Below are 72,089 nucleotides of genomic sequence, written 5' to 3' on the forward strand. Positions count from 1 at the left end.
GATCGCTGTCTTGTACATGTTGTAAATGGTAATCGTTGCCATTCGATGTATCAAACCTCGGCCGCTCCTTTTACCCGCGGGTCGACGCGTTTGGAGAGAGAAAGGCATAGGGCGAGAAGGAAAGAAACAGCGGGCCTCGCATCCGCAACGTGTTCTTACGCCTTACGCCAATGCGTGTGCTGCCGATGCACGATTGGCTGCGTGTAACGATGGGCGTTCGAATCACTGTCTTGTAAATTTTCGAATAATTTTGTGATACGGGGATAGAGAAGCCTTGGAGTAGTAGTCGAAAGCATCTCTCGGTGGCAATGTTTCTCGAGAACCGAGTGTCTGGTTCTCATTCTGTAAAAGCATTGCAATGTTGGGAGGCTGCAATTCAAGGTACATACATATGGATGATCTCTTCAGAGCTCACGTATTGGTATCGAATGTTTACTGTCTTCATTGCTTTCGTATGCTTTCACTTGAGCCTTATTGACATGATAGCATTGAAATTGTAAATTCTACACGCTTGTATATGTACAGGATAAGAGTTAAGACTTATAGTGTAACGTGTACAGTGTCTGATTCATTGTCAAATATTTTCAGATAATAGAGAAGTTCGAGTAGCACAGAAAAGAAAAGAGAGACATAAAAGAAAGCAGAATGAATAGATTTATGTAACAGTTTGATGGTTACAAGTTTTGGAGCAAAAGTACTCAATCAAAAAGTACTCAAATAATACAGTATCACTACTACATACATTTATCACTGCATTCATTTAATTTTGACTTAAGTGATAAGACTTTACAAAATGATAAATAACTCACGTCTGAAACTTTCAGACCTGTTCCCTTTCCTAATCAAGGATGGCCATAAAAATTTTACCTTTTGATTATCAAAACACAGTCGTAAATAAAAACTATTCGAATTCTGCAAGTCCATCACAACTTAAGGCCATCACTAGCAGCTCGAAGTCGGTTGCCACCTCTTTCTCGCTTGCTCTTACCCCCTCTACGAACTTTTCTCTAGCCACCTTAAGTACAATTCATACTCATGTCGTCGATACTTGTCACGGCTACAAATCTTATTTCACGAGTCTTCTGGTGAAGTCGATCCATTCTCCAGCAAATCGTCGATCACTGGCGTTGATGGATCATGCTGGAACGTGGCCATCGGCTTCAGTCGTTCCTTGACCCGTCAGAGATACGCCAAGCGTTATGAATCGAGCCTAATTCGCCCTCCCGCCGTCACATCGAGTGCTTCCACATCGTATGTCTCCTCGCCGACAAAGCAGCAATGTTGCACTCGGTCTTCTTCCATACCATTCGTCTTCCTTGGAGCTAAACTATCCATTCAAGATTATAGTTGGACGAAGATATCGGCCCAGTGGCGTAGGCAGTCAATGAATCTTTACAACTTGGATTTCATATGTGTCCTGCCATTTCAAACACTTTAATACAATTTTGCTCTCTTCTTTCGTGCTCTGAATAAAGCACATAATTATTTCATTATACATAAAATAGATAGATTAAGCGAAACAAAAGTTATTTACAAATGTTAGGTACAAATTTGTGTTTTTCAAGAAGAAACGATGTAATACAAGGAGTACAAAATTGCTTCTATTTCTGCAGTAAGAAACTGGACATTTCTGGTACGTTGATTTCCCGATCCATTTCGGTCACTTTATTTTCAAATTCTTCATATATTTGAAATCTCGATTTCAGGACCACATATTACATTGCAAAAAGCATTAGTTTCGGAACGAGTTTCCAAAGGGGTACTGCATTTGTGCATCGATTTCGATCAACTCGCGGAACAATGTCGAAGGCAAACGTATTACAGTTGTGGTAAGAGTGTGGTGGTGAAATTTCATCTAGCCACAATAAGCTGTCGACGATGACCGATAATGTGCGGCGTGGTCTGTCGTGACGTCGGATCCACGGTGACGTTTGATGGAAACGAGGCTACGTGGAGGAATTCTTGTTCTTCAGGTGCTTGCAAAAACGGCCAATGCAATTGTGGTTTCATTCATTCCATTGTTTGTTTTAGAACGTGCAGCCAGCCATATTTCAACTGAAACCAGGCTTCGGATGAATTGTTAACTGTTGGAGAACCGTAACGCTTTGGTGGTCTAACACTCTCTGCCTCTGGATGACCAATAATTGAAGACTCTGTGTGTATGAGAAATAAGTATCGTTATAAATTAATAAAAGTGACATATTCCTTGTGGCGGTCTTCCAATTCCTTGTGGCGGTCTAGAATTATAAATTTCCATTTCAAGTGTAGTACTTTTTAAATTTAACATTTTCTGTCTAGGAAAAATATTTTATTATTCGGTGATATTTGAAAATGAAGTAAGAGTGCAGTTGAACCACTAAAATTGACCATGGCTGCAATAACTATAGAATTTTTAATAACTATAACTACTCTAGTAACTCATTAGTTTAGCTTTTAATTTTTGAGAAATATAAAATTTAAAGAAAATGCTTGCAACCTACCTGGAATTGTATTCGTACTCAGAGGTGATGTAAAACATTACATAATTGCTTCTGTGCTTCAACATAATCCATACTTTGTTTTCAGTGACTTGTGCAATAAATCATAGGCCTAAGACCTCAGAGACATTCTTCAGACGCATTGCATACCGTTCTCAAAGCCACAGCTTCTTACGTGCCACTACGTCTTCATAAAACCGCGTGATGCTGGTCCATCGAGCAAGATAAAAAAAAGCACAGCTTCCAATTCTTTTCGAAGAAGCTATTACCCCCAACGACCTCACGCAACTTGGCAACTTCACGTTTGAATGCAAGCTAATACAATAATTTAATGCAAGAAAAATATTCTATTCACTCTAAAATCAAAAAAATAGTACTACATCCACGAAAACAATTTACTGCAGCATCTAATTTTTTACCTGCAAGTAAATAATACCCACCTTAAATCAACCCTTGTGCACTATTCAGTAAAAAATAATGCGGTGTACAATAGAAGATAAAACAAGTAACGACAAATGCAAAAAACGTCAGTTTCCTCCTCATTGCTATACTCACTGTCATTTCCATTCCCTTCTTTGTTAAGAAGGGAAGACTATATCATAGTAAGCTGATATTCCAAACTGAATCCACTTCACAGGTAACAATTAATCGCTGTCCAGGTTAATCGTATCAAGGTCGCAGAGATTCCAGGGTCCCTTGATCCGCTTATGGCGAAGGGAGAGCCTAAGTTCGCACACTCGATGCTAGAACATCAGCCTTTTGGGATCGACTGTACTACACAACATTGTAACCACAATTTGCCCTTTTATCTCGGCTGCGATCAGTTAACCAGGACTGTGCACCGGTTTCCCCCCTTTCCGGTTTCACAGCACGATAATCTTCGGTCGATCGACTGGCAGGATAGCTCGGGAGCAACGTTATTGGCGATTCACGAAAGAATCTTTATTGCATGGTCTCTCTTACGCGTGCATTTCATACTCGCCGAGGATTTCCATCGCTTTCGTTCTTTCTCTTCCCTCCCCGCCTCTGCTCCCCTATCTACATGCACAATAATCGAGCAGAGATTTTCGTTTTGTAAACCCGATTGTAGGCAAAAAGCTTTTCACCTCAGTAAACCTGTTTCTTTAGTCGCGATCGCGTTTTTCGATTTACCGCGCTGCAAACGTGACTATCTGAACTTTTTCCACTGATACAGTTTGATAATCGTTTTTCAGAGATTCGCGCCGTTACCCTCGATCGTTTTGTTATCGTTAATGAATCTTGTGCGAGACCAACTCGAGGCGTCGGGTAAAATTGACGCGGGAGACATGATAACGGGACATTAAATTTAGGGTGGAGCAGTTTGAGGCTGTGTCGCTTCGGTGTCGGCCGTTTATTTCGGAGTTAAATTAATACTCGGAGAAAGTTACGGGGGGAAAAGACTGGGAGAAAAAGAGAGGAACACATTTTTGAAAAGTAGATGAATCAAGTAAAATTAGAGTTAAAAGAATAACAAATGTTGAAATTTTGAAAATCTAAAAATCTAAATATTTGAAAATTAAAATATTAAAAAATTTTTAAATTTGAAAATTGTAAACACTTTTTTAGGATGAGGATGATCTTCCTATTAGGGACTGAATAGTAGCATAAACGTGGGTTAGATAATTTGATGAAGTACTCAGTATTTAACTAGAGAAGTCAGAAAATAAATCTTCCTAAAGCATGTAAGTGCTAAATGTCTCTCGAAGTACTAATACCAGTTTTTGTAACTGTACACTATTAGATTCGATATTTCATGTCCTATCACAACAACATGCATAGGTTTTGGAATCTGCTCCTAGAAAATGCAACTACATGAGTATGTATACAATCTTAAGTCTGATATTTGCCGCTTGATATTAGCAAACACGTAAGGAAAAAACTTCGAGAGAATCCTGTTTGACAACGTGTTGTTCGTTGGCAGGACTTCTTGATAACCGGATTTATGATATGGTCGGCTGGCATACTGCTAATTTTGAGAAGCAGCTGCTAGGGAAATTACAAAAAAGGATCTTCTTGATCTTGCAACTGAACCAGGAGTCGCTGAAGGACCTTGGATCCTTGCAAACCACTTACACTGTTTATGCCTCATTTGCATAAAATCTTCCCTTAATACTGGGTTCAACTTCACTACCCACAAGTCGCAAACGGTTTAATATCCGAGATTCGTTTCGCTGGAAACGATTAATCCAATAAAAAGACTCATGATGTGTTCGAACGTATCACTATTTCCACTCAGCATCAATTTTAATGTGTCTACAAACTAACAAATAAAATTAATAAAGAAATGATTCCTCTCTGTAACTTGCCGAAGGTCCAAGAAATCGATTCTTACTCGAACACAATATCAACTTCTGTTAGCTACTACCTAAAGTGGTACCAATACTACGATGAACATAATCTAATATACCGAAACTACTCAGCACTCAGCATTTTAATTTCTCTGGTAGCACTATTAATTTAACTGTTCCTCAAACAAATGGAGCATGAATAAATTGAATGCTAAATAAATAATTGATACACCATTTAACCAAGTCTGAACAGAGTCACCAAAGCTTCAGCACCGATTGCCTCCAACTCTACGCCTGCCAAATGATTGCGTGTGTCTTTGTGTGCAAGCTGCATGGCCTTATCCGCGTCAGCTTATGTTAACGCATCGTAGCTGGTCAAACTTCTCCAACACGCAGGCACAGGTGGACATAAACGTGACAGAGAAGACACGATGTGTCAGTAAAAAGTCACTTGTTCCCACGAGAGGGCTGGACCTGGCGCAAGAGGGCTGAAAATAACCCACGTGTGGCTGACCCCTGCAAGCTCGCGCCAACATGCGACGTATGCAACCATGTGCATGCGTTACGTGGATGCAAGTTGCTAGAATCTTCGAACGGAAGCCACGGAACCGAGGAAGGTCAGTTTTAGAGACGTGATAATTCCGTATCGCGAGCAGACGTACGGTTTATTTGATTACACCGCGATATGGCGATGCATTTATTTTACTTCGGATCGGATCTTGACGTGACGGATTTCCGCGAGCAGAACATGGATGCCTGTCCTTGTGAACATGGGGGCAGGGCTGGGAAACGTGTTCAGGTTTGGTTGTAACTATTCAGGAGAAAGTGATGATAGATTTCTGCACTTGGTGGGACCAAGAAGAACAAATAAAATCAACTTCTAAACTCATTAAGAAATTCCAGGCAAACCAAAGTTCCACAATTGAAAACTGTCCCCCTTGGAAGAGTCCAATCTAAACTCTATCTTACACACCATCGCTAAATCCGAAGATAAGTAATATCTAGCTAGAAAAGGCCAGAAATGTCAGCTCACATGATTCAAAGCTCCTATGAAGATTACAAAATTGTCGATGGCGGCAGGAAGAAGAACAGAAAGGTAAGAAAACTTGAGCGGAGGAAAGCGATGCTGGTTGGGGACGAGACGTATAAAACCGTTGCATCGTCTTAGCCACGGTATATTTCTGCACTATATAAGCAATACGGTCCTTAGTTTATGCCTGGGACGCCGCAGTTAAACGTTGCGAAGACTTTTATAGGCCCATACGCGAATTCCCGCACTCACGCCGCTCACGACGCCCGACGTGTTTCTATACGAACTCGTGTGCACGTGCCTGTATGTGTATACACACACGCTGGTCCCACGCGTGTCCACACCGCGCGCTGCGCCGTTTCTTGTGGAGGGGCCCGATGGGAAAGACATTCGCGCCGCGAGATAGATGGCCCCTCGCGGTTGGATAACGAAGTGTTAACCCTTAACCGGTAGCGTGCATTTTTCACGATGATTAAAAGCTCGCGGCTCGCTGTTGCGTCGTTATCTTGACAAAGGGCGTCCTGACGTCCGACGCTCGTAATGGCGCGCCTTCAATCAATCAGATGCAACGGAAGCTGTCGAATAAATTAAGGAAATCTCACTCGGAGAAAAGCGCGTAATGTCCTTGTTGTACGACTTTATGATTTGTCCGAAAACAATTTCTGGCTTCTCTCGCTGACAGAGAATCGTTTATGGAGATTAGGCCTTGGTTGGGTCTAGTAGCAGAAGACGCTATTGGTGAAATTGGTAATGTGTCTGTATTGGATCATGAAAAGTAAGTAATTTGGAGTTTATTATAAAGTAACAAGAAACGCGAAAGTACTTCAGACAGGGGTTCAAATAAGACTTCAGTCTTGGAAGAATGACTTTTCTAAAATGAGATTTTTTCGTGTAGACACTCTGTGAATATTTCTTAGAGATAAATAAATAAGGGAGCAGAAAACTGAGAGCACTTTTAAAATAAAAAGAGTGATATACTTTTACCTATATCTGTATTATATTAGTGAAAATGTTTATTGCAAACTCATAATGTATTCGTAGTAGTTTAGTTCAGATCGAGTGAACGGATTGTATAATGTGTGTATAAAAATATCGTGTTGTAGTAAATGAATATAATTACTGATATACATTATTGAAAGTTTGTGGTGAAGAATAAGTCTAGTCATTGTCTACTGTGTACTATATATTGAATCAGTGATGCGTTTAATATGGTAGTATGGCACAATATTTTCGAGCGGAGTGTACTTTCACTGATAACTCCTTACACTATGATCGACGATATACTTGGTGGACTTTAAAGGTAAGAAATTTGCATACAATGCATTTGAAGCTTATGATAACAAGTAAAGAATGGTATAAAATGTTCAACTTACGTTTGTTGAGAAAAATGTTAATTAAGACTGACTCATATTTTAATTAGACATGAACAATTGCTGTGTGTGAATTCTTTGAAAGGAAACAGTAGCTTTCGATTAGATTGAAACCTATGAAATTTAATCCTTTATTAATATTTAATAAGAATTTATTTTGACTTGCTTCTCTTCCTTTAAATCAAAATTTAGCAAAAAATAAGAGCAACGTTACTTCTTTTAATTTCTTCAAAATACTATACTTTGCATTGTATTATTACTCTTTAACGACACCAATACCATTAGCCTAATAACCATTTTTTCTTATAATGCCTGCCTGCACGTTCAGCAATAATGACTTTAATCGTTTAAACATTAAGAGGCAAATTCCCCAAAGTGGAAAGCCATTACCACGCCAGCGTTTACTCAAATAACTCGTAATTACAGCCATATTTGTCATTTCTCGTACGTGCACATTATTTCTCATTTTCATATTTTATTTGACTTACAATTAGTATAATAATCCAGGGAAACGATGGAGGAGATCGACAATTTCGTTCTTCCCGTCAGTGCACAAAGAGCTCCGCCTTCACCAAAGGAACGAAGAATGTCATTATCTACCATTGCATCGCCTCAGTATCATCAACCGTATTACCAGCCGCTGATATCAATTAATTAAATGCGAAATTCGTCAATATAAATTCTGACGCAGTCATGTCCATATACATAAATACGTGCTGCAAAGTTTCACTGAAGCACAAGACGCCCGCAAAAAACGATCGGATATCGTCTTTGACGTATCAGACAAGTGGATGGAGAAAGCTACCATGTTCATGATGCGCGATGCAATTAATTGAGACTCGAAACCTATACGAGTCTCATCATCGCTTTTAAATTGCACCTTTCGTTCTTTATGTTAGAAGAAGATTATAATATGAAATATCTTTTTTAATTTTTTCTTCAATGGTTTTTAATACTGTTTCGATGACGTGACTGAATTTCATCGAAATTTAGTAAAAAGTTTTGAAGTTTTAACCGAGAGAACTTTTTAGTCAAACCCATGAAATCTTGAATAACGTCTAGATCGTTCGTATCAAAAAATATTTTATGTAACTATTTCAACTGTTCTTACTAACTGATTGAAATTATTTTATGAAGGGTTTCAGGAGCCACAGTCCGTTACAAGATCTCTCACAGTCGGATTACATTATTCACTCTCCCTTTTTTATCCCTCCATTTCGATTATACTGGTCATCAGTGAATATCGCTTATGCATCAACTTGCCGATTGTCATAGCGAACCGTTACAGTGAGGAACCTTTGATTTTCTGCGCGTGATATTGCATCTGATGATCTTGCGGTTGTGCACGTCATTGGTAATTTATGAAATCGATGGCCCTGTGATGGAGAGGGTGAAAGAAGAAACAGTGAAACGTGTGCCGAACGATTTCATTCTTGAGATATGAAATATGTATCCGAGCATGTTACATTTCATTTTCTTTTATGACTATTTTCAATGCAACCTAAATTTAAATTATTCTGTCTGGCAAAATTTATCAACTTTTATTAGAATCAACTAGTTCGAGCTTTTTGATATTATCGAGGAAATACAGTTCTCTGTTTTAAGTAAGAGAGTCTCAAAGTTACATTTAAGTTTGCAAATGAGCAAGGCATATTCGTTGTCAGTCAATGTGTACTGTTACCGAGGAGAAAACAGCTGTCTCATCTTGCTGTGCTGGAGACCTAATCGGAAATGCATTTATCATCCTCGCAAATTGCTTCATGAAATAATTAATTCACTTAAACTTGCTTAATAGCTCTTCGAGCACAAAAGGCGAAAGCAACAGAGTACCATTTACCGCGAATGGTGAGCCACTTAACACTTTCGCCAGTGAATTACCACCTTGCTCTTATTCTGTCCTTTAATGTTTACGAAATTAATCGTTTTCCGAGATCCACGAAAATTTCAATGATTTGTTACTGTAAAAATAACGTAACGATTTAAATGTCTAATTATGTCTGATAAACCATACCATATCATAATTACGAATTGAAAATTTAATTTATTTAAATATTTCAACATTTTGTTTGTTATTATTTCTCTATTCTAACTGTTCATTTATTTCTGTCATAACAAGTACAGTCAATTGGCATCTGTCAACAAATTCGTGGCAATCACGATTATCAGGTTTTATCCTGAAAAATAGCTTTGGCAAAAAACATATTTTATCTCAGTTCATAGAATGCAATATTCATAGATCAGTGTGCTAACAATGCGAATAAACAGGCAATAATTAATAACGTCATAAAAAAAATAATTTTAAATAACCAAACAAAAATAAGCATTTAACATGCAAAATAGCCATTTTAGAGTTAGCTAACCAATCAGAAATGTACAGTCGACACTCTATCTAAAATTTCCACGCGATAACAAAAATTTTCTAATTTGCTATTCATAAAAGTGACTTGTCAGTATATCACCAACTGCAATAAACTCATTTATGTTCGAATAAACCCCAATATGAAATAAGTACACGTTGCCTCTTTCAACTCCCTCTTTTTCCATCGACTATACTACACTACTATGCATAAGTACTTGGACACTTCAGCACTATTGCAATATGTAAAATACGTTAAACAGAATCCTATGATATAGTTTTGGCTACAAACCTCATCTCAGGCGATTATATGATTTACAAATACTGGTGAGAGTAACAGTCGAGAACAGTTGATATAAATAAAACAGTGTTTCATAAATTTCCAGTAACGTAAAAGTGTCCAAGTACTTATGCACAGTAGTGTACACCCCATCGTTCCCACGTCTTCTTTTCTATTTTCGTATTATTACCTCCCCTTTCGAGAATCGATCTATGGAAAGTATTAGCCCAAGAGCGAAATCTCCTGGATACAAAGTATACACATATATGTACTCTGGGCAACAGGAGCGGAGCGTTGGCCACAACAGCGTGCATAGTAACCAAAGTGGCCGATGGGCGTGAATGGTTTAACACGGCCCGAAGGCAAATGCAGCATCGGCTACCTGGCTGTGGGTTAGCACGCTATCGTGCTTATGAAATTTCACGAAAAACACCACTCTGTTCTTTCCCAACACGTAGGGTAAATGTCGCGAGAACGTTGTTTAAGGTACGTTTGGGCGGGCTAAGGCGCACCTTGGAAACGAAGAGGCGATCCTCCGCTTCGGGGCCGCAGACTGGCAGCCTCTGCAAGTGGCTACCCTCGAACCGATATTACCCAAAATCACTGGACTTAGGTAATTGAGGAGAGGAGCTCCGACACGCGACTTTTCCTAGGCGAAATTCCAACCAGGAGATATCGTCGATGCACGAACGCGACTGTCGCCCGAAGGTGTTGTTCTACCTCGAAGTGAGACGAAAATTGAATTCTTATTCTTTTCTGCATTTTTGCAAAGTTCAAAAGTAAGTTAAACGGTGTAGATTAATGGTAATTTTAATCAGCTTGTTCTCGTTGGAATATTAAATGCACAGAATAGAGAACTGAGCAGTAAATGAAAAGAAATATATGTACTACTATTGCACAGTGTATTAAAAAAAAGAAGAAAAAAAGAGAAATTATTAAAATATTTAAATTATTTTGAAATCAAAGGAGATATTTCTAACAATAATTGTGAGGTGGAGGTATAAAAGACTTCGTTGACGACTTCTGGCGACCGTTATTTAAATTTCAAACGCGCAACAATACCTAGACACGAATTCGTGTACAAAGGAGTACGCGCAAACACGCGTTTGTATATGTTCTTCTAATAAATCTTCGTGGACTTTAATACCTTTTGCAAGTAATATTTCACGCCCTGCAATCACGCGCTCTATCTATTGTCGTGATTTCAAATTCGTTTTATTATGCAACCACGTAAAACGGCATCCATCTCAAAATAGAGTACAAAAGGAAACATTCTCTTTTATGGAACTAGCTCGTAGAAAAATGGAAACTCTAACTCACGTATCGGTAAATTTTAATATTTACAATCAATATGTACATACTATATGAACATGGACAACTAATATTCAGGATGATCGAATAAAAAGGAAGTATTAAATTTTAGACACGCGCAAGCGAAAAGTGTACAGTAAACCTAGATTTATAAGACTGTTTAGCTAAACTTATATTTTTCACTATTTTGCAAATTTGAAATTGTTCAATTTCTCTAATTTTATTCTCGAGTTTCCCGTGTATACATAATATGAACAATGCGACTAAAAAGTAACTTAAGTAGCGAATAATATGAATACTAGAACATGAAAAAATATTGAAATGACAAGATAAGTAAAAGTTTTTCAAAATAATCGGTAATGGCGCAGCTAGGCGTGTTGTATTTTTGATGACTCACTTTTTATTATACAATAAGGTCGCCCTTGTAGATGTACTACTATTATTTAAACACTCAGTTCTCTTTTTTAATGAACACGTGTAATAAACGTGCTTATTACCGAAATTCAAAACAAGCAGTAACATGAAATGTTATCACGACAGTGTTCCAATTATTTCCTTTTTAAATTGTATAGTATTCCACCCTAATGCAGTCACAGCACAAAATAATTATTCCTTTAACATGGAAGGTATACTTAGAGAAACGTATCAAATTTAATACCGAAAGGAAGATCCCGTGGACTTCTAATTTTCTAAAAATCATGGAATCAAAACGTTCCGCGGATAAACTCTTCAATTCAATCTCCGCGTGCCGCGCATTAACTTTCGTCTCTCCTCTCCCATGTTTCGTTCCACCCGTGAATCGGGTTACATCCTGCTAAACCGCGTAGTTGGCGCATCAATACGGGGAACGTGAGTCAAATATGGAAATGGATATTTTTTAGCCGTGGCTCGAGCATTTCCTAAATTGTTAGTTCCACAGTTATCCGCGCATGACTGAATTCTTATACAATCAGCGTGCGAAGGTAATCACGGCAGCGCGTTGGGGCGTCTGCAAGATGAATTCCATTTTATATCACGCCCACACCGTTTTTCGCAATACGATTTTACCCACGGTCTTTGGGTAACACGCGCTCACGAATTACTGAATGATCGTACCAATTAATGAGCTACTGACCAGGGTAATAGCTGTTTCTTCTTTCGATGGTCGAGATCGCGTTATTAGACGCGTTCTGGTCGATTCATAAATTTTAATGCAACAGCGCTGTTATGGTACACGCGCGGCCCTCCGCACGCGCGTGCATTCGTCTGAGAATAGTATTTTAATTTATGGGAGGACGCGATACGAGATATGCGTCGAGGACCTAACCGTGATTCACTTCGTGCCTGAGAAGAGCGCGCTACATGGCTGATACGTTATTCAGACGGTGTGCATAATGAAACGTTATTACTGATGCCACTCTGAATTAACAACTACAGTAATTCTTGAGCGCGGTAATAACAGAGGAAGGATTTTCAATTTACTGAGCTAAAGCTTTTTTTTACACAGAAGAATGGTTTAGACTTTAGACCAACGTAAGGAATCTACTGTATCGACTGAAGCGTGAAGCTAGTGTAGAGTTTGAAGTATATATAAAGTCTTTGAAGCTCTTGAGCCCCATTGCTATTTCCATATCATTTACGATCGTCCCAACAAATTAGAAATTGTACATATAAATGCAGATATTAAGAATTTACTTCTAAGTTGACTTTATGATTCGGAAATGAAGTTCTGAATTTTGGAATTTTACACTCTTGACACTAAACTCTAATATCTACATTTAATAGAATTTTAAGCAATTGAAATAGGACTTACATTATTTTTCATGTTCCTGTGCATGAAATCGGCAATAGAGGAACTCAACTTCATCATTAACTGGCCAACGAAGGAGCTCGATTTTAGACGATTTATTTTATAATAAAATATCTGTAACGAAAAAAAAACATAATTTGAAAATAAATATATTTATATGATTATAAATATGTATGTCGTTTAAACTTAGAATATGTACATATATACAATCATGAAAAGTGATTAAAATAATAAGTATTAATGATACCAACCCTATGTAATATTTGTGAAGCTGTCAAGTTGTCGTAACCTCACGATGTTCGTTTTATAAACAACGACCTTGAGCGAGAGAACGCCAACTGTAAATTGTTTTATGTAGAAAATTTCGAAGATCGACTAACCATTTCGGATATTTAAAATATGCGATCTTGTAATGAAAGTACATTGAGAGCTACATGTAATTTTATTACACAACAGTAGTAAGTACCTTATATATTTTCGAAACAGATAAAAATTTGATGAATTCTGCAATAATACTAAAGAAAACAACAAAAAGTTTACTTTTGCGACAAGCTCTGTACTCTGGTGCCATTTCGGTCGTAGGGGGCTGCGCGCGCAGCTTCGAGAATTTAAAGAACAGTAAAGGTGAGAGATCCTCGGATGAAACTACTGCATCACTCATTATGCGCAATGGCATAGCGCATACGAAAAATTCTCAAAGAGAGCAAATCTTCACCAACACTTTATTTAAGATTTACTTAATTTGCATTTTGTCTCATTACTGCACATAAAACTATATTTCTGTTGACTTATATATTGGCATGTAATACTATATTTGACAATAAAAGTTGCAGGTACTATTGAGTACTTGGAAAACTCAAGAATGAGGTGTATGAATTCTCCAAACAAGTATTAATCATTAAAATTATCGAAAATCAGCTAAAGTTTTTACTAAATCCATGATGTTATGTGTAAATGAGAGATATATACCTTTATGTATGGACAGGAACCTGCAGGAACAGGATTAAACACGTTTAACACGACAAGAAATACATACGTCTGATTGTTAATGCGTTCACGAACGAAATGACGCCGCGCGCAATTTGAAACACAAATATGGCTACCGAATAGCGGCAAAGTGAAATTTCAATTCCTACCATATGAAGCGCTACGATCGTTTTCTATACCATGTGGGAAACGTTGAGAGTGACACTGAAATGATAACAGACGCGTTTCCTGTACGATGTGTTTGATTTTTTGAAATGTATCTAGCTCGTAGAAATTTTATTACACGATAAAGTCTTTTATGAAAGTATCTGTCTATTTATTTTATAATTTTGTGGAATGCTAAAGTGGAAAGTTGCGATGTTGCGTTTGCGATATTTGTATTAACCTCAAAGGCAACATATCGTTTCTAATTTCAATTTATCGATCGTAAATGCTGCGAAGAGTTCTCAGCGAAAGTTCTTGCGCTTTGATTTACCTTTGGTAAGCGAATCAAGTGATAGAACGTAAGTTTTACGCATGATAGTACAGTGTGTAATAAATCTAACCTGTATGGCATACACTTTCTCCACTTTATTTTTTCTGCTTCACGATATTGCGATATTTGTCTCAAGCACTTTCTTGATATTTGTTGTAGAGTCTGCCTGATTATGAATCCTGAAATCCAAGAAAAAATTTTAAAGTTTGAAACATTTGTGAATGAGGTATTGAGAGAGGACCTAGCTAAACTAGAACAGAGACTTGATACATACAATGCAGATATTGCTGAGTTCCTTCAGTTGAAATCTATAATTAATACGCTTCAGAATAATGAGCTTGATAAAGAGGGTTTCAAAACACAAGTAGACATTGGACAGAACTTTTTTATAGAAGCACATGTGCCTGATGCCTCAACAATTTTATTGGACATTGGCTTGGGGTACTACGTTGAATTTTCTTTGCCTGATGCTGTAGCACTCATCAATGTACGGATTAAACTCCTGGAAGACCAAATTGCTCATCTTCGCAAGGAGGTAGCAAAGACCAATGCCCATATCAAACTAATTCTTCTTGGTATCAGGGAACTGCAGGGATTCGATAAGTAAACAGATAATTGTATCACTGCTTCTACAAATGTAATTTCTGTAACTTAATGTACATAGTTTTATACAAAATACCTACCACCTGTACTGTAATACTATGAATAAATATTGCTTAAATGGCTTCTGTATTATTTCATTTTCTCTCCCGTTCAGGCTTTCTATAATTTATTCACGCGTTTGACTCAATGCGACACGCTGATTGCTCCTCATTAATTTTCTAGCCAGTGGCTTTTGTTTCCTCGTTAGGCGCAATTGTGTGAATTTGCGAGGACCTTGTGCCCCGCTTATAAACGATAGAGGTCAATCGCGAGTGGATTAGTACTCCGCACCTTCGTCCGAGCCGCTTTTTCATTTTCGCGACGCCTTCTGCAGTGAAGAGTTCCTTTAATGTCGGATTGGCGTAGTATACCATGCGTGGAAAAGCACAAAGAATTCCTCGAGAAGCTCGTCGCAACCTTGATCAGTTCCACGTTCGAAAGCGTGGACCGTGAAAATCCTGTGTCGAGATGGAGGGAACCTGGTCATCTGCAGGACATCATAGGCTTTGATTTGGAAGAGGAACCGCGGAACCAAGAGCTGCTTCTGGAGATCGCGAGCAAAGTTTTTAAGTACAGTGTTAAGACGGGCCACCCTTACTTTATGAATCAGTTGTTCTCTGGGTGAGAGTTTATTTGAGAATAATTGTATTTTTTGTAGACCTTGTCTCAGTAATATTGTTCCTTCTGAAGATGAGAGGTGTGAATTTTTAGTTACGAGTAGTGTAGAAGTAGTAGCTACTGGCGAGATACGTTCCGATCTGATCTGTAAGAAGAGCTTTATTTTAAGAAGAGCTTTATTTTATTTAATGCAGATTAGATCCTTATGGTTTGGCAGGACAATGGCTCACAGATGTGTTAAATTCTTCGGTGTACACTTACGAGGTGGCACCGGTTTTAACATTAATGGAAAAAGTTGTAATTAGAAAATTGTTGACCATGTTTTATAAAGAAGGAAACGATGTTACAATAGGAGATGGCCTTTTCTGTCCAGGGGGCTCCTTTTCTAATGGCATCGCTATTAATTTGGCTCGATTTTCATTCAGGAAGAAAACTTTAAGTGTGAGTATTTATTGAAATTGTTAACTATGAAACGAAACCATTTTGTAGAGAAGAGAAATAATTAAGTAACACATTTTATTCCAAATTGTTTAATTATATTATCACGTAATTCCTATTGAAGTTGAATAATTTTTTGACTGCAACGCTTCTGTTACATAAGAGTTAGTATTCATTAACATATCTGCATTTCAGAATAAAAATATATCATCTTCAAATCTCGTATTATTCACCTCCGAAGATGCACATTATTCTGTATTAAAATGGGCAAATGTATGTGACGTGGGAGTTGTTCTTATAAAAACTGATGAATTTGGCAGGATGGATATTAATGATCTGAGGACAAATGTATTAGTAGAACAGAAAAAGGGAAATTACCCGTTTTCTGTTAGCGCTACTGCGGGTATGTGAAAAAATATTATCAAAACTGTTAGAATGATTTGGAAATTAAAGAGAAGCGGTAGAAGAATATCAATAAACGAATTTATATTCCTAATAATTATGTTCATTTTCAGGTACTACAGTTTTGGGCGCGTTCGATCCGCTTATCGAAATTGCGGACATTTGCGAAGAATTCGGTATGTGGCTGCATGTGGATGCAGCCTGGGGTGGTGGTCTAATATTCAGTAAAAAACACAGTGTTCTATTGCGAGGAATACAAAGAGCAGATTCTATTCTTTTCAACCCACACAAATTGCTGGCTGTCCCTCAACAATGTTCATTGCTGCTTACCAAGCACCATAATATTTTTAAAGAAGCACATTCTAAACAAGCTTCCTATCTTTTTCAAAAAGATAAATTTTATCCAACAGATTTAGATGTTGGAGATAAATACTTGCAATGTGGACGCAGACCAGATGTGTTGAAATTTTGGTTCATGTGGCAAGCTAAGGTAATTTCATATATAAATAAAATAATTAATTTAAATTATTTTTATATGGTTGATTTTTAGTATAAAATATTTCCTATCTAAAAATGTTCTTTTCTTAAGTATCATGCAGTGACTCGCATGATGTGCTTTGAACATAAGACAAGACCTCCTCGCATGACAATGGTTCTTCTCTTCCCCTTATTAATTTTTAAGCATCAACCACCACTTATGCAAATATGTATAAAACTAGCCTTGGTAGCACTTTTTCCCCTGATTATCCCCTGGTCTTCCTTTAATTGTGCATCTTGTACTTTGTGGCTTAAGTTGCTGCTGCGGTGCACACTGTACAAGTTAAGGGTCTGTACGCTATGTTTCAAGTGTTTGCCAGTATACTCATGCATACATTAACTTCCCCTGGTAGGAATGAAGAATGTTCATACTGCACCTATTCACTGGATTTTCAAGATCATAAAAGAAGCTGCTGAGATACTCAAGGGGGTCTATCGATACCAGTGCTTTTAGACCAGCAACTTTTAAACTTCTTATCTGTCAATCAAATATCTTCATACCTAATCATCTTAACACATTCTAGTTTCAAATGATAAGTCTCAAATTATATTTATATATTATTTGTGTGTAAAATAGGTATATAATTACTGTATTCTTATACATGTCAAAATACAAGATTTTTTCTTTTAATTGGTTTCTCATAATTTGACAAATAATTAAGTCAATTTTAAAATAAAATTGGGGAAACATATTATTCTACAAAATTGTGACACAAATTTTTAATCTATTAACATTTGATAACTATTTTTTTTAATATACTTATTCAAATAAATGTTACTTAAAAACCTTAAACAGATTTATTTTTTGGTAATTTATCATTAGATTAATATTAATTTTAAACACACGTATATCATATTTTAATTTGTAATGTTTTTAATAAGGTTATAAAATTCTTCTATGAGTTTCTTCAAAAATAAATTTTACTTAATTTTACTGAAGCATTAAATTCTTTTTTTATAATATGTCACTAAAATATTAAACGAATTGCAATTTTGAATTGCGTTTTATTTTAGTATATGTATTTTAAACGTATAAGTAGTATTAATAATAGAGCGAATATACTTGTAGGTTCAATTTCTTTAAAATGTTTCTTTATTTAAATACGATCTTTCTAAGTTTCTACTTATTTGTCTGCTAATTTACTTAAAAATTGCTATATTGTTTTATTTTAGGGTACTTCTGGTTTCGAAAAACACATCGATCATTTGATGACACTTTCTACTCTGTTTAAAGAAGAGGTCCAAAAGAGGGACGGTTTCGAACTGGTAACTGATTCATGTTTCATAAACGTGTGCTTTTGGTATATACCAGCAAGATTGAAGAGTCAACATTCGACGTACAATTATCAAGAACAATTAAATGAAGTAAGTGAAATATATTTTAAAGCCATAATTACTGTTTCACGTTGAAAACACTAAATATATTACACTGTTATTCGTAATGATGAAAGAACATAGTGTTATAAATATACTAAAATTTTTGTAAGAGATAGCTATCATAATTTCTATGTGTTGTTAAAGAATGTGTTTAGTCATCATAGATGTTACATACAAGATTTTTATTTCTTTGGTGAGATGTTAAATGTAATCAAATCATAGATTCTATTTTTCATTGTATTTTACCGTCACATGTTTGTAGGGTTCGCGAGCGTGAGCCCCTTACCATTTTCCTCTCATACCCGACGTTATCGATTCAGTCTAAAGAAAGATTACAGCACTGTGAGTGGTAGGAATTAAAATTAGATGTTATTCAAAAAATTGCAAATATAAAAAAATTGAAACACATACGAGTGTGCAGATACACTTCGTCAAAGTTACTTTGAGTGGAGAACCACAGAAAGATAGATGGCATTAATGTTCCATCTATCTTCCTTTACAAACATCTTAAAGTCTAAACCTTAAAGGAGACTTCAAAAAACCGAGCGATGAGATTCCTCGGCGGATGCAACTTCCTCCTTCGATGAACGATCTTCATTTCAATCACGCAAAATACTGAAGTTCAGAATGCTAAAATGCTAAAGTTTAGAATAACAGAAGCATATCAATGGTAGAGGGAACCTTCCCAAGAACACAAGCGAAATGAGAAATCAAGAGAAATGTATTAGTGGTCGAGAGAGCCTCGAAAAAGAATACACATCTCTGTCTATTTATTCTTAAATCTAAACAAAATGCGTAGTCATTGGCACGGACAGAGCTGCAGGTCTCACCACGAGGAGGTTGCTGTGCGGGAGACTCAGAGGGAAATGGAAACAAAATTTCATCGATCTCCCTTTACAAAAATCGTAACCTAACAAGCTAAAGACATGAATGGAAGTCAAGTTCCATGCATGCCTTTAGCTTGGACCTTAAAGTAGGAAATCGTCGAGTTATCATTAGGAAGGGTTTGATTATATTAGACTCTATCGCTAATGCAACCGTGAAATAGACGAGCGATGGTGTGAGCTCTACCACCTTGAAGGCCGGTAGGTCGGAGAGGCGTACGGTACCACACGATTCAGTCAATTATCCATTGACTCCCTGCCACCTCATAGAAGCTACCAAAGCAGACCTGCTAACTGGTAGACTGGGCAAGAGAATGTCCAACTGGCGGAATCGTGTAGTTTCCATGGTCGAGTGTGCCTTCCCGCACACCCTAACGTGTCCATGGCGTTTCTCCTAGTACAGACCCCCAAGGGGAGAATACGCTCCACCAATCGACGATTCCACGGTTGGTCACATGCTTCTGCCAAGAGAAGCAGAGGTGACTTCCTTACCAAAGATGAGGAACAAGGATCGAAAAAGAAGGTTAAGAAATGACAACTTGATAATTGTACAGTGATTTTATAATAGAAACTTAGACTTATTCATAAAGATAGATACTTAAAAATTAGAAGCGGTGAATCCCTCGATGGATGCGATCTCTTCTTCATATACACGATAAAGAGTAAAGACAAAACTTTACAAACCAAAAGCGATGAATCCTCCGGTAGATACGATGTCTTTTGTTGTTTTAAAGATAGTCTTAAAGTCTGTGATTTGAGCTAATAAGCCAAAGACATGGATGAAATTCAAGTTCCATTCACGACTCTGACTTGGACCTTAAAGTAGAGAAGTGTCAAGTAATCATTCAGACGAGATTGGGAATACTTGAAGTCTACCGCGTAAGGCAACCATGAAATAGACAATCGGTGGTGCGAGTCCTTCCACCTTGAAGACGGGTAGTAGGAGAAGGCGACAGGCACCTCACAGCTTAGTCAGTTACCTGACTGATCTGTGGGCTTTCCACTTTCAAGTGTGTTTTACCACACACCATCCAGTGTCCACATCGTCTCGCACTAGCATAAGTCCCCAAGGGAAGAAGAACAAGTTCCACGCAAGTAGCCTACTTGCTTCTACTAAGAAAAGCCAAAATGATCTCATAGAAGGCGAGGAGTAAATAATCGAGCAAAAAAAGCTAAAATGTGACTACTCGGCACTGTTACAAAGATTTTACAATAGAATCTTCAAAGTAGGATCTTAAAAATATTCTAAGCAATCGAGACTTACAAACTAGAAGCGACAAATCCCTCGGCGGATGCGACGTCTTTGTTCTTCAGTCTTCTGGTTAAGAGTACAGAGAGAACTAGCGAAGGAAGAGTATGAAGAGTAATATATCAATGTTTAGGAGAGCCTCCCCAAGAATGAGAGAGCATAGACGATTAAGAGAACGAAGAAGTATACATACCTCAACGATGCGCACAGTCATTAGTCCGGACAGAACCGACTCGGGTCTCACTTCAAGAAGGTTGCTGTGCTGGAGACCCATAGGGAGATCACAGAAATGAGAAAGGATAGACAGAACAATCCGAGCCCGGAGTCAAGAGAGAACATATTTAAACAGAAAACAGAATTGAACGACGTTGGTATTTCATTGAATTCTTTTCTTCATACTTTAATTCGATGTTCACCTAACCCTGAAATGTTAAAAATTAGAAATAGAAATAAAATCCTTCGGGGGATACGATGTTTTCGTTCGATGAATGATCTTCATGCGATGATAATTGTTACCAGTGCTGAAATCAAGAAGAGAATAGCGAGACATGCAGCAACGAAGAAAGGGAGGAATAACAGAAGCACATCAGTGATTGCAAAAACAAGAGATGAACCAGGGATCAAGAGACGTACATAAATGAATGAAAAAGCCTCTCCAAGAATAAGAGCAAAACCAGAGATCCAGAGAAATACATAAATGGAACCAAAGTCTGTCGATTTCCCTTTACAGAAATTAAAAAATCCAAATTTGTAACTGGTAAACCAAAAAGATGATTGGAAGACAAGTATAAGAAGTAGAAATAGTAACTGGATTAAATTTAACCAAAAATTTAACGGTAATAAAGAGATAAAACACTACATTTAGCTCGGTAAGGAGTGGGGTACATATAAGAAGGGGGAAACAGAAAAGAGGGACAACAGTAGAAATAAATTCAAAATTTGAGCAAAAACTCACCGATTGTCGAAGATGACCACTGGTCATCGACCAACTGCTCACTGGTCAGGGGTATCCAGGGGTTCAGGGTGGTCTGAGATCCATGGAGGTCCAGGTCCCGGGAGACTCCTCAGGGCGATCCACACCTGCCGTAGAACCCGCGACAAGTGAGATACTCGTGCTCTTGTAGGAGTATGTGTACTGTTTCGGGGAAGAAGGGGTACCAATCAGAGAAATTCTCTTGATGGTAGAAATTTCGAGAGTGATCTAACGAACAATATTTTGCTAAAAATTGATATTCTTTTTAAAATAATCATCTCAGTAACAATTTCGGGTATACCTATTGTTAATAACAATCACACATAGTGTGTGCTTGTGCAACTTACTGATATTTGTAATTGTTAGTTAATAAATGTGGAAATTATTAACCTTTCATACATTATTTTTCGTTCGATTAATCTCACAATTTAGTAGTTGGTTTCCGTTCTTCTGATCACTCGCTCCAGAGTGTCTAGTGAGCGCGAATAGTCCTGGTGAGCCTCTGTAGGAACTCCGTGGACGATTCTGAGCTACCCTGGATTATTCCGATCAGTGAACAGTTTGACCATTGGTCAGATATCTTTGGCTTACTAGTTTAAGTTTTAGACTTTAAGATTTTTATGAAGGAAGATCGATGGGACTTTGATTCCATCTATCTCCTTGTGGGTCTCCGTGGGCCATATACTATTTATCTTTAAAGTTTATAATCAGTTTTCTTTACCACCTTTACTCAGCGATTCGTATTCATCACTATAATCTATTATTTCTTTTGAAAAAAATGAAGCATCTCATTTAGAATAAATATTGTCACCCTGGTATCAGTTTTTTGTAACAATGTATCATTTGTAAATAGCAATTTCACTTATAACTTGAAATTATAGGGATGAATAAGGAGGATAGTTTAGTGAGACACCTTGTACATTGGGTGGTATGGTAGGAATATTTTTTCGTTTGCTCTACCGCTCAAAAATCGCAGAGGGCGCTCGAAACTAGTGAATTTTTGAGAAGTCGGTATGTCAGAGCATGAGACATGAAAGCACATTAATTGCTTGGTCTTCTCTGTGTACTCGTCTGTGTTTGACTTGGGTTTTGAGAAACCGTATGATGGTAACTTCAGTATCCGATGATATGTTATCGATCATGGGTATTCTGTTGAATTGGTAACATGAATTTCGTTTTTACTGATAGTTGGTATAAATTCGTTTTATCATGTGATAGAAAATTATTTGCATGATACAAAAATTAATTTTCCAGGATTAGTTTAGTGTACCAACTTATCTCAAAGTATCTATTTTTCTAATCAGATTGCACCGAAGTTGAAGGAGAAGATGACCAAAAGAGGAAGTTTGATGATCAATTATCAACCACTTCGTGAAAAACCGAATTTTTTCCGGTTTGTGATCCAAAATTCAGGAGTCGACACGAAAGACATTTACTATGTCTTTGACGAGTTGGAGAATCTTGGAGAATCAATGTGAATTTATATTTATTGTGAAGTTTTGAATGAAGTGTGCGATGTTTGAACAATGTTAAAATTAAAGAGAAATATACAAAATAAATCAAATTTCCCATTTGTGGCAGACACAGGTAAAATCAATATAGCATGAAATATATACATTCTACTTATTATAATTGCCAATAGAAAGGAAAAAGGAAATATCTTCGACTAACTCTGTCAACAAATTTGGATCATTGATTTCTGTTGGGCTGATCGCAAAAGAAATAATGAATTCCAGACACGACAATCAATTCCTGCGGGTTAACTAGGCGAAACCTAGCAGTCGGTTGATCTGATTAGGAGCGGGACCCGCCGCTAAATTTCTGATGCCAAGGTACGAAGTCAATTCGTGACCGCCTTCGTCGCAGAGCCCGCGGCGTCGCGACGTACCTGCCGACTAATCCTGATTCAAGTGACAGCATATAGAGAAGCCCTATGTATATCTATACAACTCTACGTTCGTACTATGTAGAACATGATGATCTACCGCCACGCTTGAACCCTATTACTATCGATATGGCAGTCCCTCGATACTGTTTTGTCGAATAAAGCACCATGCAAATTGATCCAATTCAGACTTTACTTTTTAGTACCTCGATATTATCTGCAACGTGCAGTTCATGAAAAATTATTGAATTAGCTGTACTTTCCTTTTGTTTCAATATAATTCCAATTGTAGAATTTGGAAATATAGAAATCTTTAAGAAAAGTAATGTTCGTAACTGATAAAAATTGGAAAATGAGTTTTAAAGTATTGTAATGTTTGAAGTATGTTGCATGACTACTCTAAGAACTGCCCCTTTATGCGACTGCAGTCTTGAATTATTTGTACTGATCACAATATTTCTTTTTTCCTTTACACTTATCTTAACGTAGAGGATTATCCAACAAAATGAGATTACATCGACACGACGGTCAGCTTTACAACACTTGTTACATTTTTGTGGCTTTTTCTAAGCTTTATCGTGCAATTTTCATCAATATGTTTTAAACTTTTTATGATTGCAATAGATTACACTTGTAAAATAGTATTCGTAGTACTCTAAACCTGTCGTAAAAGGAACATTTCTGAATCAGTCCAAATAGTGTACGAAATCTATTTTCTATTAAATTCGTGTTTTACGAATTTTTTTTAGATAGTCTATTTTTTCATAGCAAATAAAAAAGCTCTTGCATACTTTCAACAGACACAACGCTTTTTACTTTTAGAAATTCTACTAATTCTATTGCATTGTTACGATTGAATGCTTTAAGGCACCGCAGATAATTAAATGGCACGGTAATTCCATTAATTCTTTTTTATCACTCGCAATTTGCATTTCCAGCTGCAGTAAACTAACTACGTTAACGGAACGCTTAATATTTAATTATCGGTGTCGTTAAATCGCACCCGTAATTCTGACGAACAATGCGAAACGCGCGTATGCATAATTAATTATAAAAAGCGGCATAACGATCACGATAATCGAATGGGGGCTCCCGATCGTCAAAACTCATGAAATTCTGCTGCTCCCTTCCCTTCAGCCTACAATGGCCTATAAATTGCAAAATTGAACGAACTGCAGTTAACATAATACGACAGCCCGCTAAACATGCCAAAGTTATCCTCTTCTATTTTATCGTTTTGTTTTCAATGGACTGTATCAAATAATAGGAACAAATTTATCCGATACATTTGTAACCATTGTCTATTTGTGCTTCCCTAGGTTCAGAAACGCGTATTTCAATTTTTGTTTGCAGCCGCAAAATTTAGGAAAAAATCATTAATAATAGAAAAACTGAGAGCGTTACTTTGAAAGCTATTGTACGCAGTACATGCAATAATAAAAGCCTGTAAAATAAAAAGTTTTTGCGTTAAATGCGTCCTTATATTTATTTATTAAAATTTAATTAATTTCACAGAATGTTATAAAATTCACCGAAAATATCATATATCCTTTTTCTATCGTTCCTCTTCAAGATTTTAATTTCTGAAATTAAATGTTTGAAGCCATAGTTTCTGAAATATGATAAACTAAATAACTCTTATTATATTGCAATTGCAATTTTACTATGAAACATTCTACAAATATAGATACTCGACATTATTATATAAATCATGGTTAGAAATTCTCTAATTAAATTTCATTTCAACGACCCCTGAGCGATGGGGTGGTTTAATGAGAGGCATGTAAGAACAAAGGGTAGAGAACGAATCTATAGCGAATATGCAAAATAATATGCTTCACCGTGCAGGTCTTGAACGCGTTTCTTTATCGTATTAAAACAGGGTGTGCGAGAAACCCTTTACAGGGAACTGTGCTTGTGTGCTACGTTCCTGCCCCGAGTCACTGCTAGGGGTGCTTGCCCTGTGGATAAACTTAGACAGTGGGTTGCTGCCGCGAAAGACGGTGTTAACGTCGATAGCCACCGTCCGAATCATTCAGCGAACCGAATGTCAGTCGATATCTGCAAACTCGACGGCCAGGATGGGAAGGGTCTCCCAATTCACGTGCCACAGGTACTTCTATCTTTTATTTCTTCCACCCTTTCGCACCCTCGCTTTAAAATCAATGTTCTATGCTCCCAGTGTTTCCACAGACTATTTAGCCGACTCGAACTTGTAGTTGCAGCGATATTCGTGTTTAGATATTAATGAGTAGATTTTGTACATTGTTTTTACCATTGTGCTTTAGATGCACTTGTCGCCAACTGTATATGCATTCGCTGTGACAGTATATAAATCACGGTAGTATAGTTTCATGGAAGAAAAAAGTTGTTTTCCAGTAGAGGCTTTTAGTATTATTGTTTGAAGAACTTCGAAGGTTGAATTTATTATACAATGCTCATGAATGCTTTCTTCACTGTTTCAAGAATGTGGGACTCTTTGAAACGTATCGTTACGTTATGGAGGAAGCAGCAGGTTAGTCTTTGTAATTTATCTTAATTTTGAAATTGTAGCATTGTATTTAATTTTGGAAATATTTTTTGGCAATTATTTGATAAGTTATGTACTTAGTAAAGGCTAGAATTTCAGCGTTTAATATAATAGGAATATTTTATACATTTTCTTTGTCCTCACTTCTAGATCCTAGAGTGACGGACTGGCTCTTAATGGACAGCCCGGTTCCATTGTTAGGGATTATATCCCTTTATCTGGCGTTCGTTCTTCGCCTCGGACCACTTTATATGAAAAACCGAAAGCCGTACAATCTGAACAGGGTCATGATATTTTATAACATCCTTGCAGGGACTGCGAGTGCTGCTGTATTTTACGGAGTGAGTTCTTCTTAATTAACTCACTTATTCTATGCACTGTTCTAGTATTTCGTGATGCACTTTAATCATTCAAAATAATTAGATAATAGGATAGCACTTTTGCTTAATTACCCCTCTTAAATGCTTCCCTGCGGTAGCATGAAATTACTTCATTGTTTATGGTTTCGAGAACATAGTTGTTTGGAAGTAGAAAATTGAAATGAAATTTTTATAATAAACTGTACACACTTTCTTGTCAAAGTATGTAAGTAGTAGGATTTTGAATTTTCAGCTTCTCACATCAGGCTTCACTACGAAATACTCTTTAGGATGCGAGCATCATATTATTTCCTATGATCCTGAATCTTATCGCGTGAGTAGCATTAAATAAGTATCTTAAAACTAAAAATTCGAAAAATTAATATTGTCATCATTATAGATGGCTCGATGGGTATGGAGGCTTTTAATATTGAAACTCTTCGAATTGGTCGACACTGTTATCTTCATTTTGAGAAAAAAGTACAATCAAGCTTCCTTCCTTCATATTTATCATCATACGTCTACTGTCATCCTTGCATGGATAATGTGCAAATTTGTCCCAGGTAAATTTTTATACAAATTTATAACAGATGCCAGTGATCAGCTTATAACAAAAAAGACACAATATTTTTCTCATTAAAAGAAGAATTATAACATAGCCCCATAAAAAAGAAACTCCCTTTAAAATTATTCAAAAACATGTCCCATAAACTACACAGTATAACAATTCACCTTCTCTTTGTTCACAAATACGAATAAAAAATACCGAAATTCGCTCGAAAATTGAAACATGTTTTAATTTACAGGAGGTATGTGGACGTTCACGATTCTGCCAAACTGTATAGTGCACGTGATCATGTACACCTATTATCTGCTAGCCTGCTTGGGCCCAGAAATGCAAAAGAGGATCGCACCTTGGAAACAATATATTACGGGGTTACAAATGGTACGTTTCCATTTTCTATCTGGCTCCGCTATCTCGTACGTTGCATACACAACGCCAGAATGCATACATTGTAACACGATGCTCGTTGCGCTGACTGAATTGCCGTGCTGGGAACGTTATTCGCTCATTTCACCGTGTGCGCGCCCCCGCGTGCTATCGCGTAATCGTAAAATTACATTTCGTCCTTGCCCGCGAATTTTTCAAAAGCGAAATTGCTATTGACGTTCGAGCCGCCGTATGTTGGCGCAAAGTAAATTAATCCGACCCAATAACGTGCACGCGCGGCCAGAAACAACAAAGCAAGGAGTGACTAATTCTTTGTAGGATGGGAAACGAAGTTGTGGAAAATATTTTTTCAAGTTGAACGAATAACATTGACGACACGAAACACACGCAAGAGTACGGTTTTAAAGTATGGTTTTGTTAGTCTATGTTTTTCGATCCCGTTGTCAAGTCTCGGTTCAGGTATTAACAATTTTTCTTTTCGTGTAAATTAAAATTAAAATTGTGTTAGGTAGAGCGTTGTTAATGAATTGTTGAAATAGCTTCTTTATTTGGAAAACAGAGTCAAGAACGAGACACTTTTGTAAAGCAGGTGTTTGTGTATGTGTAAATGTGTTGAATTTAATGCTTCAAGAGAATTAACTGGCTACAGTGGCAATAATAAATTTAATATGTTTCATGTAACCAACAGCTAAAATTAAATTATTCTTTATATTCTCGCTAGCACGCCAAGAATCACGGGTGCGACGGATAAAAAGCATAAAATCTGAACGCCAATGGGAGCATGGAAACAATCTGTTTTGGGAATAACGAACCGTAGGGGAATCAATCGTGTTTTCGAAAAAAACCTTTGGCTTGACCCAAAAAGTCAGAATGTTCGCCTGATGGACGTAGCTGCAATCGGTTTAACGTTGTAAAACAAGGGTTACAAATTTTAGCTTACAGAAGCGGTAAAGTTCTATGATCCATAATTTAAGTTAAAATTGAAATAAAGCTCCATTTTAACAAGTTCGAATTACGAATTTAAGGAAAAAACCCTTGTGGATAATTAAAATGGAATTTCATTTCTAGTCTCATATAGGTTTTCAGAACACGTCTGGCCACATACCGAATTGTTTTACTTAAGCTCTGCCCTGCCTGCGTTTCAGTAGTGTAGGTCAACCATATCTGCCACATTCGTACTACACGTATATGTGTACCATTTCATTGCGTACATTATTTTAAAAATACCTTCGAACAGAAGTTCTTTAGATTACTAAAAGCTTCATAGATGTATATATTATTGCTACTAGCAATAAGTTATTTCTAGACTGAAAGTCATTTCAAATAACGAGTAATTGCATCAAATTCTGCAAAAAGAAGATTCTATAAAAACTCTTTCTACCTTGATCTCCTTCAAGAATCGCAAGAACATCCTAACAAAACAAAAAAAGGAAAAAAGAAAGAACGCAAAAACGTTCCGCTCAGCTCGATATTATCACTGAACGCGTGGATCAGGCCACTTCTATGTATAAAGCTCCCTGAATGAAAAGATTCTATTGAGTTACTTAACCGAAGGGCCGCGAGAAAAACCTACAAAAGCCACTAGAGCACGGAATACCGTCGTATTTTTATACATCGAATCGCCGTCGAAAGGCGCAATATGTTGTCCGATGAATACGAAACACACGAGCCAGCTAAGCGTGTGCTTGGGCTGCAATGTCTACGCTGGCCCATGCTCCGCTCCCGCCTTCCCTAACTCGATAACCAGATTTTCACAAGGGCTGAAAAGGACGTAAGAGCCCGATGCGGAACTACACGTGTACTACTCGCGAATAGCGATTTGATTTGCGTCCGAGTCATGGGCAGGGGGAACAACAGGGCGAAATGGAACGGCGGTCGATCGGGGCTGGGGGACCGAGGGGGTGGCATTGGTTTTTAATTAAATAATCCGCCAGCGGAAAACTTTTGTTTCTGGCGAGATATATCGACGGGATGATTTATCGAGTTACGTGTGGTGGTTTAATTCCGAGGGAAGCGTTTATGGTACGCGAAATGGGACGGAGAAGAGCACAGGGTAAAGTGTCATTTTACGTACAATGCGGAGAGAGGGTTTAGCGAGCCTGCTGTGTCGCGAACAACGTTGCTCTGCCCTCGTGCTTCTCTCTTGCAGCACTTAGTTTTCATTCCTTCAAATCGAGAGCGTTCTCTTGCTTTTGGCTTTTTTGATCGCGGGACCATAGGAATTCGTGTTATAATACTGCAGGCGAGATTTATTATTGACTTTTGGAGGGTTCGGTGGTACAGTCCTTTGAGCTTTGCAATGCAGGATGCTTTTAAATTGAAAGGGGTAGAAATCCGATTTTTCCGAGAACCTTTGTGAATCTTATATCTAAAATATTCAAGGATTCGAAGAAGTTCTTGACCTGAGATTTTACTTTTTGTATTTAGGTACAATAATGGATCAATAACGAAGCAGAATAACTTTGAAAGAAAATATACCTACAGTATCTTTTGATGTTACAGGTACAGTTTGTCATCATGTTAGGTCACATATTACAAGCTTTCTCACCCTCCTGTGAGCCACATCGAAGACCGATTGCTTACATCTACATGTCTCAGATTCTCGCCATATTCTACATGTTCTGCGACTATTACAAGAAATCATATCTCAGAAAGAAGGCGGAGTAACGGTCCAATATACCACATGAACATTAGGGTAAGTGTGAATCAGAAATTCAAGAGAAACATTCTATTTATCTCAAATAAATTATCCATAGTCTCTTTCTCCATTTATCCATTCTACCTACCCCAGTAACATCTAATTACCATCAAACAAAGCAGTGAGACGAAATCATACGAAAATGATATTCCATCCATCGTTTCCATCAATTTTATTCGAAATTCATCAGTTACAGTTTTATCACAATCAGAGTATAACATCCACCATTATCTCATTACGTAAAACCATACTAATGTTCCCGATTCTATTGTATCAATTTTATTAAATAATCGATCCTTCGCGCAGCTCATTATTATCCATTATAAGCCATTTTATTAAAATGAGCATCTTTTGTTTGACAGGTCGTTCCAGGGAGTGTAATGACGGATCGTATGTACACAGCCGTTATGAAAATCGTTTAGATTCCATCTTTTGCGGCCTGACTCTTCATTAGCTCGGCCCGACCTGGGAAAGCCAGGACAGCCGTGTGTCTACGTAGTAATAATTTCCGTGGGAAATCAGAATGGAACGATTGGGGCGGTGGATGGCGCGCGAGCGCCTCGTTCGATATATCGCGCGAGTGAAATACGCCGGAAAGACATGCATCGGGAGCGAAGGAAGCTGTTTCGACGCGAGACAGAATCATGATACATTTTGTTCGCCGGAATGCTTTTAGTCAGACCCTCGTCTCTTTGTCTTTCTCGCCCCCTTGTGGATCGAGACATATTACATTCTGCTTCTGTGTAATATTGACAGGAACGCCGTAGCTTTCGCGAGACCGTACCCGTGACCGCCAATTTCTTCGAATCCAAGAGATAGATCCACGTCAACCTTTGACTATTCTATTTTTGGTTTTAACTTTCAGGAAAAATTTGCCCCTCTTTTCCAGATTTATAAGGGCGTTTTTTTTATATTACTGTAGAGTAAGGTTCGTTGCATATACAAATTCCATTTTCCGATTTACACTTTTTTATGTCGCTGGGTCTGATAGGCTATACATATATCCTCTTTTATAAGCCAATTTATTTGAACTAAGAATCACAATGTAGACAGTGTACGCGTGTGGTAGAAATACAAAATGTAAGGAACATTCTCGAAAAACTAACTATAATTATTACTATGGGCTTCGATACGAAATTTACTCGATACGTAATATTTTATACATGTATATTAGAATGACAAACTAATTGTCAAACGTTTATAATAAATTTTATCAAATACAGGTACCAGCTGGTGTTACTCATTAATCCTTGTCATCAAAGTTCCTTTTCATTTATTTAAAAGCTGACAGAACATTTAAAGAAAAAGACTAAAAAACTGGAACTTATCAAAGCCATTTAGAACTCAACAATTGCTTGTAGAAAGACAGAAAACTATCAAGCGTGTGTCTGCAATCACCTTTCCCTTATTTTCATACATAGAACCAATTTCCACTTTTCCAACAGCTACACAGCATTCAATTTCCAACGAGTTCTTAACCAAAGCCAGTTCCACGGGCCCTTTCTCGATCGAAAGCTTTTTGCCAGTCGTTTCTTCGAAGCCTCGAGTTTTAACACGACTGCATTTGGATGTATATCCTTTCTCGCGGTCGACCACACACCGTGGCCATCTTCCACGTACGTGGAACGCGCTGGCTTTGGTGAACACGCGTGTCCGAAAGGGGTGGCATCAGAGCCGTCGTTTTCCTGGCCAACCGAAATTAGCATAGAGGATTAACGCGTCCGTGGCTTAAAGTCGACACGCATGGTTGCATGCCGATAAGACTTTATTAACGTCGGGCTTATTTGACCCGCACTGTCGACCGCCTGTGGCTCTTTACATCGCACCGACTCCCAGTGTCTGACTCTAGCCTGATTCACTGTTAATTTTGAGCATCACTGCGAAGAAAATACTTTTGTCGCTGGGAAAAATTGAAATTTGGAATTCTTTTAGTGTCCCAGGGAGGGAATTACCACGCTTTTAGGATACTATCATTTTAATATATAATATAATATATTTAATATATATTCTGAGGATCGCAGGACATTAATAATTCTACTGCTGCAAAAATTTCCAGAATGAGTATATTATTTAGAAAGTGAACTAAAAATTTCCAATAACGACGGCAGAATAAATTCTAGAGTTTCAAATAATAAATAAAGATAAAGTATTTTGTATTTAATTTGGCATTTAAATAGTGTTTTACCTAGGTAGTGTTAAACTGCAGTCTGGTGACTATTGCAAGGCTGCATATTTGACACTCTGTGGACAATTGTCTATCAAGTAGTGTTTTGAATACTTAATTAAGTAGATACTCACTTTATATACAGTCTCTTACTGAAGTGTGACTTCCATAGAAGAAAAAATAATAATGATTTGAGCAAGAGATACGCCGAGATCACTGCGAATTATTCAACAAAGATAAAGCATGGATAAGCAGATAATCTATTCTATGTTATTCCTGTAACTTCGTCTCAGTACGCTCCAAGGGAAAGGATTAGCGTCCCTTGCACTGAATTAATAATATTGAAGGTTCTAGAGGACCTATTGCACTCTCTGCCCTGAAATAAGGAATATATTCCCTGTGCCCCAGCACGCAATGCACACACATCGTGAAAGAAAAGGAAGGAGAACAGATCTTTTCGCGTGAAACGTACGATGGTATGGTCGCTGCTCGTTTTACCTTCGCCCTCGTGAATTCATTTTTTAGATTTCGCAGGGTTTGCCATGGTCCGACGTACCTTGCTCCTCGTCGTGTCGCAAGTTCTACGATCTGCAAATTTCACATAGCCAAGGGAAGGGATGTTCTTTCCTTCGGGAGAAGACATTGGTGGGCTTTGTTCAGACAATTTCTGCTGAGAAAATAATTTTATGATTTCGTTTCCACCCCTTTTGTTGTGAATATTTCAAATACGTGCAGTGCGTGGACGAGTAGGGTCAGTTTGTTCTCAAGACTTCTTATTGCACCCTCAAAGCTTCCTCTCTGGAGAAATAAATAAAAAAGCTCATGTTTATTAACTTTTAGTTGTTAAAGTGAGACCATAGTCCATCCTGTAATTCAACCATTTGCGTTTGTTATAAAATAAATATATGGATAACTTGCAGAAATTAATTAATTGAGAAATTGTGAATTTTGTATGACACTATAAATTTTTTTCTATAATAGAAGCTTCCTCTCTGGAGAAATGAATAACAAAGCTCATGTTTATTAACTTTTAGTTGTTAAAGTGAGACCATAGTCCTTCCTGTAATTCAACCATTTGCGTTTGTTAAAAAATAAATATATGGATAACTTGCAGAAATTAATTAATTGAGAAATTGTGAATTTTGTATGACACTATAAATTGTTTTCTATAATAGAAGCCTAATAACCTTATTACAGTATATTTTAGTACTAACACTACTATATATTAGTCAATGGTTAAATGACAAATTTGTTTCCATAACTTACTATCCCTCTGCATTTGATCATCCTGTAGCTCTGAATCACCCATATATATTCCTTATTTTTATATGACATATTCCATACTGCTATCTATACGATGTTCAGTAATAATAATCAGACTATTCTTTTTTCCATTTTTATTCCTCCCAGTAAATACCAGGCTCGCTGTTGTTTGTCCGAATGACGAATTTGCACAGTCCTCGTTTTCCGCGAAAGTAAACACGAGCTGAGTAATGGTAGACTGTCGTATTTTTACGCAACGAGAATCTCTTGATTGTTAACGGTGCTCTTTCATTCGGAAAAAAAAGCATAGATCGCGAAGCTCAACGTCAGTGAACGGTGCAGCGGTTTACATTAAACAAGTCCTCGTGCTATTTAATACTCCGGGAACCACAATCGTCAAAAGACAGCACATTGAGCGTCTCCAAACAGAGTAGAAACCAGAATAACCGAAAGTCCGCGTATTCGAATTGAAAAATCCGAAAGTGGAGGCTCGCTCGGCGCAAAACTCGCGCTCGTAAACCGTGAAATATTTCGCGAGAATATAAATTGTGCCACGGTGAACGCGAGGCGACGCTGGAATTGCGGCGTCGTCCAGCCTCCAGCGTGAAACCGCGTCATTTTTTATCGGTCGAAAATTTTAATACTCTGTACAAGAGATCTCATTATCGCATTATTGGGCAGCTTCCACTAGGTGTGCCATAGATAGGAAGCCTAAATTTGAAAAAAGTAGAAGTAATATAATTATTATAATACTGCAAGTAACATTTCAACCTGTAATTAATTTGTGAGAACACTAGGTTTGACTAACGAAAACCAGCTGAACTTATCACGTGAAAATTGCTCTGATTGTTGCGCTGGAATTAATCTCATATAGTCACGAATTGAACACAGTGACGTCTGGTATTTTGATAAAAGTTTGAATACGAATATGTGACAGCAACAGTCATGTGGTCCAGTGGAAGCACGTCAGTGCCCGTACGACATCGTTCACGAATTCTCTGCGACGAGGTATTCATTAAAACGTCAGGAAAGAGTATTCGTCACGAGAACACGAATCGTAGATCTCGTAGCGCTGGCAATAGGGGTAGATCGCGATATTTACGATCGGTATAAAACATAGGGGACGCGGTTGGGTCGGAAAACGTGGCGGACGATAGCGTCCTGGAATTTAATAACCACCGAGTACGGACTTGAACCCGTTTAGAATTTAATACTAATTTAAAAGAGATTAGTTCCGTATCCGACGCTAGACAAGGATCACCGCTCCCATCCCCTCCCCATGTCTGACCTGGGGCTAAATTTCAGGGGCAGTAACCGGGCACAGAAGCTGTGTTCCCATGGGGCGAAAGCGGCTTACTTAATTGAGCTTAATTTAAATTTAATTTAATTTCCCCTCGCACTCCACGGACAGCCTCTCCACCGAGCTCGTAGACGTGCGTGTCTCTTGTCGCTTTCTAGATTCTTTGATACAGAAGGTAGCAGCGTTAAGTGGCAATCGGTGTCGTTAGTGTCGGCCATTGCCAAAATATTTAATTATTGCGATGCATGCCTGTGTGCACCTTTTGATTCAAGTACTGATACTGGTATTGGGATGGTTGAAGACACGCCTTAATGGGTAGTTAACAGTTCTCGTAAACGCTGATGTACAGTGCCACTCGTAGGTATTCGAACAGTGTCACATGTAGAGTAAAATATAGGTTTCTTTATAGTATCTGATGTATATTTTTTAAATTTGTTTCGTATTTCTATTATGTTTTAAAATTAAGTATATAATAATTACAGTAATTTTATTTTTGGCAGTAAATAGTGGTTAGTTTAAGAGACAAATATCGGTTGTTACCGATAAATCTGTAATTTTCTAAACTTCTGAGTTCGTTCGAATACTTATGAGCGTTACTGTGTTCCTATTTGCAGTGATCAGAGTAAATAAATGGCGATACTGAGGCATCTACATTTTTGTATTCCCCAAAGTAATACCCGCAGTGATTGAATATAGAAAAATTGTTTTCCAAGATCGAACATCCGTCATGATACTTCACGATACTTCTCCGAAATCGTTTTACACTTCAGACGGCTGAAGTTTGAAGGCCCCCCAACACCAAATGATTTACGCTGGATTTAAATCATCGAGGTCTTCACGAAGGCTCGTCGAAATCTACCGTGCTTGGCTAGCAAAACCCTTCCACGAGGAAGAACTTTCCTTTTTCTTTTTCTCCCTCTCCTGCTGCCTTCTCTCCTCACAGAGGAATTCATCTCGCGAAAAAGTTGGCTGAGCACTCGGTTGTTCTTCCTTCTCAGGTGCGTTGCTCGTAATGTGATTGCTCGGCCGCGAGAAAGAAAGGAAGCTATGAGCGAACAGGAGCGAACGAACGCGCGCTGCAAAGGAGAGGGAAACTGATTCGAACGAAAACTTTGAATATTTACGACTAGGCCGCGCTCCCACGTTCTCGGGGGCACCTTTTAAAATTTATTAGCGAATATCGATGAAATTCCATGGTGGCCCAGGGTTTAACGGGAGAGGAGGTCGATCAGCGTGCGGCTAAGAAAAATCTCGATGGAGGAAGTTCGTTTGGGGGTTGATAGCGAGGGTCTATTGAATTCCGCTGAACGTGACAGCGAGAACTCGTGTGGAAGACGGTGGATCGGAAATTTATGGGGGTGACTCTATGTATTTATGCCTTAATTGTGATGTGGTACGAATTTTAGAGCGATATTAAGAGCTGAGGTGAGTTATATTTTTGAAATTAGAAGAGGGGTGAAAACCTTACTCCTGAGCTCAAAAAAGTTAGAAAATAAGTCCCTTGTCAGGTAGTAAATTTTTTAAGGATTCTTTCACCAAATAAACTTCTATCTTTTAGAACACATTACAGGCCATTAGAGAAGCCCTACTCCCTCAAGAAAGGTGTTAATAATTCCAAGAGCACATGGTGACAATTATGTAGATCGCTGCAAAAAATTTCATATCCTTATAAAACGAATATGTCCTTTTCTCAAAACGGTGCGAATTTAAAGAATAAAAGTCCATCTGAAGGAAACGTCCACTTCCTTTGATTTAAGAGTGTCGAGACCTCGTTTGACTTATAAAAGAGAACAGGGAGGTTAAATATTCTGGAACAAGAAAGGGAAAGGTTCTCTTATTTCTTATGCAGATAGGGGGCAGTTTATACAGAACGGTTTTGTAATTCAAACGTGCCACAAACACGGCATTAATTTCTGTATGCGGTTGTCCTGTCCCTTTCTCCCAAGATCGGGTTAAAAAAGCGACACTTTCCTTTTAATACGCGACGGAATAAAACATCATTCCGTTACGAGAACTTCCTCAGTACATCCTTTTCCCTTTTTTTCTGCTTCTCCCTTCGCCCGTCGACTTTTACACATAGAACACTGAATATTCATCGGTGAACTACGACGAGAAAGTTCCATCCGCGAAGGAGTGGACGAGCGACTTCGTTAGGGTCTTCCACCCTCTTCCGGTCCAAAGTTTCAGTCCTGAGCCTCGGATAAACTTTGATAAGGTAATATTGTTACCGGTGCCTCTGACAAACGAATAGCTTTCTACTTTGCCAAGGGAACGTGTCCGACGTCACTTCGACGAAGACGGATCAGATATAAAATTAGGAAAATCGTGCGTAAGATGGAAACTTTCGATAATTCCACCTCTGTTCTGGGAACCCTGGAGGTTTTTCGACCGTAGATAAGACAAGACTTTGCGGGATAATGCTTTTAAGCGAAAGTTACAACAGAGCTAGTCTTTTGAGATGAGTAGAACTTCCCTTCTACGAGAGTAACCATCTTTTATTGCACTAATGACTATTCAGTAGTATGATCAGCGTGTCCTCCAGTGTCTTTTCTCTATTTCAAAGTAGACATTTACTCAAAGTATTTTATTTCTTCATATTCCACAGTCACTTTTCTTCTTACTTTAAGGTGATAGAAAATAAGCAATAGGATGTTAAAATAAAAGGGTCGGTGGATACTACAGACACACTTTCTGCACGAGCACGACTTGCTACGTCCTTTCGCGAAGACACTTCTAGATGTTCTGCTCGAAAGACTCAATCTTTGTCCCTGGTATTGGGACTTTAGTTTTCCCGAGGGGAAGTGTGACGCAGCGCAGGGGAAGAACCAGATGGCCTGCAACGTCTTATTGCGTGGCCTACTCAAGGGCCTGAAGGCCGACTCAACGTGGCCACTAAATCCTGTTTTCTCCGAGTGCCTCGAAAGCGTCGCCACAACATAATAATCTATTTGCATCCCTTCCTTTTACGCTTTCCTTCTTTTTTCTAATTCCCATACACACCCTCAATTCATATTTCTCTCTTCCTACCTCTATTCCTTTATTAGTCCCCTAATCCTCATTTCCTTCCACGTTCGTCAAATATCATCGAAGCTGAAACCGACCACGGATCTTCATTTTGGACCATTTCGCGTAGCACCAAGGATCTAACGAACCACCAGGAACCGCGGGCCAAACGAGCATCAGACATCTATGGAACAGCATTATCCCTGGCCAGGTTGATCACGAACGAGGGAAGAAGTCTCACGAGGTGAGAGAAGGAAAACGCAGCGGCTGATCGAACGATCTCGCGATTCCTCCTGCAGCTGGTGGTCGAGTTGCAGCGTAACAATTCGTAGCCCTAGCGATAAGCGGATTACGCTCGGCTACGTGCATCGAACCGAAATTAATTCAGTCAGTGGTTGGAGAAACGCGAGCGTTGCGCGCAGGTGAGGAGGGGGAAGCGGCGGTGAGGGGGAAGCGAAACAGGAAGGGCTTGGCTTATCCGTGGCTCGTTCCTCGTTGTTTGAAACGGGCGGTCGCGTTCGAAATGGGAAAACGGGTGGAAGGAAGTGTCGTTGATGGGCTAGCTAATGAGGGGGAGCCAGGATAATGTCGTTATAATAAGTAGCTGTGGCAGAGGAGGTGAGGCAGTGTTTTATAGTGCGAATGGTCCGCGCTACTAAGGACTTTAAATGTCCTCGCAGACGTTAAGTGACTCGGAGCGGAAGTCAGATAGCGCTTTATTGCTATCAGCGAACGGGCTTCCACTTCCTAGAGAAACATCGCTCTTCTCTGCCATAGCTAGATGGGTGGTGCTTAATTCGTTCCATGCACCGAATCTTTTGTTCCTTGAATAACTCTTCTGGACGCATGGGGGGTACTTAAATAAAAATGATGGAGAATCATGAAGCAAGTAATTTTAATCGTAATATTCTATTTTCTATTCGAGAATATTGCTTTTGCTTTAGAAATAATTATATCTATATATGAATGCTAAAGTTTTCTTCGGGATTTTGTTGTAGTTACTGTAATATTTATGAAAAAAGAATGGTCAGACGAGAAACTAAACAGGCATTGAAATTTATAGTAAAAACGGCACATTTTGTCTAATATGGACAAAAAAAAATGAATAATAATGGTAGCAATGACTAGCACGTGAAAAAATAGCTAGAAAGGGATGCTGGTAACGGAAATTCTTCGGATGAATATGCATGCGTCGCGTATGTGCGACTGTGAAAACATTGTTGGAAATGGTCCCTCTCTCGTTGCACTCTAACTCGATGATTTGTTCCTACGTTTTACGATGAAAAATTTTCGAAGGCCATAACCCTTCTCTCATAAATTCCCCTGAAGAAGAGAGAAAAATTGCTCCGAATTTTTGCGTTTCTATAGATTTTGTCTTCTTCTCCTGTTTCATCTGAGAAATTTTATGACTTTAGGCCTACAGGAATACTTTATTCATAATAACGGGGAAATTAAATATAAAAAATATTCTATATTTTTTTGCTTAAACTTGCTGAACACGAGGTGAGATTTGAATATTATTAGTTGATGAGTCTGGGTCGTGTGTACTATTGCATGCCTGACTAGTGATGGGGAACTACTACTGATCAGAAGTTAAATTTTAATTTTGAATACTTACTTGATTAAACATAGTCAGAAGTAACAATTAATTTTAGTCACAAAAGCTAAAAATATTTCAAATTAGTTTTTAATTTTCTGATGAAATGAATTTTTTCTAGTAGATAGATACAATAAAATGGATAAAACCTTGAATGTTCAAATTGAAAATGAAATTTGAATTACAAAGGATACCCTGTACCTAGAAGCGACAGTTTTAAAAGGATAATTTAATATTCTGAATTGAACGAAACTTTAAATGTTTATAATTTTGCAGAGTTAAAAATTTGATTTCACTCTTTTACAATTATTCGTCCATAATCCCCAAATGAAAGCTAAACTCTTTTCTGGACAGCAGTAATTTAAAATCAGTTTTATTCAGTGGTTTGTCTACTCGTATCTACTAACAAAGTTGTTTCTCCAACATTTTTTCACAACGTAACAATTTTCAAAATGTTGCACATGAGAGGAAATATCTTCCACCCCTAATTGGAAAAATTTAATTTAAATCAAATTTAGCGTTTCCCTTTTCATCATTAATAAATGCAATCATAAAAATTCAAAAGTATCTTCCTCGTAATTTCGTTCTTTATCCTCCTTGAAACTTTTTCTCAATATTAGCATCTCTGAGGATGTAATAAAAACGTCGTTGCAAAACGGGCAATACTCAAAGGAAATGCAGGAGCATAATACCTCTGTATTATCCAGATTTCTGCAAAGAAGAGACTAACTTGTACAACAGAAAGTGTTTATTTAGCCTTTATCGTTTTCGTTCTCAAGGCGCACTTCAGCGAAGGAAGCGCTGCCAGTTTAACCATCAGCCACGAAGGAATGCACTCGGGAAATTGACCCAGTCTATTTCCTGCTGAGCTGTACATGGAATGCGGCTTGCAGACACAATACGCGGAACGTTATCCTCCGTCCTGCCGCTGGTCGTTAAATTCATCTCCCTCAGGGGGTGGAAGAACAGGCGACCGAAGACGGTACATTACGGACGAATGCGTGGGTAGTTTGTTCGATGGATAATCTTCCGGAAAGAATTCCCTACACTCTCAAAAATTGCACTTAAAGAGTGGACTGCAACCGTAGACAGTGATCGAGTTCATACGTTGAAGAGAATGGGAAGCACTTTTTCTGGATTACCTTTCCTCTCCTGAATTATTTTCCATTAAGCGGATTACAAGCGTTATTGTAGTTTTTCATTTTCATTTAATGTTAGTTGTTCTCAACCTTTAGAACAGAAAATTAATGTTATCAAAAAGCTATTGCAATAGATTTTGTAATAGGGTGTAGCGCATGTCAAATCAAGAAGGCTTAGATTAAGTAGAAATGCACCGTGCCTGGCCAGACAAGAGGAAGGCTTCAATTATAATCAAATACCAAGTTTGATGATTTTCATTTATTCAAAGTGAGGTAAGGTGTAATATAAAAGTTATTACTCTTAGAATATAAGAGTAAAATAGTAAGTTACGACGCCTGCGTCATGTATGGAAAATGTGCAAGAGGGAGAGTGTACGCGCAGAGTGGGAGACATAAAGAAAAGATGGCAAGAAGGTTCTCATTAGCCATGTTAAACAGCACGTGCTACGTGAAAGTAAAATCTGTAATTGATGAGAGAATTAGAAGGAGTAATCAAGATATATGTCATAAGTGTGTTTAATGTAAATATTTCCCATCTACGGAAAATGATATTTGTCAATTTATTTTAACAATTATTAGAATTAAAATTCATATCAAATACGTGTAGGTATATTTTGCTGAGTACTACTTAACAAAGATTATTACTAACCAAGTACATCAGCTTTAAGGCTAAAAAAGTTTCCAATTTTATGTATACTGAATCTGACATGATTGACATACATTTAACAAAGCAAACTAAACTAAGAAACCTGAATTTTGCGATTCCGTAGCATCTACTTCTCCAAGATTCCATCAAGTTTTTCCTCCATCACGCTGTCTACAGTCGCCAACAGAATCCTTGGCAGAGGCAGAACAGTCCTCAGATAATTCGACATGGCACACATACGTAACATAATAGAAAACGGAAGGAAGGCGCGACGAGGTAGAGTAACTGAAGCAACGGGGTGCAGGCGGTGAAGGAGACCGCCGCCCTCTTCGTCATTCCGTGGGTTGCCGGAGACAGCCGCAGAAACTTGAGAATTTATGGCTCTGCGGCCTGCGGATTTTCGTTTTCTACCGAACGACCAGTCGTTGGAAATTCTGCGCCCTCGTACGACGACGCCGATGGAGACTCAATTAATATTTATGGGGACGGCCCCATCTCGTTTTGCTTTCGCTCGCCACCCAGCTTCGTTACCGCTGTCACCGTCGCAACCGCATTCGAACGAACCGCAGGATTGGCTCAGCTCCGCGGCGCAAAAAGGAATACCCGTTTACGATCAACTCTGCGTTTAACATCGATTTCAACCCCCAGACCTTCAACCCCCATAGTTGCCTCTGTAGAATTATACCCTTCAGGGAGTTTGTTCGCGACTGTTAGTGTGAGTGCAGGTGATTGGTTGCTTGCAAGTTGTTTCTGACATGATCCAGTGGGAAAATCTGGATTCTGCTTTTTGAGGAATTTCAATTAAAACTCAGAGGTTGTTTCTTTAATACATTTCTACGAATATTTTGCTTTGCATGTTGAAAAATTTACAATGATCTATAACCTAATGATACTGACTCTAAGTGTGTTTAGGTAAGTTTGCCCAGAGGATAATTCTTTTATTACTACATAATATGCAAATTTCTGTACTCATTGCACACTTTGAATAAATTATGCCAAATCGAACGCAATAATTCGCTCTATTTATTCTAAGGCATCCGCGATAAACAGCTAGAACATCGATTTCCATTGGATTGGCAAACAGAGCTTCCACAACGATAAGCAAACATACGAATCTAACGAATAATTATGCATAGCTAACTTTGCTCGTTGTTAGAACATTATTAGCTCTCGGTGTAGTGTCTCGTTCTAGAAATCTTCAGTCTGGATTAGACACACAAATAACTGGATTATTCATGGAGCTTCTTTCGTGGTTTTCTTTGAATTTCGTGTCTCTGACTGGGAAGATTTCACGTTCGATAATATTTATAGTGCTACCCGTCAAAAAAGGAAAATGGACCACAAAGTTCATGATGACTGATACCGTGGGAAGAAACGAAACTTTACCCAAAGGCTGGCATACTGTGTTCAACAGTGCCCTGATGAGAACCCTTTCAAGGACTCTCGTGGCTCGGTTAACCTGGTAGACTCAGGCTGCTCTTTCCCTGTCTCTATTCTTCGCGCTGTCCTCTGTCGATTCATTAATTAAATTGTTGACAGACGCTATAAACATCTCTGTGGCATGTTGGAAGGAAAAATGTATGTCGAAAGAATTTTTGATTCTCAAGCAGACTAAAATTAGGATTATTTAATATTTGGAAGATCTGAATAGAATGAATATGAAACATAGAAAATCTTTATGAAATGCTGCGTTTAAGAAAATAACTCGTTTAAAAAGAAATATTCCATTTTAGAGAGAACTAAAAAAATAAACTCCTGTTATCGCATATCGGCATGCGAAAAAAATGAAACTAAACAAAAAACAAAAATAGCATTGTCTATTCAAAGAGAAGATTGGGACTTTTTGACGAATAAGGACTTCAAACTTTAACGAATGCTAAAAATAAGTTTCTGATTCCGATGGGGCGACTAGTGTAATAAGGTTTCCATCGCGTTCCCGTTTTCCTCCCTTACCCCTCGCGATCCAAACGAGCACGGGGCTCCGCTGAATTTAAATAATTTAATACGCCCCTGACGAACTTTTAATTCGTTTCGCTTGATTTTTCTCGCGTTTTCCTCCGCGCTCGTGAAATTACGACACGCTTTAAATATCCTTCGGGGGAGCGTTATTCAACCGAAGGAAATAAAAATGACTTCAGCGCACGGTTTCTCTTCGTCCCCCGCGACATAGACGCGTTTTCTTTTACAATTTCCCTGGAATCCCTTTGGCGACGCGTTTGGGACAAACTTAAAGGTTCTCCTCCACGATTCTCCTTTTTCGATATTTATTAAACAACACGATCCGCGACCCTGTGGGGAATCGCGAAATTGAGAATAAAATCAGCGGGGTATGTACATGGTAGATCCGTGGAAGACCCACTTTTTCTGGGGACCAGTTATAAACCTCCGTGAAAACGGGAACGAAAACTCCCCAGGCGAAAATAAAAGTAAATTAAAGCGCGCTCGGCCAGTTGTTTAAAATGTAACAGACAATTACTGACCTCTCGCTGTAACTGGACACGTCAATCGCCGCCAATCCGCTTCCTCGCCGATTTCCTTCGAGGTCTGCTTCCATGGATGCTGTTTAATTCACCTGCACCCCTCATTCCTTTTCCTCCGCCAATTTTTCTGCCGCTGCTCGGAGGATTTTAATTCTAGAAAAACAATAAGCGCTTCCTGCGTAACTCGTAATACTCGGTAGGGGCTTTTTATTGGGATTTATGGCACGGCATTGTGCTCTGTTTTTAAATCACTTTAAATATTTCGGTGGCAGAGGATTAAACATTTTGAGGGATTTAGACATCTTTTTGTGTTTTTAATTGAGGAGTTCGAAACACCTCATTTTTCTACAGTAAAGAAAGGAAAATGGTTAAACGTAGAGGAATCAGAATGCAACACTCTAAAAATGCATTAGCATATTTGTCATTTTACAGAGACCGACGGATTGCAAAACGTTAAATCTCTATTGCTAGCAAGAAAGCTTCTTCCATCGCGTTTTTCGGTTTCTGTCCCTCCAACTCGAGCTCCTTTATCTTCCGTTCGCGTCGCCATCGCTGTTCCATCGTAAGAGGATCATTCTCGCGTAGTTTTTATCCCCCTGCCCGTTTCTGTCCCTTACCGTTCCTTTTTAAACCAGCCAATTCGCCTCTCGAACGAGAAAGCGGTCCGTGGGTGGGACGAGATGCAGGAAGAGCGTGGAATTATCCGCTTTCTAGCGGATAGCCAGTTATCCAGGGTACGATTACGCTCGAGTTATGCCCGGATGTCCTGCCGACGTCGAGCTACGCTCTATCGTCTCTTTTTGCTGGTCGCGCGACAGCGACGAGGAAATTGTTTCGCTCACGGGTACTCCTGGCTATGTCCAAGGACAGACGATAATCCGAAATTCTATTTTTCTCCCTCTCCCTTCATTGTTTCCTTGTCGCCCTGGATTACGCGTCCAGCCTAAGTAGAAGCGCCTAGCCCCTAGTCAGCCATCGTTTTGCAATGCATACGTGCTAGTAGATGTTTTACATAAAGGATATGCAGGTAATCTCGATACAGTGTTAGCTGGAATATTGTAGAATAGTACGTGTACTGCAGACCTAGTGCATATGGAATTTCAAATTTTTATATTTTTTAAATTTCATATTTCTACATTTCTTGATCTTCAATTCTTCTAATAGGGCGCAGAAAGTATTATTTTCGCAATTTTTCTTAATAGTTATGGACCAGTAGTAATGAAATTTTTACTGTACGCAACTTCGTGGAATTAATATTCCAAGTAATCCAGATGAGTATTTCTACCTCGCTCAAAGAATCAGCTTCCACGGGTATCAGAGCACGACGCTGATTTTTTTTTAACACAGCATCATCGTTATCGGTCTTTTTTCGCTCTTTTTAACTTATCGTGTTCCATCCACGTGCATTACGAAGATACTCGAGAAGATGAATGTTTGAGTCGATGGCTCTCGATGCTCAAGTGGATGAAGGCCTGCGATACATAAGCCTGGTCCATTAATCAGCTAGCAAACGGCATTTCGCAAACTCTGAGCTAGTGACTGGAGCTGCTGGTATCGGCTCGTTCACTTTTTCAGAATTTATACAGGCCTGGCGAAGGTTGATCTTCTTACGATAAGATGCTGTGTCCCTGAAGTGTAGTCGTTCTCCCATCGATCCTTTGTTATCGATGTCCGAAAAATAATGCGGGTTTATCCTCGTTGTCTATCCCTTGCACTTCATCCAGATCGCCTCGGCATTAACGATTATTTAGATATACGTTTAACTGGCACAAGCTACGTTCTTCAGAGCTGAGTTAAATAAAATTCTTTATTTATTCCAAACTGGTTAGTAAGTAAAAGTAGATAGAACTACAATATCAAAAACACTTCATGCTCTACAACGACCTATAAACAATCTCCCTCTGTTATCGCTAATAACTCAAGAAGTTGTTACGACAAAAAATAACTGACTTAAAAAAAATAAAAGTAGGTGGAGTTGTCTGAAACGAACCGGTGACAGAAAGTAATAAATAATGTAGGGAGTAGAAAAATATTTTCCATCGCTTTAACAAATAATTTCACAAATCATTTTAATTGAAGTTCTGAAGCTTCCAAAAAAATTCTTTGAAATAGAAGCCACCTTAAACATCCTCAGTATTAATTTTCATTTACAAAACCATCTAGAGGTCGCTTCCATCCAGCAGGAAACCAATCCAACAATCACAGGCACCATCAGCGCAGAGAATCAACATCGCCCCAGTAACTTTGCAATCACAGTCATTCCCTCAAAGGAGGGAATTAAATAATTGCACAAAGCTTCTTCCTCCTGACCTCGTTCCACCACCCCTTCGTCCCTCCCCTCCAGCAAGCGATTGCGGCGTCTCGTTAAATCGCCTGCATCCTTTCTTACCTCTCGCCGCGCTCGGCTGTCACGCGCTAATTTCAATTCAACGAACGAACGAGCGCAACTTACCGTCAAATTCATTCGCTAAACGAGCCACGGAGAAAGAGGAGATCGGCTTGCCTATTATCCAGCTGCGCCGTATTGCATCACGCAATAAGAAGCGGCATTATTACCGTCGCGCGGGGCCTACGGCGGTCTCCGCTCGTTGCACGCGCATAAGCCCGCAATTTGTTAGCCACCCGGCGCAATTTCGCCCTTCCGTTGCACTTACTTCGACGAAGGAGAACAGCGAACGTTTCTTTTCTCCCTCCCCCCAAGAGCGATCCGCCAGCCGAGGTTTTGCGTCGGTTTAACGCGGCTCAGGGCTAGCCGAGTGTAAGCGCGCGCTGGAGCTCTTCTTTCATCAGGCTTGCCAGGCATTTCAGCGCGGCCCAATACCGTGGATCCACGAAATTATACGAAGAAGGAACTATTTATCAGGCACGTATACCAAGCGGGCCAGGCGTTTCCCGCCTAATCCACGAGCCAGCACGACAGAAGCGGACAAGTTGCCATTGTTCCGAAAGCCCGAGGCTCCGCGACCCGTCGGCTCCCCTTCCCTGACCCGAGTCATCGTCCTTCCGCCCTGGCTCTTTCCACTGGGTTTACCTAGGCCATTGTGTCACGTTTTCCGAGCGACAGGACCAATAGACCGGAGATATAGAGGCGCAGAGGGCGCGCAAACCGCTTGAAACGGAAGCCAAAGGTCGCGGGGACTCGCTGGCCCGTCCTTGTTTCTGGGATGTCGGTGAATGCTGCCTCTTGGCCGCTTAATGACGGCTCTGATCTTTGCATTGTCCTGCTGGCGGTGCTGGGATGCAGGGCAAACCTCCGAAATGGCATGCGATTCGTCTTTGCGACTGCTGACGCGCGGCATCGTGGTTATGACGTTAAGTCGTTCAATTGTATTCTGAAGGGGTTTGTCAGAGCACAGCGGTGAATAGAGCGTGTATGCAGATAGATTCGGGAATCATCTTTTGGCGTTTGTTTGAAGGCGCTGATATTGGGAAAAAATTCGCTGCGAGGCTGGAGGAGGTGCTTGGAGATGGTTTCAGTCTTTGGGGATGATACTGCGGTCGGGGCTGTGATGAGAATTGAGATTGGAGTTAGCGGTGGGATTGCAGCATAGCTAGAACATTGACAGAATTCTTAATAATTCTTATTATTCAATGACATTAAAAGTTTGATTTATTTGATTCCCAGAGAGAGCAAACTTGACAAAACTATAAATCTGAAGCAATTATTTTTAACTTGATATCCTTGTTTTGTGGTCAAGTGTCTTGTTTTAAAATTCGATTTACCTTCACATTATGTTATTTCGAAGGAAACGTTGTCAACTTATTCTGTTTGGATTCTATATTTTATGGTCATCCGTGTTTCATCCATGATTCTTTGCACGACGATAAATGCATGAAGAATAATTCAATTGTATAACGGTTTGTCCCGTAAAACATATTGAATTTTTTATTATTTTTCCATGCAATCAATCTTTCGGAAACACTAAATCGCGCTTGTTTGAATATTTGATTTGTTTACTGTGCGAATAAAAATTATATTAAGATTAATTCATTGTGACAGAATGGGTGACAAACTTTCAAACAGGAGCAAGAGAAATTGAAATGTTTCAGCGACATGATATACACACAATATTCCAATTTTTCTCTATTTTTATGTTTGTCAAACATGTAAACATAAAAAAGGTGAAAACCGTCATATTTTTGATTTTTCATATTAAAATATTAAGTTGTTTGAAGATATCAGAAATGTTAAAAAAATTATTGCTTAGTATAAATTGTATGTTTCTACTAAAAAGTTTTTAAAATATCGTTGAAGATGATACCAATCTAGATTATGAGTGTATTTGTAAAACAATTCATTTAGTAATTCAATTAGTATCAGATCAATTTCCTGGTAAATGTTTTTCTCGGCGTGTCACCGCTCGGGTCACTAAAAAGATGCACTACTGATAAATAGTTGCTCGCAGTCCAATTACATTATACTGCATCTAAATTTAACTACTCACTGAAATAAAAATAAATATTCATGTTAAAAATGTTTAAATTATTCTTCTTTCACGATTAAAATTTTTGAACATAGATTGCAATACGCTGGAGCTTTTATCACTACGCACAAAACGGAAACAATGATTTTACGCGATCTTCAAATGTCTCGACGCTGGTATAACGAGCAGCTGAAGTTTGCTAATAGGCTAATGAGAAACGTCAGGGAAACGGAGCTCTGCCGACGACGCACTTACTGCCGCTCTTAGCATCAACGCATCGAGCGAGCAAACTTTTGTTGACGTTAATAAACGTTTCACTGACTGTGTAAACTGTGTCTATGCAACGCAGTCCAAGTCGCAGGAACAGACATGCAATTTAACTCGAAGTGCAGGGTCCTGTGAATTGATTCTTTTTGCTATCGGTGCAAGGCCACTAAGAAAGTTATCTCTTTCAAAAATAAAACTACTTTGAAACCCGATAAGCACTACTTCGTTCTTTGATCTTTTCCCTGAAAACATTGTCTTTAGAAAGGCAAAGAAAAACTTGAGGAACAAGGGGATGGAATTTACTACAGCGTTATAACTTTATGTTTTTTTAACGTTACAGTGTTTGTGAAAAATGTCTACTGGTTAAGGATATTTTCTCTTGAAGGATGTAGAATGTTTTGCAAATAATGAGAACAGAAGGTGGAATAAAGCTGAGGAATTGCTGTAACTAGGAAAAGAAACTTTTTGGTTGTGGAACACGAACAGACATCGAAGTCGTTGACTCTGACTACTGAAAAACTTAGACTTAACCTACGACATCTTCGCAAACTTTTCTTGAGCTTCCTTCTTTATCAATGAATTTACAGTACATTTAGGGTATACAATATTTATAAGAATCTCTATTTTTATTAAATAGTCGATCTCCTTTTCCCTTTTTACGAACAGTTTTTATCGTCCACCCAATGTTTCAAATTATCTCCTCTATCATTCAGCTTCTAAGAAAAAAATATAACAGATTTATAACTTTATGATGCAGATTTTTTATCTTTCAAGTATATACTGCTTCCAGCAAACAGACGCGCGGAAGAGAACTTTTAGAGTTGCTCAATATTTTAATGGCAAAGAAAACTCCGCCAACAAATACTTTCTCAGCTTACATTATTCAAGTCACCGCGTAAGAAATCGTTCTGCGCTTTGCACCAGAGTTCCACAGCAAAATAGCTAATATTAGGAGACAAAAAATCCGAGGCATAATCGATTCGTTTCTGAGGAGACAACGACTAAAATAGAGATCACAGAAATTCATGTCTCTAACAGAACAATAGACCTTTAAATGAAGAATGGGAGAGGAGAAAACTTTCTAGTTACAAATTACACGCGCCTAGGGCGTACATGAGGCAAGGATATAATTAAACCAAGAATAATTCTTTCGTTTGGTTGATGTGATCGATGGACTTGTACTGTTAGATACCTTGTTGGTTCCACTTATATCTTTATCGGTCAGAGCCACACCTACTTGGCAATGCGATGCATTATCTTTCTAATGGTAGCTCATAAAACGAAGGTAAGAGGTTAAGCAGAGATTTATGCTAGTTGGCTCGAAGAAATCATAATGGAGTTTCTCTCTGGGGAGTTGAGTAGACAGGTTGAAGTGGCACGTGCAAATCTGCTGCACAATCGTTTTTTATGCAAAATGCTAATCTTCTACGCAGAGATTGCATTCGTTTACCATAAGCGTGAAAGAAATGAAAGAGATAAAGTGGACCGAATTTATACTCTAACTAAATTTATAAGAAATTCGATGCATTGAAACTTTCTTAAACAAAATTATTCAGTCATGTTAAATCTTTTTTAAGATGATTTTTGTAAGAATGATGTTCAAATCAAATTTTGTAATTATTATCTTTTTCTTGTATCTTTGAAAGATTAAAAGATAATGTACATCGCTAAAAAACAAGATGCTATGACTGCTTGTGTCTTAAATAAATAAATCCTTTCCAGAATTATTCTCACAATAAACCATTTACAATTTTACCTCCCGTAGTTTCAGTATTTCGCAAGAACTCAGGACGATGAATTAAACATCTTGAATGGATATTGTCAGACGAGCCAAAGAAATGTATGAAGTATCATGAAAAGCCAGAGCAGTGTCTTGTCAGTGCGGCGTTACCTCTGTAGCGCGCAATTAATTCCATTTTCTGAATTCTTCGCGCTTCAATTCCATTGTCCGCCGACTATTGTCTACGAAATAAATCAAGCCTGGTAAAGGACCGCGCGCATAATTTACGAGGACTTCGCCTGGAGAATTCTTTTCCGAATAAACTGGCGGAGGGACGAAAAACTACGACAAGAGTACCGTGAGCGGCTTTGCTTCCCTTTTCTAGGGTACGCTTCCTTACACTTTACGAGTGGGATAAGTTAACATACATGAAAACGATGTTATTTTACGGTTGTTGCTCGTGAATTTATTGCTTTCGTGGTCACTCGAGTGCGCGTAGCTTATCACAGGCGGAGAAATTAAGGGAAAGCGACTGGATCCAAAGGGCAAAAGTGGTTCAATTTTGATTTCAGGCTTCCTGATCTGTAGCTGCATCTCCTACGCTTCATTTTCCTCTGATATGAAATTCCTTCTTCGCCTTTTGCGTGAGGGACGCAGGTACAACGTAGACGGTATGGTAATTATTCACAAAGTATGCAAACTTCGGAAGTAGGTAGCGAGTGAAAATGTTTAGAAAGTCTGTCAACGTGCAGTGGGACTTTTAAATGCATTTTATGTACAAAGGGACTTAAAGAATAGATTACTAGGACAACTGTGGAGCACCTAGATAGAATGTGTTTTATAATGAACTTTGATTTCTGGTAAATATTCTAGTCTTGTTCCTTGTGCAACTATCGAGGTTCTAATGTACTCACTTTTGGAGGTGAACATTTAATCCCTTGGATTTTCGCTCAGTTCAGAATACCATATAAATAGGACAAGTCAAACTCGCCATAAAAACCCAAGAGATTAATATCTCTAAAAACTCCTGATGTAATAAATTCAAAACTGTTTCTAAAAATTCATATTTCTTCCACATTTTACCGAAACTAGGGCAGAACAGTGTGCTCTGTTAGTCCAGGAGATCTGAATGCCAAAGCTGTCTTCAAGTATTGGCAAACCGACTGGTCGAAGGTATCACGGTTCCACTTTGAACTCCTTGCTCACGCACTCTGGACCACGTCAAAAGAGTGGAGTAGATCAAACGAGCGGGGCTGCCACGGTATTTTGAGTCCACCCAGATGCATGCATTTCAGATTATGCACTCGAGCGCAGCGCTGGCAACGACCGCTGGACCAGAGGTCTCCCCGCGACTTGTCACCAGCGGCCAAGGAAGACATTCCTCGCAGGCTCTACACGGTTCGACAATGACGGATAGACGTGAGCACCGCTGAGGTAATCTAGACTCTATTGCCGCTATCAGAACTGTCGATCAGGGTTGCTTGTTTCTCTTTGAACCAACCGGGTCAACCCGCTGCAGTGTCAACACGCCGGAAGTGCTCCTATAACGGTCCCCTTCACGAGCCTCAGAGTCTCCTCTACGTCATCCTGCTCTTACAATCTCCTTCTCTTCGTTTTCGCCGCATCTATCAGCGACCTCGGCCAACTGTGGGCTGCCACGTCACGACGGTAAAATCTTTTTTTTCCAGTACATTGCAGTACCTATATACTTCGTCAACTAGGAATTTTTATCGTGGCTGTCGACACTTTCTTATTAATTATGAAAAAATGCAAACTTTCTTTTCTTGGTATGTTATAAAGCACAGCGTTTCCAATTTTAAAAAGAGTTGCTTTATTTTAATTCCATTTTATGGTGTGTATATGAGTGACGTCGATATATGGAAAATGAAAGTGTAGGTTAAATGACAAGTCTATGGTTGGTTCTAAATCCTAAGTAGGGTTTGCGTGACAAGGATATTGAAAATAATTCGACGAGTGAGAGTATGTGTGAAGATTCGTGTCATTTTTAATTGGATCCTGTGCATGATGAATAATCGTCTACTGTAACTCGTTAAATAAAAATGTCTCGGACCGAGGGCGGAAGCGTTGAAAAATTTACGACATGAAAGATTAATGCTTGTGTAAAAGAGGGGAAAAAGGAAGGAAGCGGAAGGCACGCTTGTACCACGATACGAGGTGTTTTATCAAGTTGCACACTTCCGAACAAAGGATGAGCAACCAGAGAACTCGCAGCAACGTCTGTGGAGCCCTGAACGATTCGCCACCAAGTTTTCCCCGCTATCTTCTTGCCTTCTAGTCCCACGAGACAAGCGATTTGACTCCTGCAAAGTAAATTTCCCAGCAGCTAGCACAGACGGTGGCAAAAAGATCAGTATGACTGCTGTTCGTTCTGGCGCTAGCTGAGACAGTTATGTTGAGGTAATCCTGGCGGTATTGATAACTCCTGCTATTGGATCTTTGGTCCCATGAAACGTGCTAGAACTCTGATGCTCGCGTTGCTAACTTCCTCTGAGGAAGGACGAAATTTGGAAAATTAGGTACATATAATTTAGCAGAAATTATTAATGAAAGAGACCGTAATAAAGATTTGAGTATAATAGACATTCTTTTTATTTATAATAGAAAGATTTCACGTATTTGGAGTTCATGATGAGTACTACTAGAATCTAGAAAAATCCCTCATTTTCACTGCTCTAGTAGCAATAGGTATTACATACCTATGTATGCAACAGTTATTCCGTGAAAAAGCTAAACAAATTCTTTATTCCAAAAAGTGAACTAAACTCCATTCCAAAGAGTGAACTAAGCTCCATTCCAAATAGCGAACTAAACTCCATTTCAAAATGCCAGAAGAAGCCAACAGGACCAAACAAACTCCAGCCTCTCACGAATTCATCTAAACTAACATCTGTACACCTCTGAAACACCTTACAACTTTCCTCTAACAACAAGAATAACTCCTCCACACACCCAAATTCAGACTCAACACAGCTCCCACGCACCTCAACTCTCGGCTATCCAGCTCCAGATCTCTCATCGATGCTTCTCCTCTTCCCCCATCCCCGCTATCTCACATATTATATCCAGGAACTCTTTCGCTCGCTATTTGCTCAAAGAACATTGAAACGTCGTATCATCCGCAGTAATCCACTTCCCCTTTTCCGGGTCTTTCCTCTCGGCGATCCCGTCTCTGCTAGCCCGGAGCAGCTTGACCGACCAGTCATCTCCCTGGGTCGGCTCGTTCTCTGGCTGATGGCACAGGCTCGCCTGGTTATTCATAGAATGTGTAATTCCAACGAGGCCGCTGGACGATTCAGCGCGGCGACGTTTGTCCGTCATTCGGTTTACTCGGCTGAACGAAGGGACTCCTCTGCTCACCTGCCCGGCTGGATGGAAGCTTGTCGTATTTGCCATCTTTCTTTGTGACGTTTGCCCCGCTTCATTTCCCACTTTGTTGAACTACCAAGAAGACGATGGGCAAAGTTGGGGCTGAACGTCGGCCGAGGAGACTCGCCAGATATCCTGAAGCGGGACGCGGCGAGGGACCATGGTGGCTGGGTGGAAGGGGGACCAAGGAGGAGGGGGGGTTGACGGCGGGGCACGAGATGGCGGGCTCGTTTGAAAGAAAATGAGGCTAGCATTTTAATGAGACACTTCCGGGAGTGGTTCGCGAGACTGGCAAATAGATTCACTGATATCCTTCTTTTTCTGGAGGCCCTCCCAACGTTCAAATGCCCCGTTTTCATAAGCGGGCACGCGAATCGCGTGAATCGCTCCGTTCCTCCCACCTTCCCCACCCCTGTCTTGCTCCTTTTTCGTTTCACTCCGTGCCATTTCCTCCGAGTCTTTCACTGCGTCTTAAATGCGTGGCTTTATGCCCCGTGTCGAACGGACGATGTCTGCTGCATGCGAGCAGAGAGCCAGAGAGGAGGCCAAAGGTGTATTCACGACTTCGCCACTAGCCCTCTCCCCTCTGTGCGCCTCCCTCTTCCGATGCTTTTTCGCCTTTGCCAGCGAGCCAATGATTAATGAGAGTCCACGGGATAGAGGGTCCGCGGCGCGGACGCTCCGAGAATCGTGTGTGGCCGGTCGATCTTTGATTTGAAAGCCTCGCGCGGATACTCGCTCAAACGTTTCTGAGGGATCCTGCCCCCGCTGCTGTTTGGCTTTCACGTTACTCGAATCAATGCAGCCTCTCGTTTCAACGTTCGATTCGTTTGAGGGCGAGCCGAACCGGTTAATTCTAGCGCTGTTAGGCTAGATTTACGAGCAAAAATGTGGTAAATCCCAGCGTGCTTTGGGGATTCTTTTCTTGAGGGTCCCTTGTGAAGAATATCGATCGAACGATGAAATTCAGTTGTTTGGGTGATGCAGAGTGTGCTTGCGTGTACTTTTTTGTGATGGTAGTTCATATGTTTTTTCATTTGTGGGTAAGTAGTAGTCTTGGTGTTTTCAAATTTCTTAGATGAGTATTAATATTGATTAGCTTAGTATTTTCTTAACCAAAAGAATATCTATCTAGAGTAGGTATACAGTTGTTGATTTCCTTGCAATGATTCACCCTTTTCCTGAAAAAGTAGTAAATGTAATGGATATTATATTTACTATTCTTTTAGGCGAGGGGTCAATCATTGTGTGGGGGTCAACAACTGTAGGTACGTGTTATCCTATACTTAATTTTATATAATATATCTGTATCTCAGAGCAGGGCAAGCCAAGTCCTTTTTTGTTAGTCCATTTATTAACATAGTATTCGAAATAGTTTATACTATTACATTTTTTTCACTTACAATGTAATTTAACTAAATTTCTATAAACGAAGAAAAAGCAATAAGATTCTGTAAAAAATGATAGACTTGGATTACTCTGGCTCTGAGGTACAGATATACTAACATATAATTAATGGGAAGTATTATTATTCTTACTAACATAAGAGGCACAGAGAGCTCACAGTAGAATTCATGTACAAATGACGAACAGGAGACTCCCTTGTCAGTGGACATTTTGCAAACATATCAACGGGCCTCGTGTCCAAGGAAGACTAAATTGAATTAATTCAATGAAATCGAGATCGTTAAGTGGGATTAAATCGCTCCCAGGGCAAGGAAGAAGAATCTACTAGGGCAATCTCGACGATGGCCCATGCCGCGATTTATTTGATAAATCAATGGGTTGGCTCCGAAATTTATTCGCTCAACTCGGGTCTAGGTGGCTGTGAAGCAATTAAGAATCATGATTAACGACCGGTCTCGTAACTCCTGAGAAAGTTTGCTCTGGCCTGCGTTTCGTTCGACGTTGACGACGGTCTCAACTAGCTAACTGTATACACCACTGACCAGATGCGGCGTCCATAGAGAACGCTTAGGGAACTTTGGTCTTTTCCTAACTTTGTGATAGATTTCTGCTTAAACTGATATCCCACGGTTATACTGTCCCATAATTTTCTCGCCAGGGAAACTAATTTTATCCTGTATAGAGGAAATCTGTCCAAAAGTGGAAGTGATTGAAATTAGCGAGGAACTGGCGCGAAGATTAATTTTAGACATTTTTCTTATGATTATTAATTACTTTCTGGACATGTCCAGGTTAATGTCCAAATAATTTCACTAACAAGAAAGTTTGAACAAGTATTCAAACTTTAATGGCCTAAGTGGAAGAGATCTGCCTATGGTCAGACATATATCTGTAAATTAAGTAGAGAGTAAAAACTGTACAATTTTTCGTATGAATCTTACATTAACTATAAACTACATTAAAATGTTCATTGACCCCCTGAAATAGAAAACAAATATTCCATTTACCCAAGACAGCATGAAACAGCTATCATTTATTATTCGAAATGTTAAATCAATTTCCCAACCATTAACTCCAGTAAATTACAATTCCAAGTCAGTTGGCGTATACAAAGGCATTGTTATTCTATTAAGACAAACTGCTGACCAAGCGAAATTATATCGTCAACATTCAGGGATCATTAATAACGTCTCCGGAGGGCAATTAACTCGACCGAAGTGTTCTCACGATTGTTTTAATGGTCCCTAATTATTTCGGGATACCGTTATGAAGTTGGTAACCGTCGGAGACCGACGTCCGAGACGTCGACGACGACAAACAGCGCGGCGTAAACTGGAAATGGATTTAGTTCGGAATTTCGTGGTCTGGAAAGTGGCCGTCCGACCTAACCGTGACATTTCCCGTAAAACAAGGCAAAACTCGCCGTCAGTTTGTTGCTGACCTAACAGAAATATACTACGGAAACTCAATCTCTTTTTAGGGTGATTTCAGACAAAACAAGAAACCACGAAGTTTCATCCCCGACCCTGGCGGCGGTTTAGGAGCGGATTCCCCTGGATCTGCCCTGAAATTCATACGGTCTTTGGCGCACCCCTATTCTCATCTGTTTCTGTCTATTAACTCCCGAAGATAAACCGCCGATCTTGTATGGATGTGTCAAGAGTTTGAATCGAGATTAAAGTAGTATAAAATAGAAATTTTTAATATTTATTTGGCAGCTGGAAAATTAATTTCTATAAAGTGTGGAATAGATTATTTAAAAAATTTACTATTTATATATTACGGTCTTATTTCCGCATTTTTTACCTACGTTGCTTATGAATCAAGACATTCATTTGAATGTAAACATTTGCGCAGGGAAAATTAAAGAGACTTAAGGAGAATGTTAAAATTCTATGTCGTAATTGGTTGAGGTTTCTCAAGGATTTGCTAGAAAAAAGCAAAATGGAGATTGCAAGATTTACATAATTCGAATCTGCAAAGAATTATACTTCTCCACAGATCTCTGTAATCTGAGTTGCAGAGCTGTGCCGATTTGAGAGCCTCTTGAGCGTTTCGAGTTAAAGCCATCCGTAAACACTCCATTCGCGGAGTATTCTGTTCCTTATCAGATGCTGCCAGTTTCCTTTAAACGACCGTACGGCTGTGCACTCTATCTCGAAATCATAATTCCTGGACCCAGATGAAGTTGAAGGAGTATCCTCTTTACAGATGGAATAAAGATGGGAAGCCATTCGGCAAACAGGAAAGATCTACATTTCCGAGTTTCTATGACTTCTCATCCGAGCACGCTTGCGGCTGGCAAACGCTCTGATATCTCCACCTCTGTTAACAAACCATTAAAGTTGTACCGCAGTTTGCTCTTGCTCATTAAGTGAGCCTTCTTCACCCTTTTCCAATCTCCCGTCTACCTTCCCCTGCCGCGAATGCGACTGAAGACAATGACGACCCCTGATTCCTTTCATGGGAATAGTTTTTAGCATTTTGACGAGCTCGCAATTCAACTACTCGTTACATTTTCCTTTTATTTATTTCAACAACTTCCCTCCTGCGTTCTATCGGTCGATAAGTTCCTAGATTATATTTTCCCTGGATCTGGGCTCTGTTTAGACAGAAAAATACTTTCAAGTAAAAGAATTTACACAAATAATTAAAATTCAAAATTTACTAAAAAATACCCTAAGCTTGAAGATCTGTATTCAATAATTGAGGTATTGAGGGCAGTAAAGAATATATACATAATGTTATGACCACAGTGCTTGTGGCACAACATTGCCTATATTTCCAATAAAACTTTAAAGTGAAATTTCTGAAGAACAAAAGCTCATTTTCACGAACCGCACGAGACTCTATACACTGTGTCTATACTACAAATTATACCCAGTGTTTTTTAGCACAATTTCACGTTGAACTTCACGTTATTTAAATTGTAACGCGAGTTACCACCACCGAGAAGTTGCGTTAATTCCTTATTCCCGGTTAGGGTTATAAGGATGTTAAATTGATCCAACACGATTATTAATTGCAAAATGTATATAATTTCAATTCACTGTATTGTACAATTGGGTTTGTAGTTCTGTTTGCAAGGCTCAGAAGGCTTATTATGCAGAATTTATTGCGACTGAAAACTGACGACGTCTCGCGAATTCAACGATGTCGATTCCAGAATGATCCCGAATAATAACTGAATGAATACTCTGAAATATCCTTTTAGAATAACTTCGCCTTTCTCCTTCCATATCAAACCGTCAGCAAGAGCCGCAGAGCATAGTCCAGCGAGGTAGGCCTTGACCTAAGTGACCAATTAGTAAACGTTTGGGGTTTATCTAATGGAAATATACTGAATTGTTCAGGAAATCAGCTCGCTCGACATTTCCCATGTAGGCTAGCCGAAAAACCCAGCAGCTGTGGTGCACGCATAAGTCGTCAACGTTGATGACTTCAATGCTCATGTTTGAGCGTGCTTTTTGAGTATTTGATCAGAGCGAGCCGGCAATACCCCAGGCACGAGCCATGTTTGGCTTAGAAAACCCTACGATGGGTCATATCTTTGAGATATGTGGTCATGGTGATCAGTGGTACCTAGGGTATGGTAACGTTAGATGGCTTCGAACCCCTGATGGGGTTTGCCTCTGATCTTTTAGATTCGTGCACCACATGAGGTTCGCTTACGACATGGAGGAGAAAGTCATGTTAATGTACAAAGCCAATGTAGCCGAGAAGGTTTGAATGTTTATTCAAATCGGCTATAGATATGATTACTGTTTCTTCGTAATTTCGCGTCAGGTTGGTCGATATCGCGAAACACCCAGTCTCATTCTAAAAGCGATTTTCATGGCCGTGGGCTGTCCTTGTAACCCTTACTGACAAGACCCACATGGAAAATAGTCTAGAGTGCTGGGGATATACGATTTCCTGCAATCTTGCGCAGTCGTGTCGAGCAAAAACGAGGGGGCAGCGGACAAGAGGACTGTTGCAGTTAAACTGTAGGAAGTTTTCCGAGAGAGCTTGTAAGGGCACCCCTTTTGGTTCAACGCCCGGAATTCAATAAGCCGCTTATTCCAGCACGTAATGCGGTAAGCCACGCGGAAAAGTTTACGGCGCTTGCTAGTTTCGGTGCGGCACTACCTTAAAAGTAATGTGGGATATGGGGAGTGGTTCTCTTGAGCGAGCACCGCCACCCCTTTACGATGCACCCTGTAGCAGTTGATAATATCTGGTAAGCCATTACTTCCGTTTTCCGGGCGGACCCTGTAGCTTATCTTAAACCGGGAAGGCGGACGAGGAACCATCCAGAAGATTTAAAGTAAACTGTGGCTGGCTATGAGCCGCCACCCACAGGTTCTCGCCTTACACCCCCGCCCTCATCGTTTCACCCTTTTCCCTCGTCCGTCTGTCCCTTCCCTCCCTTTTCGTCTTTTTCGCCATTTTTCGCTGTACACTGGAGGACACGTTCCTGTTCGCCGCAAAATAACATCGAGGATCGGCCTGCACGAGGTGGGGGTGTAATTCGAGGAGCGACTACGAGAGCGTGATTCTTGGCGCAAAAATAAGGCGAGAATGTGGCAGCGAAGATTTGTCTTACGTGCTCTTGTTTTTTGAGGAATTTGAAATTTGAACATTTGGATATGAAAAGTAGCAACGAGTTAGAGAGAAAATTTCAGACAGGTTTAATACAGTGATTATATAAATATAAAAACTTCTAAATAAATATAAATATAAATACTTCTAAATAAATATAAATATAAATACTAAATATAAATACTTCTTAAAAGAAGTAACTCATATGTAGTAGATCATTTGGAAGTAATACTATTATTTCTTAGATATAATTCCTATATTGAACCTCTAATTTCCATGTTTGAAATTTGGTTGGTGGATGATCGGTGGTGATGGTTGAGCGTGACTGCTGACTTATGTAAAATGTACGCTATATTTCGTGACCTCCTCTCAACATATTTCACCTCCTTTGTGGAGACCAGTAGATAACAGAGCAGCTTTCATAAAAACAGTCGTTCATCTGTCTTAAAAAAGAATGTCGCTGGTCGAGTGCATTTATCTCATGAGGATCTTTACATTCAGCACTAATGGCACATATGTACTATATAAAAAACATTTTGACGAAGCTGTACGTTCCACTCTGTACATATTTGAATGCATACCGTCTGTCCGTGGTATAAAGAAACTACTCCGAACCTCATTTTCTCTTTACCATTGTCCTTGGTCTTCTTCTGCGCTGCTCCTATTTTCTACTTCGACAAAATCACGTACGCTGTCCGGCGCTTCTTTCACTGTCCTGCCTTCGACTCTAACAGAACGTCTGTGTGTTATAAGGTTGACAGTATATCCGAGAAAGGCAAGGTATTGGAGATACATCGTTCTTTGTGCCGTTTTGTCGATAATCCGAGGAAAGATGAAATCTTTCTTACTTATAATTGAAAACGAAGGATCGGTGACTTTGTGAATTTCACTTTTATCGAATAGCTGTTACCGTCGGTGCCAACGACTACGAGTATACGTTCGAAAAACGATGAAATTTGATTAGTCGAATCTACTTTCTCCCTTTTTGCTTCCCCTCTTTTTCGTTCTTCTTCTGATGTCATTTCTGATCGGGGGAAGTGCAGGATTACAAAGAGCACGACCGAACGGATATTACAGAATTTCATCAGGAAGTTAGATCGCGTTTGGCTTCTATTCTTATTTTTCGAATTTTCAATTTCATTTTCGAATGTATCGTCGAATGTGGAAATTCTATCTGCTCCTCCCATTCTTTCGCACTCTTTTACTTCCTCGATAGAAGATATCCTTTGATTCTACGACTTTGAATTAAACAGATTTTTAAGGTAATATGTATTCAAATAAAAAATAGTTAAGTATATTTGAATACTCTGTTTTATATGTTAGTTCTTCGAGTAGTAAGAAATCTGTAATAATTTGAAAAGTGGATGGATTCGAAAGGTGGATGCTAATTCTTTGTTCATTATGAGGCTGCAGAAAAAATCCTTCGACGACAGCTTGATGCTTCGCCTTATACCGTAGGGAGAATAACATAAACCCTAATAGATATGAGGAAAGTTATGAGGTAACATTAAATGATGTTACGACCTCTAGCTTTTTATGTTATAATACCATCACACACGTATATTCATAAGAGCGTGAGGTACACTTGTACTTTCTTCGAATAAAATGACGTACCTTTTACATATTCAGAACAGAGGCAAGTTCATTTAAAGTAAGAAATTCTTTCAAAGTCAAAATACCGCGAATAACTTTACATTTTTAGTAGTTCTTTCACCTAGTTCCAAGCTACCCTAAACTCTTTGTAAGAGAACAGATAAGTGTTACCTACCCTCAGTCCCTAGCACCTAGTCCATACTTATAACACACACAAGTTTCAGAATTTCTGTACCAAAATTGGAATGATAAAATATAAAAAGATACAATGCCACATTATCAATGGATCAAAATTCTCCGACAAACAAGAAAGTTCGAGAGGCTTCAGCAAATTGTCGTCAATACAGGGAGTTTGAGGCTTCAATGGTCCTTTGTCCCACCGATGGGGACCCACGAGTTTCGTCATTAACCGCTGCCCGCAATTAATATCCATCGTGAATGCGTTTCAGGCCGAAACTCCAGGCGCAAAAGGCGCCTTGACGCGTTGAGCTAAAGCGGGCGGCCTTAGAGACGAAACACAAGGAAACAACCAGCCTCTTCTTGCTTCCCTCTACTATCTAGCCCCGCGGTCGAAGTTTACTATTTGCATAACTGAACTATTCCAACAGCCATGCCTGCTGTTGGTGCTGTTTAGTACGGATGCAGGCACTTTCTCGGCCGTGGGTACAAAGTCAGTGAATGTACGTGCGCACATGGATACAGGTGCACGTGAGGCCATGTAAAGTCCTGGCAGTTTAGATTCACCCTCCTTTACCTGCGTCACCTCCATCCTTTCTGCCTCCCCTGCGCCCCTCCTTCGTCGACTCGCGATGGTAAATTGCGTGAACTACACGCCAACCACTTAGTTTGGCGATGCGCGTATTAAGCATGGGATTACGTAGAAGACGTTCAGCGCGAAATTGCGTTACGAGTGTGCTGAGAGGGTCTGTCATAAGTCTATGGGGAACTGAGAGGATTGAGTGAAAGAAAGATGTTATGTTTATTAAGTTGGGAAGGAATTCATTTTTAGTGGTTCAGTGATCGAATTTGTCGATTCTTATGTTTCAGTAATTTTTGAGTTTTGTTGAATAACGAATCTTGTTTCATAAAATAGAATAGAAAGTTTAGAGCTCGAATTTTCGCTTAAAATAATCCTGGAAAGGTCTGTATTAAACGTTAAATCAGAGTTAAGTACAGTTATAGGGAGGCAGAAATGTGATTGACTTGCACTACTAGAATACATCAAAGGCTAAAAGCAGGGATAAAGGATCGTATATGATCGGACGTACTTCAAAACTAATGCGACCGAAATGACATTTCCTTTCAACTTTTCACGCGTGTACTGTCATTGATCATAGGAAAGTAGAGAAAATATAGTTGATTCGTATCACTAGAATATATCAAAGGCTGAAAGCAAGGGACAAATGACAGTCTATGATCAGACATACGAGTACTGCACGTCTTCACATAATAGAAACTACAATCTCTTTCATCATTTCACATATGCAATGACTATGTTCAATAAAGCCCTCAAAGTTCTAACTACTAAAGTCTTGCAGCGCTAACTCAACTAGTCGACAATGAAAGAATGTCCCATAGGCCACTTCCATTGCAATTTCCAACAAAAAGGACTCGAGGAATCATATCGACCGATTAATGGCATAAAAAAACAAGTTAAAACAGCTCTCCTTATCTCTTCCAGTCTGTTCCAAACAAATTCAACTTTTCCAGTGTACAAACGATGGTTTTATTGGTTGCACCTCGCGGGTGCCATAAGCTGCTGCCGTTGTCAGCGTCGAAAGATCGCATCCAGGCAGCAACAGCTTTTGTTTCGAGTGCTGGTTCATTATAGGAGGGTCGAATAGGTACCTTTCAAGGGATTCGACGTCGTCGAAGCCCAGAAGACAATGTCGGATATTGGGCTAGGAACGTAACGATGCCGAAGACTCCTCGCACCTCCCTTCTCACGCCCCTCTCCCAGCTTCTTGTAATTTTAGCGACTGTAAATCGAACGAACCAGGAAACCGATGAAAGGGGAGATAATGAATGTTTCCAAGTACTGGTTCCTATGCGGCAGTTTCGGTGCTAAAGCGCGATGCTTAATTAATTACAGTGCGTGTCCGACTGCCACTGAGATTTCCCATAATTGAAGTTTTTTACTGCGCCTGCGGCACGCTCCCTTAACAGCAAGTAATTGGAAAACGTGATCAGGAGTTTTATTAGCTGAAATGTTTTGCGACGCTAGAAGGTATTCATCATTTTCTCATATTCATTCTTTAGTAAGGGATTCTTATAAAGAGTGATTTCATGTTTAGAAACTGAACAGTATTTCTACTGAGGAGTTTTAATGACTTAGCTACGTCTTATACTAATCATGAAATGTTAGTTCATTATACAGGATAGTCCACCAAGATCTGCCACCTAAATTACTTAAAAATGTTTCAAACTAAAGTTGTAGGGTGTGAAATGGGACATACGCTGATATGATTAATTTTTTCTATATTGCTTTTTTATCTTGGTAGGCTACCTTGTATAATTCAGCTGCGTAAAGCTTGAATAATACAGATGATATCAATAGTTGCTAAAGACGATTAAGTTTGATGTTTCTGTTTAATGTAACTAACTAGATTGCCTAAATTAGATTGTCTGAAGTTTAAGCCACGTTCGTTGCCCATCATTGATACAATACGAACAGTTAACACATTTAAAAAAGGGAAGCCTGTTCACAAGGTATTTTCATTTAATTCCATCTCGTTATTTCGTAGAACCGTTTCATACAATCCTCGCGGTGATCACGTTTCGCGCTGAAGCATCGAGATAAGTGAAATACAATGAGGACAGGGGAGACGTATCATCCGTCCTTGGAGAGTTGAACAGCGCGGATTGAAATAGCGTGAAAAAGGGAGGCGTGCTGGGGCTGGCGGGGGGACACCCTCGCGAAAATGAATGGTAATTGGAGCATTTTAAAACTCATCACCATCATTTTCTACGGCTCGTCCGTTGCGGCCGCGGCTTGTTCGTTTTATCCGACCCGTTCGTACTAATGAACGACTCGCCTGTAGCCAGCTAAATTTGTTTTAAATACCTGATAGCCGTGGCTTCCCCTGCTGGTCGAAACAACAACGTTAACACGCGCGTGCGGGCATATGATGACGTAAAAAGGTCAGCTGGTAGCTGGAAAACGTCGCGTTTTTTCGCGATTTTCTGCGCCCTGTTTCCGCTCTCTTCCCTATCTCCTCGCTCCCCACGTCGTCCGAACACCCTTCTAATTAACATTAATTCCGCCGAACGATCCGTGCTTCGGCAAACAACAGCATCACTCTCCATTGTCTCTCGCGGGAAAATCCTACGCTTCCCCCGTCCGAGAGTTTCATAAAACCAGAGGTATCTGTATAAATCGTGCATCGTGAATTCAAGTTAATTACGAATTACATGCGCAATGGTTCATCTCGCGAAATGAAAAAATTGATACACAGAGCTGCAGACATATCAAACATGACAGTGTAATTTCAATCCCACTTTTTCGAGCGGTTATTTCTTTTTTTCTTTATTTTCACTTCCACCGTTCAATTGATTAATCCAGTATTGAATTTGTTTAATAAAAATCAGGCTGCAGCTGTTCGTACTTGAATCAACAACGAACGTCTGGCGTTCGAGTATTAGTTTTCCGCCGCGCCGCCAATTTTAATTCCGATTTCGAGCATAAATCTCTAGGGGCGTTTACAGCCGCGAAATCATAAAACTCCGCGGGACGAGCGGCATCATAAATTTAATATGAAACTTCCATAAAACATAAACATAAATGGAAGCGTTCAGCGAGGAACGACGTTGAGAAGGAAGGGTCAGGTGGTGACAATCCTGCGAGGACGAGGAAGTTCTAAATGGGTCGAGGGTGGGGGATGTTCCGACTGAGGCGACAAGTGACAACAGCAGGCTAGCAAGGCCAGAACGACGACTCGAGCTGGGGCGGGGGACGGTGGCGTTGAAAAGTTGTTCTGAAAATTAAAATTCGAGCAACGCGATATTTAATATCGCGTCCCGGGACGACGGCTCTTCCGAGTGCAGCGATTTCGCGTATCGTCCAAGCGAAATACTCTTTTTGCACGTTTTCAACTCCTCCGCTGTTGGCTTTGTATGGTGATTTTCAGAGATTAATTGTTCTGAGTACTATGCGATTTTAAAAGCGACCAAATAGAATTTTCTCATTTAGCTGGCATGTGGGATCATAGTATTTTCACTAACTCAATTTCTGATATTTTATATGAGAAATATTCATGGACGTCATAGTGATTTGATAAATTCGAAAATCGTGAATTCGTAATAGAACTGCAGTGATTCTGTTACATTGTGGTATGATTTGACACCTTGCTACATGCAGGATGAAAAGAGTTATACTGTTCTTTTGTCCAGATTTTAATATCTGACAATTATTCCGTCGCGTGTCATAAAATTGTGGGCGATAAGTTCTCGCGACAAGTGGCTGGTAAATACACTGGATTTTTGGTTGGTGATGTTCAACGATCCCGCAGCCGAAATTCGAGCGCGCTCGTGATCGCTCGTTAATTCGTCGCTTGTATCCGATTAATGGACGTTTATATCTGCATACATTTTCGTGTACATGCAAATCACGTTTGACGCGAGCGACCAGCGATTATTTAAGGGTTTGTAGGAGAATCATTCGTCGCTGCAGGATCACGATTATCCGAAATAATTGGAAATCACGTTGTTCAAACAGTGGATATTTCGTGTGTTGCGCACCCACTTTTATGGTCTACTACATAAATCAGGATTGACACGTCAGGAGATAGGCAGACACCTATAGGTAATAACCGAGGTCTACAAAAACATATTCGTTAACCAATCTGATATATTGATAGGTACACGTAATGAACTCATGGCAGTTCATTAACACGAGGATGGACTTTTGTAAACTACAAGCACACATTTTTTAAGTTTCTAAATATAGCATTAAAGACACATTAGGCGACGGCCATTTATTAAGATTGACGAGGAAAATGTAGCGAAGAAATTAATTAACGAAGACGATGATAATTAATAACACACACACAGTTAGATTGATAATAAATGAGGAACACCTGCACCTCATAATATACATAACATAATAAAAACGAAGAAAACGTGTGACAAATACCACCAAAAATAGAGTAACAAAACACCTGCAAATCGTCTATAAAGAATTATCCTAAACCACTTCTAAACTCTTGCACAGTAGTACAACCTTTAAAATAACTCTCCCAGTAACTATAAACTCCTTCCTATACCTTCTCCTCTACAAGACAGACAACTTCTCGCAGCAGAACTGAAGTACAGTGTCGATCAACAAGCTCAGGAACTAAAATTTCCTCGAAAGCCTGGGGCAGGATACATGACCCTGCAACAGGGAGAAAAATCAGCAATTCACACGCGTGACGTGAGCAAAAATTGCGCGTAGTTTCTGTGTCACGTAATCCACTCCCCCTTACAAACTGCTCACAGTTTCGCCGTGGCGTGGAACAGTCCGCCGAAAACAGCCCTCGCAGAGGAGCGCGCCGTTTTACGAGGCGAAAATCTAAGCGTTGACGCGAAATGGATAGCAGCGAAGGAACGTGGTAGGGCCAAGATGGGCACGGAACCGTACGAACGAGAAGGCTCGCGCGGACGCGTACACCAGCTTCTACGCGTGCTTTAAAATGCCAGTCTGCTTAATGCGACGTGAAACCGACCGTGGAAAACGGGCGTTGCGAGTTAATTCCCTCGCGTGTCGTTTTACCTCGTTTCCCCCGATTTTCTCTCTTCCCGCTGCTTTCCCTCCGTTCTACTCTGCTTTTCGACGTTTTTTCCTATTTCCTCCCTTTCCCTCTGCTGAACTCCACACACCCCCACCGTCCCTCCCCTCTCCAGCCTCCTTTTTTTAATTCACCGTGAGAATTATTCCGAGCCGATGAACGTGTGCGGGGATAATCAGATTTATCGACCGAGACAATGAAGTATATACGGGGAAATAGTGGTGTCCACTTTCCATTCGGTCCGTGCTCGATTTCGTTCGCGTGCAGTCCCAGTTCTCCCTGTTTCTCGATCGAATTTTTTCCTACAGGCTGCGCGGCTGCGTGGAAGGATTCTGCGAGCGGTTTTTGCCGCACCTGCCTGCGAGAGGACGTCTTTGCGGTCCTGGCGGCTAACCCGAATCCTTCTTTGCTTTTAATGGCACTTGCACAGGGTGGTCTACTGACAACGAGTGAGATTAGTGAGTGAACTTCGGTGTGAAGTTACTGCTTCTTTTTGTCGAATTAATTTGAATTATTGTGCCCCTTTGATTTTTGCTTCGGAGATTCTAGTTTTTAGCGAAGATCAAAGTAGAGTCTTTGGTCTGTTATCAATTTCTCTATAATGAATTTATGAGCTACGTAGAATTGGATGACAGCCCAAAAAGTAGTTCTCCAGAAACTGAGGATAAAATCGAAACTGAAAGTTATTAGCGAAAATAATTACTGTCTATTGGATTTAAAAGCAATTGTCAGCTGTATCGTAATTACGAGCCTTTATTCCATGACAGTTTTCGAACTGCATTATTTCTCTTTCATTTGCTGTTTCATATGAGCCTGCTCGATACTTCGTCAATATTTCAGTAGATGTTACCATTTCAAATGGCTGAAAAGCCAGAATATTCCATGGTCCACAGATTTCAGTCTGTCGATCAAGTATAAAATAACGCTCGGCTCGCGTTTGTGTGTGCGTGTGCGCGTGAAACGGAGCAACAAAAATGGCATGATTTTACCTCGACGTCGATGCGACGAAAAAAGGAGCGGAAGAATTAGTGGGATTATTATCGATCCCATCTCGCGAAACAGAAAGATCTCGATGGTCCATTTGAGTTCGTGATCGTTACGGGAATACTGGGGATAACGCGTTCGCAAACACTGGCTGGACACGGTGTACCTATTCGAATAAACTGCTTCGTGTTCTAGATAATTTGTCACTACGAAATCCGCGGGGATTATTTGTCGAGCTAATAATGTGGGTCCACTGTCCCTGCACGCTGTGCAAACGATAAAATCAGCGAAAATGCGGTCGCAACGAGTAATTGCACGCCCAAGTATCCATGCTCGCATCTTCCCCCTATAATTATCAATGAAAATGAGGGGAATTATATCGGCGCGACGCGACACAGGCACGCGCATATTTCTCTGGGATTTCGACGGATCCTCGTTATGTGACAAACAGCTCACTAAAGGTCTATAGCGTGCGCCCACTCACTTTAATCAGAAATTTATGTGGAAGAAGTTTATGTGCCCCCATTTCACTTTATCGCGAATATTTAACAGGAAGCCTTTTTTATTTTAATTCTTTCAAATTTTGATTTTCAAGACTCTATCAGGCACCTACGTTATTATTCATAAAACGCGAAACTTCAGAAATACATATACTCTACGATAGTAACAACAGTTATTAAACTTTGTCAATTAGGCTAAACGTGCGTACGTTTGTGAAACTATGAAAACAAGGTACCAGAAAAATATCAGTTGAGGAAAATAGATCTATTTCGAGAAAGTAGGTCGAGCCAGATTTGGCCTCCTTTGCATTACAGTATGAAGGAACAAAGAAATATGAATTTCATTCCAAAAATATCCGATTCCAATTTCAACAATACGGAGAATAATGCTTACGAGAATTCAAATAATTTAATTAATTCGTATACCACACACATGCATTGTAACAATAATTAATTGTAAGACCGAGGATCATTTGCGAATGAACATATTCCTCCACAAATATAATTTTTCTGCTGGCACGTCCTGTGGAGTACAATTTATTTCCAAATTGAGTTTGAATTTCGTCTGCCCAAAATAATAGTAATCAAAATACGAAATGATGCATGGGCCGCGATGAGGCAGAGTAATTACGCTTTGTCGACTGCTGCTAAATTCGTAATCGCCAAGTTCACGTTATTACCGCTGATAACGGCCGATCCGTTCCTGTCAGCCGAATCGGATTATTTTAATATGTTATACATGTTTTCCTGCCGCAACAATCGCAGGGGGATCCGTACACGCTCGTAATAGATACGCCCAGCACTATTGTGTAATTCATGCTAATTCGAGATCATGCCGTTATGTCTGCTATACCCCTTTATTCATAGATACACGGTAACATAAACATCCGTATTAAACTGTGCAATTAACCGAGGCTAAGCATCGTGTTCGATATGCTCATAACTTACGCAGCTCACTAGTACGTTAGAAATTGATCTACGTCGAAGAGGTAACACATTTGGAAAATATTTCTTCAAATATATGATTTCGGTTTGGAAGTTCGTCTTCCTTGGAAGTCCAGAAGTAGTTTAGAAATTTCTACATAAATTTATTTGTTGTTTACTTCAGGTGTATCTCTGACTTTTTAGAGAAATTCTTCAAAATTCAGTTCAACAAAGACACTTTGTTTTAAAAGAAAGAACATTGCGTTCTGTGAGAAAAGGGCGTTTCAACAGCTTAAAATGCAGTTGCAGATTCAGGAAAGCGGGAGACTAGTAGTACAACCAGAAATAGGTCGGCCGAGACTAATTAAAGCAGTGTTCACAAATCACGATAGTTTAATCGAATAGAAATATTTGATTAGACTAGACTAGATATATTTTTCTATATTTTTGAAGAGAGTAGTTCGTAGTTGAAGAATCGTTATTTATTCCCCGGAAAACTGACTCTATTGTGCACGACAAGTCAAGCTCGAGTGGCCAATACCTAGTCTAGTGCTTTTCAACCCTCTGCTAAGTTGCCCTTCTCCCCTTTCCTGTCCTGCACTCAACCCGCTTTCGGCCTCTTCAGTCAGCCCGACTTCTTTCTTTCACCGATTAAGATTACCCACGTAAACACACTTCAAGGGGGAGTAGCTTGTGTACGCAGTGAAGTATTAACTGCATTCACTTGACCTTTCTCCTCGAGGGTCGATCGGCCCGAACCGCGCCCTCCATTCCGTGTCGCGATCGGTGAATTGTCTTTTCGGTGTTGACACGGAAACACGGAGACTCGTTTTTAATGGATGCAAAAGAAATCGATACCGAGGGAGAGAGCCTCTCCGTCTTAATTTCTCGCTTGTCGTTCATCGTCGTGAAGAAACGGGCTTAAATTGTTCTCAACGCTCGTTACAGTAAATATACTCAGCCTTAAGCTGTTTCGTCGCTTTTCACCGTAAAACGCTTGCGAAGCGTTAATTTCATTCGATAATTACGTTACCGGTTCCAATTTTATTTCCCGCTCGTTCATTTTGCGTTTCGCTGTGTTTTCTATCAGAGATAAAAAAAATATACACATCTCGTTTGAAATAATTAACGACCCTCTGCAGGTTTGTTCTACGGGTTAATTGTTCTAAAAACATCGCAGCCATTTTAAAGGATCGTGGATTACTGCACGTTTAATTTAATGAATTTTTTAAGCGGACAGAAAATAGTCCTTTTTTAGCTTTGAACAGTAAAATTGAATAGAGTACTGGTTTTACTATTAAGATAAAAAGAAAAAACTAAAATGCTTCAAAGACGAGGTGTATCTCTTTACGCAAAAAATTTTTCATACAAAATTGTGCGAATTCATTTTAATAAACAAAGTGTAATTTTATTAGAATAAGGCTCTCCAGTGGTGTCAAGCATTTCGTGTAATCATCTTTAACACCCTTGCGGCTGACTAAGGATTTTTCTTTGTCCAGGACTCTGGAATTCCCTGGTCGTCATCGTGGTCGTAAGTGAGGCCTACAGTTTGTCAGGACGCATTAAGCCCATCCTTTTCATTAATTACGCGGCCCGCCCCTCCCAGACAGAAATAAACGCGTTCTTCTTAGTAATTCTAGCGTTGGCGATTAATTTCCAGCAAGAATTAAATTGTTTATGGCCGACGAGACACGTGCCTTCCGTGTGCTGAAATAAATGGACAAGAAGGTTGACAGTCCTCTTACGGAGATTCAATTTCGCCGCTTTTCTGCGAGAAACAAGTCGAGAACACTGGATCGCAACGCTGCTGTTGCTGTTGAGATCTTAATGCATCCCCTTTCTGGGATTATCTTTCAAAGAATATGAGTGGTAGTTTACTACAAGCTACTTCTGTCGTGTTGGCACACATGTATGAGTCACTTTCACAATATTGACTTGGATAGACGGTGGGGTGGAGACTGTGAAGGTCCTTAGCGTATACTGAGTCTAATCCTACCTATATTTTATAGTATTACATAGAGGTGCTGGAAATAGTTTTGGTGTATGCTAGCAAAGACTATCCATGAATTGGAAGAAGTTTCTATTGGTCTAGAGATAAACTAGGTTAGGTCTAAGTTGGATTAAGCCTAAGTGAGATTAGGTTTAAGTTTTTAAACTTAAGATTTGGAATAAGTTGAACTAGGTCTAAGTTAAACTAAAACTAATCCTAGCTAAGGCCAGCTATACAGAACTAAATTTAGAGAGACCAAATTAGATTGTAACAAGCCTTGGCTAACTTTCGTTAAACTGTAAGCTATACCAGACTAGTAACAAGCTAAGCTGGATAGATCATATTCAACAATCTGCATAGTAGCACCACAGAATCGTCCATTGTTATTTAGATCTCAACACAAAGTAGCAAACGATGAATGCAACATTATAAGTTTGAACTTTAGATAACAAATACAAGCACCCGAGTTCGCTTTATTATCCATCCACTCGAGCGATTCTAAAGAACTCCTTTAAAATCTTCCAGTCTCATAAACCACAGCCGCAGTAGATATCCTGGTCTCGTTTTCCGCGAATTTCGACCTTCGTCGCAGCGAGGATATACCTGGCTGGTTTCCTCCGCCCAGCGCTTACTCAGTTTCAAAGTCACGAATATTTGCATCTGAGCCTGACAGCCCGATTCGCGTCTCTCAGGAAAAATCGCGGAGATAAATAATAACAATAACCTCCTCGAATCCCTCTGACGAAAATGCGGCAGCGGTTCGCGAAGTTTCGCGGGGAAATCGTCGGTAACTCAAGCACAAAGTTTTCCTCGTAACCGACAAACTTTTCCAGCGTGTTTGACAGGTCATACCGACAAGTGCAGAGTACGATAGGAATGAATGTTTCTAGATGGAAATAGATGCAAAATATGGTAGAGTAACAAATGTAAATTAATTATAAAGTGTATAGTATGTTATTAAATAATCAGGTGTTTTTAATAGAACTGAATAATTTAACAAATTCTTAAAGTTCTCGTTACCAGTAAG

At 39.4% G+C, this 72,089-nt stretch overlaps 3 protein-coding genes and 1 long non-coding RNA gene across 6 annotated transcripts; 3 read left to right on the forward strand and 1 right to left on the reverse strand.

Moving 5' to 3' along the window:
• Positions 1–638: 638 nt before the first annotated feature.
• Positions 639–13,952, reverse strand: LOC143178930 (uncharacterized). Of its 2 annotated transcripts, XR_013001874.1 has the most exons (6): positions 13,892–13,952; positions 13,463–13,682; positions 13,174–13,260; positions 12,926–13,036; positions 3,033–3,251; positions 639–2,153 (listed from the first exon to the last, which is right to left on the reverse strand). It is a non-coding gene; the product is annotated as an uncharacterized LOC143178930 (long non-coding RNA). The 2 variants fall into 2 exon arrangements; XR_013001875.1 differs by lacking the exons at positions 639–2,153; positions 3,033–3,251 and adding an exon at positions 10,514–10,538.
• Positions 13,953–14,108: 156 nt separating this feature from the next.
• Uxt (Uxt prefoldin-like subunit) lies at positions 14,109–15,109 on the forward strand. Its single transcript, XM_076377869.1, has 2 exons — positions 14,109–14,389; positions 14,544–15,109. The coding sequence occupies exon 2, from the start codon at positions 14,557–14,559 to the stop codon at positions 14,989–14,991; it is 435 nt and encodes a 144-aa protein (XP_076233984.1). The 5' UTR covers positions 14,109–14,389; positions 14,544–14,556; the 3' UTR covers positions 14,992–15,109.
• A 214-nt stretch (positions 15,110–15,323) lies between these two features.
• LOC143179328 (cysteine sulfinic acid decarboxylase) lies at positions 15,324–24,847 on the forward strand. Of its 2 annotated transcripts, XR_013001950.1 has the most exons (7): positions 15,324–15,647; positions 15,839–16,085; positions 16,278–16,485; positions 16,598–16,974; positions 18,195–18,386; positions 22,386–22,515; positions 22,809–22,923. XR_013001950.1 is itself a non-coding variant. In XM_076378511.1 (6 exons), exons 1-6 carry the CDS (start codon positions 15,376–15,378, stop codon positions 22,980–22,982), a joined length of 1,470 nt encoding a protein of 489 aa, XP_076234626.1. In that variant the 5' UTR covers positions 15,324–15,375; the 3' UTR covers positions 22,983–24,847. The 2 variants fall into 2 exon arrangements, 1 of the variants encoding a protein (XP_076234626.1); XM_076378511.1 differs by lacking the exon at positions 22,386–22,515 and having other exon boundaries at positions 22,809–24,847.
• A 298-nt stretch (positions 24,848–25,145) lies between these two features.
• Positions 25,146–31,154, forward strand: LOC143179101 (very long chain fatty acid elongase 7). The gene is made up of 8 exons (XM_076378138.1): positions 25,146–25,502; positions 25,856–25,904; positions 26,070–26,260; positions 26,532–26,612; positions 26,679–26,841; positions 27,085–27,224; positions 29,733–29,925; positions 30,291–31,154. The coding sequence occupies exons 1-7, from the start codon at positions 25,437–25,439 to the stop codon at positions 29,895–29,897; spliced, it is 855 nt and encodes a 284-aa protein (XP_076234253.1). The 5' UTR covers positions 25,146–25,436; the 3' UTR covers positions 29,898–29,925; positions 30,291–31,154.
• The last annotated feature ends 40,935 nt before the right edge of the window (positions 31,155–72,089 follow it).

This window comes from Calliopsis andreniformis, chromosome 5, assembly GCF_051401765.1.
Source record: "Calliopsis andreniformis isolate RMS-2024a chromosome 5, iyCalAndr_principal, whole genome shotgun sequence".
Taxonomy (NCBI): Eukaryota; Metazoa; Arthropoda; class Insecta; order Hymenoptera; family Andrenidae; genus Calliopsis; species Calliopsis andreniformis.

Bases quoted from the DNA above. Each gene is read 5' to 3' on its own strand.
- Uxt (XM_076377869.1), top strand. From the start codon at position 14,557: ATGAATCCTGAAATCCAAGAAAAAATTTTAAAGTTTGAAACATTTGTG.
- LOC143179328 (XM_076378511.1), top strand. From the start codon at position 15,376: ATGTCGGATTGGCGTAGTATACCATGCGTGGAAAAGCACAAAGAATTC. The intron at 16,086-16,277 runs GTGAGTATTTAT...TCTGCATTTCAG, and splicing joins TCAGGAAGAAAACTTTAAGT to AATAAAAATATATCATCTTC. The intron at 18,387-22,808 runs GTAAGTGAAATA...TTTTCTAATCAG, and splicing joins ATCAAGAACAATTAAATGAA to ATTGCACCGAAGTTGAAGGA.
- LOC143179101 (XM_076378138.1), top strand. From the start codon at position 25,437: ATGTCAGTCGATATCTGCAAACTCGACGGCCAGGATGGGAAGGGTCTC. The intron at 25,905-26,069 runs GTTAGTCTTTGT...CCTCACTTCTAG, and splicing joins CGTTATGGAGGAAGCAGCAG to ATCCTAGAGTGACGGACTGG. The intron at 26,261-26,531 runs GTGAGTTCTTCT...TTGAATTTTCAG, and splicing joins GTGCTGCTGTATTTTACGGA to CTTCTCACATCAGGCTTCAC.